The 71,860-nt window shown below is 46.1% G+C and overlaps 2 protein-coding genes across 2 annotated transcripts; both read right to left on the bottom strand.

Moving 5' to 3' along the window:
* Nucleotides 1-13,259: 13,259 nt before the first annotated feature.
* LOC123485675 lies at nucleotides 13,260-16,113 on the bottom strand. The gene is made up of 2 exons (XM_045216774.1): nucleotides 15,257-16,113; nucleotides 13,260-14,880 (listed from the first exon to the last, which is right to left on the bottom strand). Exons 1-2 carry the CDS (start codon nucleotides 15,792-15,794, stop codon nucleotides 14,471-14,473), a joined length of 948 nt encoding a protein of 315 aa, XP_045072709.1. The 5' UTR covers nucleotides 15,795-16,113; the 3' UTR covers nucleotides 13,260-14,470.
* A 6,720-nt stretch (nucleotides 16,114-22,833) lies between these two features.
* On the bottom strand, nucleotides 22,834-52,317 carry zdhhc15b (zinc finger DHHC-type palmitoyltransferase 15b). Its single transcript, XM_041871511.2, has 11 exons — nucleotides 52,173-52,317; nucleotides 51,543-51,569; nucleotides 51,326-51,420; nucleotides 49,809-49,929; nucleotides 49,123-49,192; nucleotides 48,169-48,201; nucleotides 42,056-42,176; nucleotides 38,312-38,444; nucleotides 38,022-38,148; nucleotides 25,395-25,510; nucleotides 22,834-23,233 (listed from the first exon to the last, which is right to left on the bottom strand). The coding sequence occupies exons 1-11, from the start codon at nucleotides 52,288-52,290 to the stop codon at nucleotides 23,169-23,171; spliced, it is 1,026 nt and encodes a 341-aa protein (XP_041727445.2). The 5' UTR covers nucleotides 52,291-52,317; the 3' UTR covers nucleotides 22,834-23,168.
* Between the last annotated feature and the right edge of the window lie 19,543 nt (nucleotides 52,318-71,860).

Here is a 71,860-nt window from a genome sequence, read left to right as displayed (position 1 = left end):
TAAATCACTAGGGGCCGTGTGTATCATCTCAGAGTGGAGGAGCGATACCTCCGCTCTGTAATTCATTAGGGGCCGTATGTATCATCTCAGAGTGGGAGATTATTATTAATTAATTCTAATAGGGTGTAGTGAAGTGTAATTCTCATCAGAGTGTAGTGAAGTGTAATTCTAATAGGTGTAGTAATGTAATTCTAATAGGGTGTAGTGAAGTGTAATTCTAATAGGGTGTAGTGAAGTGTAATTCTAATAGGGTGTAGTGAAGTGTAATTCTAATAGGGTGTAGTGAAGTGTAATTCTAATAGGGTGTAGTGCCGAAGTATAATTCTAATAGGGTGTAGTACGTGTAATTCTAATAGGAGTGTAGTGAAGTGTAATTCTAATAGGGTGTAGTGAAGTGTAATTCTAATAGGGTGTAGTGGAATGTAATCTCTAATAGGGTGTAGTGAAGTGTAATTCTAATAGGGTGTAAGTGAAGTGTAATTCTAATAGGGTGTAGTGAAGTGTATTCTATAGGGTGTAGTGAAGTGTAATTCTAATAGGGTGTAGTGAAGTGTAATTCCCTAATAGGGTGTAGTGGAAATAATTCTAATAGGGTGTAGTGAAGTGTAATTCTAATAGGGTGTAGTGAAGTGTAATTCTAATAGGGTGTAGTGAAGTGTAATTCTAATAGGGTGTAGTGAAGTGTAATTCCTAATAGGGTGTAGTGAAGTGTAATTCTAATAGGGTGTAGTGAAGTGTAATTCTAATGGGGTGTAGTGAAGTGTAATTCTAATAGGGTGTAGTGAAGTGTAATTCTAATAGGGTGTAGTGAAGTGTAATTCTAATAGGGTGTAGTGAAGTGTAATTCTAATAGGGTGTATGAAGTGTAATTCTAATAGGTGTAGTGAAGTGTAATTCTAATAGGGTGTAGTGAAGTGTAATTCTAATAGGGTGTAGTGAAGTGTAATTCTAATAGGGTGTAGTGAAGTGTAATTCTAATAGGGTGTAGTGAAGTGTAATTCTAATAGGGTGTAGTGAAGTGTAATTCTAATAGGGTGTAAGTGAAGTGTAATTCTAATAGGGTGTAGTGAAGTGTAATTCTAATAGGGTGTAGTGAAGTGTAATTCTAATAGGGTGTAGTGAAGTGTAATTCTAATAGGGTGTAGTGAAGTGTAATTCTAATAGGGTGTAGTGAAGTGTAATTCTAATAGGGTGTAGTGAAGTGTAATTCTAATAGGGTGTAGTGAAGTGTAATTCTAATAGGGTGTAGTGAAGTGTAATTCTAATAGGGTGTAGTGAAGTGTAATTCTAATAGGGTGTAGTGAAGTGTAATTCTTAATAGGGTGTAGTGAAGTGTAATTCTAATAGGGTGTAGTGAAGTGTAATTCTAATAGGGTGTAGTGAAGTGTAATTCTAATAGGGTGTAGTGAAGTGTAATTCTAATAGGTGTAGTGAAGTGTAATTCTAATAGGGTGTAGTGAAGTGTAATTCTAATAGGGTGTAGTGAAGTGTAATTCTAATAGGGTGTAGTGAAGTGTAATTCTAATAGGGTGTAGTGGAGTGTAATTCTAATAGGGTGTAGTGAAGTGTAATTCTAATAGGGTGTAGTGAAGTGTAATTCTAATAGGGTGTAGTGAAGTGTAATTCTAATAGGGTGTAGTGAAGTGTAATTCTAATAGGGTGTAGTGAAGTGTAATTCTAATAGGGTGTAGTGAAGTGTAATTCTAATAGGGTGTAGTGAAGTGTAATTCTAATAGGGTGTAGTGAAGTGTAATTCTAATAGGGTGTAGTGAAGTGTAATTCTAATAGGGTGTAGTGAAGTGTAATTCTAATAGGGTGTAGTGAAGTGTAATTCTAATAGGGTGTAGTGAAGTGTAATTCTAATAGGGTGTAGTGAAGTGTAATTCTAATAGGGTGTAGGTGAAGTGTAATTCTAATAGGGTGTAGTGAAGTGTAATTCTAATAGGGTGTAGTGAAGTGTAATCTAATAGGGTGTAGTGAAGTGTAATTCTAATAGGGGTGTAGTGAAGTGTAATTCTAATAGGGTGTAGTGAAGTGTAATTCTAATAGGGTGTAGTGAAGTGTAATTCTAATAGGGTGTAGTGAAGTGTAATTCTAATAGGAGTGTAGTGAAGTGTAATTCTAATAGGTGTAGTGAAGTGTAATTCTAATAGGGTGTAGTGAAGTGTAATTCTAATAGGGTGTAGTGAAGTGTAATTCTAATAGGGTGTAGTGAAGTGTAATTCTAATAGGGTGTAGTGAAGTGTAATTCTAATAGGGTGTAGTGAAGTATGGTAATTCTAATAGGGTGTAGTGAAGTGTAATTCTAATAGGGTGTAGTGAAGTGTAATTCTAATAGGGTGTAGTGAAGTGTAATTCTAATAGGGTGTAGTGAAGTGTAATTCTAATAGGGTGTAGTGAAGTGTAATTCTAATAGGGTGTAGTGAAGTGTAATTCTAATAGGGTGTAGTGAAGTGTAATTCTAATAGGGTGTAGTGAAGTGTAATTCTAATAGGGTGTAGTGAAGTGTAATTCTAATAGGGTGTAGTGAAGTGTAATTCTAATAGGGTGTAGTGAAGTGTAATTCTAATAGGGTGTAGTGAAGTGTAATTCTAATAGGGTGTAGTGAAGTGTAATTCTAATAGGGTGTAGTGAAGTGTAATTCTAATAATTATGTTCAGATAGAAGTTACTATGATTGGGCCATATGGACAAAACATCACAGAATATTTTTTAAATGTATTGCAGTATTTTGTATTTGAATGTTTCTGAATAACAAAAGTTATAAATGTTTTAAAATGAGTAGTGCATGACACTAGGATGGTAAGTGGTTTTAATGGGCTTTCTACATTCTGATTGGGCCCTGGTCAACAGTGTATAGGGAATAATAATACATTACATTTGTAGAGAGCTTTTCATTTAAAGACGTAAATCACAAAACTATTTACATTGAGAACAACCATTAAAAGAAAAAAGCTTTAATGAAAAGGGCAAAAAAAACATCAAGTGAGAAATGTAAAGCTAGCAAGCAGACTAGTACTATACAAGATGTACCATAATCCAGGAAGGAACAGAACACCATAATCCAGGAAGGAACAGAACACCATAATCCAGGAAGGAACAGAACACCATAATCCAGGAAGGAACAGAACACCATAATCCAGGAAGGAACAGAACACCATAATCCAGGAAGGAACAGAACACCATAATCCAGGAAGGAACAGAACACCATAATCCACGAAGGAACAGAACACCATAATCCAGGAAGGAACACCATAATCCAGGAAGGAACAGAACACCATAATCCAGGAAGGAACAGAACACTAGACCTGGAATCTAACAGGGAACACCAACAACAGAACATTCCTTCAATCGACCCAGGTGGATGCTGTGGTCAACCATGTCGAAGGTGGCACTGAGGTCAAGGAGGACTACGATGTTCGGGAATCCACTGTCAGCTGACATGAGGTTGTTTACCACTCTGACGAGGGCTGTTTCTGTCCTGTGGTTAGGTCTGAAACCGGATTGGAAAGTCTCACAAGGCCATTGGAGATCAAATGTGACTGTAGTTATTTAGCCACAACTTTTTCCATAAATTTGGACAAGAAGGGTAGGTTGGAGATTGGTCAGTTGTTGGCAGGGTTTTCTTGGTCGAGGTTGGGTTTTTTCAGGATAGGTGCCATTTGTGAAGCAGACAAACACGTGGAGGCCGAGCCAAATCTCTCACAACACTATGGGAGAACCCAGGGCTGTGGGTGTTACCACGTCACAGGCTCAGCCCAATGAATTATACACTGTAGTAACACTAAACTAAGAACACAACTTCAGAAACACAGACAGAGAGCAAAGTAGAGAGACATTACAGAGAAGAGAGAGAGAGAGCAGTAGAGAGAGAGAGAGAGCAGTAGAGAGACATTAGAGAGAAGAGAGAGAGAGAGCAGTAGAGAGAGAGAGCAAAGTAGAGAGACATTACAGAGAAGAGAGAGAGAGAGCAGTAGAGAGAGAGAGCAAAGTAGAGAGACATTAGAGAGAAGAGAGAGAGAGAGCAGTAGAGAGAGAGAGAGAGCAGTAGAGAGAGAGAGAGAGAGAGAGAGCAGTAGAGAGAGAGAGCAAAGTAGAGAGACATTACAGAGAAGAGAGAGAGAGAGCAGTAGAGAGAGAGAGCAAAGTAGAGAGACATTACGAGAGAAGAGAGAGAGAGAGAGAGAGAGAGCAAAGTAGAGAGACATTAGAGAGAAGAGAGAGAGAGAGAGAGAGAGCAGTAGAGAGAGAGAGAGAGAGAGACAGTAGAGCTAGAGAGAGAGAAGTAGAGAGAGAGAGAGAGAGAGAGAGAGAGAGAGAGAGAGAGAGAGAGAGTAGAGAGAGAGAGAGAGAGAGAGAGAGAGAGAGAGAGAGAGAGAGAGAGAGAGAGAGAGAGTAGAGAGAGAGAGTAGAGAGAGAGAGAGAGAGAGAGAGAGAGAGAGAGAGAGAGAGAGAGAGCAGTAGAGGTAGAGAGAGAGGAAGTAGAGAGAGAGAGAGCAGTAGAGAGAGAGAGAGAAGTAGAGAGAGAGAGAGAGAGAGAGAGAGAGTAGAGAGAGAGAGAGAGAGCAGTAGAGAGAGAGAGCAGTAGAGAGAGAGAGAGAGAGAGCAGTAGAGCCGAGAGAGAGAGAGAGAGAGAGAGAGAGAGAGAGAGAGAGATAGAGAGAGAGAGAGCAGTAGAGGTAGAGAGAGAGAAGTAGAGAGAGAGAGAGAGAGAGAGAGAGCAGTAGAGGTAGAGAGAGAGAGAAGTAGAGAGAGAGAGAGAGGCTAGAGGAGAGAGAGAGAGAGAGAGCAGTAGAGCAAGAGAGAGAGGAGAGCAGTAGAGAGAGAGAGAGAGAGAGAGAGAGAGAGAGAGAGAGAGAGAGAGAGCAGTAGAGAGAGAGAAAGAGAGAGAGAGAGCAGTAGAGCGAGAGAGAGAGAGAGAGCAGTAGAGAGAGAGAGAGAGAGAGAGAGAGCAGTAGAGCGAGAGAGAGAGAGAGACAGTAGAGCGAGAGAGAGAGAGAGAGAGAGAGAGAGTAGAGCGAGAGAGAGCAGTAGAGCGAGAGAGAGAGAGAGAGAGCGAGAGAGAGAGAAGTGAGAGAGAGAGAGCAGTAGAGCGAGAGAGAGAACATAGAGCGAGAGAGAGAGAGAGAGAGAGAGAGAGAGAGAGAGAGAGAGAGAGAGAGAGAGAGAGAGAGAGAGAGAGCGAGTTCCAAGAGCAGCTGGTAAAATGATGAGCTCCTAAAATCTAGTATCATATTATTAATATAATTATATTATTATTAGTATTATATATCATATTTCAAATAATTTAGAGGAAGAGTACATTTGCGAAAAACAAGTGAGTGAAAGATAAAGGAAGAAGGACTGAGAATATAACATCAGAAGAAGAGAATGCATCTTTTATCCTGATAACTGTGGTCCTCTGTAGCTCAATTGGTAGAGCACGGCACTTGTAACGCCAGGGTAGTGGGTTCGATCCCCGGGACCACCCATACATAAAAATGTATGCACACATGACTGTAAGTCGCTTTGGATAAAAGTGTCTGCTAAATGGCATATTATTATATATTATTATTATTATTATTATTATTATTATTATTATTATTATTATTATAACTGGATAGCTAACAAGCTAACAAGCTACATAACTCAACTGGATAGCTAACAAGCTACATAACTCAACTGGATAGCTAACAAGCTACATAACTCAACTGGATAGCTAACAAGCTACATAACTCAACTGGATAACTAACAAGCTACATAACTCAACTGGATAGCTAACAAGCTACAGTTAACTGTTACGGATACAGGTATCCTGTGTTCTTGTGTGTTTGCTCTCCTTCTGCCTAATCACAGGTGTCCTGTATGTTCCTGATTGGTGTCGTTGGGTGTCTGCTGATTGGACCAATCAGTGAACATTCCTGCGAATAGCACCACCTGTTACTCGTTTGTTGAATCACACAGCCCATTGTATAAAACCAGACTCTGTGTTTGTTGCAAGAGAGAGAGACTTTTTGCCATATGTGAGTATGGATACTGTAGTGTCCTGTGTGTTAGTACGCGCACTAAATTGCTGATTACCCTGTTTAGTAGCTTTGTGTGTTTTGGGAAAAGGGGAGTTTAAGCTAGTTGCCCTTGGGCGTACATTACCCGTAGAGAAATCTGTCTATAAACACCAGTTAGACCTGGACCACCCACTGTATTTTTGTATGGTAGCAGTAGCCTAGCGGTTCTTTAGGCAGGCTAGATCAGTTTAGGGGTTTACACTATTGTTTCATTTCTTGGGTCCTGCTCAGCCCTTTTTCCAAACCCTTACCGTGTGTTCATAAATAAACACGGTAAGGGTTTGGGAAAAAAAAGGGCTGGTAGGACCCAAGAAATGAAACAGTGTAAAACCCCTAAACTGATCTAGCCTACCTAAAGAACCACAGAGCTACTGCTACCATACAAAAACTACGGTGGGTGGTCCGTCCGTCTAACTGGTGTTTATAGACAGATTTCTTCCTACGGAATGACGCCAAGCGGCACCTAGCAAACCCCCTTTTCCCAAAAAAGACACAAAAAACTACCAAACAGGGTAATCAGCAACTAGCTAGTACACAACACACAGGGACACCACCGTGTCCATACTCACATATGGCAAAGCTCTCTCTCTCCAAGTCGGTGTTTATAAAATGGAATGTGTGATTGAACAAAAACGCAGTAACAGGTGGTGTATTCACAGGAATGTTCACTGATTGGTCCAATCAGCAGACACCTCAACGACCACCAATCAGGAACATACAGGACACCTGTGATTAGGGCAGAAGAAGAAACACACAACACAGGTATACCTGTATCCGTAGCACAGTAACAAACACTTTGTGTTTGATGGTAGTTCATGGTAGTTGTGTCATTTTGGTTCTCACTGTTCCAGGTCACACTTATAATTTACATGAATTTATGTTGCCGGGTCTCATGTCCATCCACCCTAGATGTTTAGAGCCACGGGTTCGTAACATAAAGTGGGGGCTCGTCCGGGGATCTATCCCATGCTACTCGTGCAAATTAGTAAGTGTCTGGTTCAGTGTTGGCTTAGCAGCTGTAACTACCTGTTTTTTTTTGTGTGTGTTCAGTAGTCGACCGGCTCGTAGTTAGTAGGATAGCTACTTTTGATTTGGAAGCATTTTTGGAAAACCCTACGTGGGAGATTTTTGAGAATTGTCTAGAGTGGATCTACAGGCTTTGGCTGACCACTTTTTCTGTACCCATACGAGGGGTATAGTGAAAGCAGAAGTTAGGGAAGTAAAGAAGATATGTTAAACGAGTGCGAGTGCTTGAGTTACCGCCGCCTGAGTCTGCTGCTCCTGTAGGGGATGTGGTTGATGTTTCTGTAAGCCCATCAGTGTCTGAGGACCGAGGCTAAGGCTCCAGCCACATTGCCCGTTATGACCCACTCTCTCTCCCCCACTGACTGACAGTGATGCCAGGATCGATGTCCGCTCGACGCGGCTCCAAATGGAGGCGGAAGAGCGGGCTCAAATCAGGCAAGACAAGCTGGAGATGCGTAAAATGGAGCTAGAGGCAGAACAGGAGACGCGTAAGGCAGAACAGGAGACGCGTAAGATAGAACAGGAGACGCGTAAAGATGGAACTGAGAGCAGAGGCTTGATCAAGAACTGGAGACGCGTAGGCTTGATCAAGAACTGGAGACGCGTAGGCTTGATCAAGAACTGGCGATAGCGTAAAATGGAACTAGAGGCAGAAACAGCGAGGTTAGTCTCTGCAATACTATGCCTGCTAGCTGAGCCATCCTCACCAGCTGTGTCATCTGCTACGTTTGATATTAGTAGCAGATCACCTTGGTACCTGTGTTCAGGGAGTCAGAGGTTGATTCCTATTTCAGTGTTTTGAACGTATAGCGGTAGCATTGAAATGGCCCGGACGAGGTGGTGCCTATTACTTCAGTGTAAGCTAACAGGTAAAGCCCAAGAGGTTCTTGGCGCTACCTCTTGAAGACAGTTTGAATTATGAGGTGGTCAAAGCTACTGTTCTTCGTGCCCTATGAGCTTGTTCCTGAGGCATATCGACAGAGATTTAGGTCTCATAAAAAGTCTCCTACTCAGACTTATGTGAGTTTGCTAGAGACAAAGGAAATCTGTTTGACAAATGGCACAGTGCTAGTAAGAGTAACTGATTTTAACTCTCTACGGGAGTTAATCTTGTTAGAAGAGTTTAAAAAATTGCTTCACCGAACGCATTGTAGTTTATCTGAACGAACAGAAAGTATCCTCACTGTCGAGCGTCTGTATTGGCAGACGAGTTTGTAGTTGACGATAAGAGCGTGTTTTCGCTCGCACGGAGAGCCGGGCTGCGAGTTGCTAACTTCTAGTCCTAGTCCATCAGGAGTACATCCAGCACGCCCAAAAGATGTGCGTCACTGTTTCTATTGTCATAAGGTGGGACATATAGTTAATGATTGCTTTCTGCTAAAAACGCAAACCGGGATGCCTCAGCACGCCAGGCCGCCAACGGGTGTTGGGCTGATTCAGACGGTTGTAAGGCCGGAATCAAGACAGAGGCCTCATAGTGAATGTGGTTTGAAAGTCCCTGTCCCAGATCACAGTTATGAACCGTTCATTTTTGAGGGGTTTGTTTCTATATCAGATGATGAAGCGTCTCGTGTCCAGTTAGAATCTTCAGAGATACTGATGCGGCGCAGTCGCTCATACTAGCTGATGTGTTGCCCTTGTCTAATAACAACATTGTGGTTCCAGTGTGTTAGTACAAGGAATTGAAATGGGTTTGGTCCCAGTGCCATTGTCACTTTGTGAACGTACACTCTGAGTTAGTCAGTGGATTGTTCAGAGTTGGCGTCGTCCGATGTTGCAGTAAAGGGGTGACCTTTATAATGGGCAACGATATTGCCGGAGGAAAGGTAATACCCATATTGAGGTATTGGATAAAAGTGACCAGTCTCTCTCCGAGGAGCTGGCACAGGGTTATCCAGATGTGTTCCCGCTTGTGGCTGTCACACGTGCTCAAGCACGACAGAAGAGTGAAGTGGTAGAGATTTGTCAGACACGATTCTATTCAGAGAGTGTGACCCAGAGGATAGTTCGGGTGCTACCTCTGCGTAAGCTGGGCAGTCTGACCAACAGCCCAGAGAAAGGAAGAAGGATGTGGAACTGGTTGCTGAGGCAATACAGTTACCAGTTACTCGTGAGCAGCTGATCGCTAACCAACAGGTTGACATTAGCCTGGCTAAATGTTTTTCTAGTGTTGTCCCAGAGGACGAAGCTAAAGAAGAAAAACATGGCATACTTCATTGATGGTAATCTCCTCATAGAAATGGACCTCCCATGTTGCGCTGGCGTGGAGATTGGAATGTTGTTTACCAAATAGTGATTCCTACAGCCTTTCGACAAATTTTATCCCGCTCATGATCACCAGTGGTCCGGACATCTGGGAGTCACCAAGACTTATGATCGAGTTTTGACGACATTTCTTTGGCCTGGCTTAAAACAAGATGTGGCTCAGTTCTGTCGGACTTGCCACACCTGTCAAGTAGTTGGGAAACCGAACCAGGTTATTTCCCCTGCTCTTTGTCCCATACCGGCCATAGGTGAACCATTCGAACATGTGATGGTTGATTGTGTTGACCATTACCGAAAACAAAATCTGGTAACCAGTTTATGTTGACAATTATGTGTGCTGGCCACCAGGTACCCAGAGGCCATTCCTCTGCGAAGGATTACTGCTCGGTGGTGAGTAAAGCGTTGATCAAATTCTTCTCAACTTTTGGATTACCTAAGGTGATACAAACTGATCAGGGTACGAATTTCTTTCTAACCTTTTCAAAACAAGTGTTAAAATCCTTGTCAGTTACACACGTGTGTCAAGCGCATATCACCCAGAGTCTCAGGGTGCGCTTGAACGTTAGCATCAGACCAAAGTCTATGCTCCGTAAACATTGCTTGGAATCTGAGAAAGATTGGGACGAGGGAGTTCCTCTAGTATTGTTTGCTGTCCGTGAGACAGTACAGGAATCCCTAGGTTCAGCCCAGCTGAACTGGTGTTTGGACACACCATGAGAGGACCTATGAAAGTCCTTAAGGATCAGTTTTTGTCACAAGAGTTGTGTGAAAGAAAATGTGTTGGACTACGTTAGTCGCTCGTGAGCGCCTACATGCTGCCTGTGCTTCCAGCAAAGGGGCGCTGTCTCCCTCACAGAAACGGATGAAACGACTACTCATGACACACAGAGCTGTTTCGTTCACTGCAGCCAGGTGACCGAGTTCTTGTGTTGTTGCCTGTGCCAGGAGCGCCATTGTCAGCACGCGTTTCTCTGGTCCTTATGTCATTGAAAAGAAACTAACTGAAACTGACTATGTGATACAGACTCCTGATAGAAAAACGCCAATCTCGTGTGTGCCACGCTAACATGGTGAAGACATACCACAACAGACCCGTCACTCAGGTAGACAGTCCAGAAACTGGCCGAACGGCTGTCTCTGTTGCTGCCTATGGCTGTAGTGGGAGGTCATGTTAATGTTGGGACGGAGATGGTTTGGAGTTGCGCAATACTCAGCAGCAGTGTGCTAGTGCCCAATTCAGAGATGCTGCTGTCTCTCCGCTGTCAAGCCTGATTCATTTAACGGACAGACGGTCAGATGAGATTGTGAGACTGTTACACAGCTTTCCATGTCTTTTTAATGATGTTCCTACATGTACAAATGTGTTAGAACATGACATTAATGTTGGAAACGCTGCACCTATCAAGCAACATCCTTATCGTGTCAACGTCACAGAGAAAGATAATGAGGGGTGAGAGTCGGTTATTTGCTGGAGAATAACCTGGCTATGCCAAGTTCAAGTCCTTGGAGTTCTCCGGCATATCTGGTTCCTAAACCTGATGGGACATCCAGATTATGTACGGACTATCGGAAAGTCAATGCTGTCACAGTGCCCGACTCGTTCCCGTTACCCAGACTGGATGACTGTAGATACTGTTGGTGCTGCTACTTATGTAACCAAACTAGATCTTCTAAGTTACGGCAGGTCCGTTAACCCCACGTGCCTCCGACATCTCTGCCTTTGTGACCCCAGATCACTTCCTACAATATGCTGTCATGGCATTTGGGATGCGAACGCACCAGCCACTTTCCAACGCCTGGTTGTAACACAGTATTGGCTGGAGTTCCTAATTGTAGTGGCTTACCTTGATGATCTGGTCATTTATTCAACTGAGTGGTCTGGATCATGTTAACACTCTAAGGGGTAGTGTGTGAACGTCTAGCAACCGCTTCTCAACCCTGAACTTAGCAAAGTGCGAGTTTGGGAAGGCCACTGTTACTTATCTGGGTAAACAGGTCCGGCCATGGTCAGGTGCGCCCTGTAGATGCCAAGGTCTCAGCTATAGACGCATTTCCCGCACCTACCACCAGAAGAGAGCTACGCCGCTTTTTTAGGGATGGTTGGCTACTACCGTAGTTTCTGTAAAAATTTCTCTCATGAGTTGCTCCATTAACTTGGATTTGCTCAGTCCGGGCGAGGAAATTTGTATGGTCTGAAGATTGTTGTACTGCTTTCAACACTGCTAAAGGCACTCTTGTGTAGTACTCCTGTTCTTGCTGCGCCAGATTTTGAACGGCCGTTTAAACTGGAGGTAGATGCAAGTGCCAGAGGTGCTGGTGCTGTTCTACTGCAGCAAGACCAGAGTGGAGTGGACCATCCTGTCTGTTATTTTTCACGGAAATTTAACAAATGTCAGACAAACTATTCCACCATTGAACAAGAAGCTCTAGCTTTGTTGTTAGCTCTACAGTACTTGAAGTTTATGTTGGTTCCAGTGCATTACCAGTAAAGTGTATACTGACCATAACCCCTTAGTTTTTCTCCACCGGATGTACAACCAGAACCAACGCCTTATGCGTTGGGCACTTGTCGAAATGCAAAATTATAATTTGGAGATCCGCCACAAAAAGGGTTAGATAATGTGTTGGCAGATGCTTTGTCTCGTGTGTGTAATGATCTAGGTTTTTTTTGGTTATCCCGGCAGGAGGATTATTGAATTTTGGGTGTTGTGATGGATCGTGTGTGCATAAACCATTTTGGTTTGCTCTTTTAAGGGTGGGGAGTGTTACGGATACAGGTATCCTGTGTTTTGTGTGTTTCTACTCTTTCTGCCCTAATCACAGGTGTCCTGTATGTTCCTGATTGGTGGTCGTTGAGGTGTCTCAGCTGATTGGGACCAATCAGTGAACATTCCTGTGAATAGCACCACCTGTTACTCGTTTGTTGAATCACACAGCCCATTGTATAAAACCAGACTTGTGTTTGTTGCAAGAGAGAGACTTTTTGCCATATGTGAGTATGGATACTGTGGTGTCCTGTGTGTTGTGTACGCACTAAATTGCTGATTACCCTGTTTAGTAGCTTTGTGTGTTTTTGGGAAAAGGGGAGTTTAAGCTAGTTGCCCACTTGGGCTTACATTACCCGTAGGGAAGAAATCTGTCTATAAACACCAGTTAGACCTGAGCGGACCACCCACTGTATTTTTTGTATGGTAGCAGTAGCTCAGCGGTTCTTTAGGCAGGCTAGATCAGTTTAGGGGGTTTTACACTATTGTTTCATTTCTTGGGTCCTGCTCAGCCCTTTTTCCCAAACCCTTACCGTGTGTTCATAAATAAACACTTTGTGTTTGACGGTAGTTCATAGTAGTTTTGTGTCTTATTTGTCTCTACTATTCCATGTCACACTTATAATTTACATGAATTTATGTTACGGGTCTCATGTCCATCCACCCTAGATGTTTAGAGCCACGGGGTTCGTAACAATAACTCAACTGGATGGCTAACAAGCTACATAACTCAACTGGATAGCTAACAAGCTACATAACGCAACTGGATAGCTAACAAGCTACATAACTCAACTGGATAGCTAACAAGCTACATAACTCAACTGGATAGCTAACAAGCTACATAACTCAACTGGATAGCTAACAAGCTACATAACTCAACTGGATGGCTAACAAGCTACATAACTCAACTGGATAGCTAACAAGCTACATAACGCAACTGGATAGCTAACAAGCTACATAACTCAACTGGATAGCTAACAAGCTACATAACGCAACTGGATAGCTAACAAGCTACATAACTCAACTGGATAGCTAACAAGCTTGATAATAATAATAATAATATGCCATTTAGCAGACGCTTTTATCCAAAGCGACTTACAGTCATGTGTGCATACATTTTTACGTATGGGTGGTCCCGGGGATCGAATCCACTACCCTGCCGTTACAAGCGCCGTGCTCTACCAATTGAGCTACAGAGGACCACGATAACTCAACGGGATAGCTAACAAGCTTGATAACTCAACTGGATAGCTAACAAGCTAACAAGCTTGATAATTCAACTGGATAGCTAACAAGCTAACAAGCTTGATAACTCAACGGGATAGCTAACAAGCTTGATAACTCAACTGGATAGCTAACAAGCTTGATAACTCAACTGGATAGCTAACAAGCTTGATAACTCAACGGGATAGCTAACAAGCTTGATAACTCAACGGGATAGCTAACAAGCTTGATAACTCAACTGGATAGCTAACAAGCTTGATAACTCAATGGGATAGCTAACAAGCTTGATAACTCAACTGGATAGCTAACAAGCTAACAAGCTTGATAACTCGACTGGATAGCTAACAAGCTTGATAACTCGACTGGATAGCTAACAAGCTTGATAACTCGACTGGATAGCTAACAAGCTTGACAACGCAACTGGATAGCTAACAAGCTAACAGTTGTTTACATGTTGCTAGGGAGTTGCTAAGAGTTTCTAGCTACTGGCTACCTGCTGTTAGCTAAAAAAAACGAGCTAACAAATAACAAAAAGGACAGGACAAAGGACATGAAAACTAGTACCTAAACTAGTACCTAAACTAGTACCTAATCTTACACTAAACTTACACAAGCAAGAGAAAACAATTCAGACAGAAAACAAGAAAGGTAGGCTTTGTTTCCATTCCAAAACGCCTAGCTACAACTAGCCAAGTACAAACCAGCTGTAAAATATACTGAATCCAGCTGTAATCAACTAAGATGGATACATTTATCAGCCCCAAACACAGCAACCTTGCGATCCAATATGCAGAAGGTATTGCCAGTGAAGCAGGGAGGAAACATATACAGCAACGGTTTTAGAAGAGCACCCAGAGACCCTAACAGCAGACTCTATGCAACAAAAAGACAAAGAAATCAAGGTGGATCTTCTCTTTTTCACTGAACGTCCAAAATGCTTGGCATGCAGCCCTGTGCAAGGCAAACAAACATCTTAAAATGTCTGGAAACAAGACCATGAGACAATTGTATGTGGACACAACCCCAAAATGTTATATTAATATACACTGTATATAATAACGAAACAGTAATGATCCAAGGCTCTGAGGTCAGTGTAGAGCTGTTTGAACCTCTAGTGGATGATGAACTAAAAACTGATATGTCTCCACTAACAACGCCTGCAACTCCCAAAACAGGATTCCCACAGTACATCACTCCCTCCCTCACCTGTAGCAGCTGTGAGCACAACAGAAACATTATCTGTGAAACGAATCCAGAACTGCCTCTCCCTACTTGAAGTGGAGATTATAGAATTCAGGGAGCGCAAACAACAATGTGACACTGTCCAGACGCTGATGGAAGAGTTGAGGCATTTCCAGGAGAGCCGAGCTTCAATAGAACAGTCAAGACAGAAGTTGAGACAGCACACTGAACAAATGCCACAGTCCAATGATGCCCTCCAAGAGGAGCTGTGTGTAGTGGAGGTGGAGGTGCAGCAGAGAGACATGATGCCCTCCAAGAGGAGCTGTGTGTAGTGAAGGTGGAGGTGCAGCAGAGAGACATGATGCCCTCCAAGAGGAGCTGTGTGTAGTGAAGGTGCAGCAGAGAGACATTATGCCCTCCAAGAGGAGCTGTGTGTAGTGGAGGTGGAGGTGCAGCAGAGAGACATGATGCCCTCCAAGAGGAGCTGTGTGTAGTGAAGGTGGAGGTGCAGCAGAGAGACATGATGCCCTCCAAGAGGAGCTGTGTGTAGTGGAGGTGGAGGTGCAGCAGAGAGACATGATGCCCTCCAAGAGGAGCTGTGTGTAGTGGAGGTGGAGGAGGTGCAGCAGAGAGACATGATGCCCTCCAAGAGGAGCTGTGTGTAGTGAAGGTGCAGCAGAGAGACATTATGCCCTCCAAGAGGAGCTGTGTGTAGTGAAGGTGGAGGTGCAGCAGTGATGCCCTCCAAGAGGAGCTGTGTGTAGTGAAGGTGGAGGTGCAGCAGAGAGACATGATGCCCTCCAAGAGGAGCTGTGTGTAGTGAAGGTGGAGGTGCAGCAGAGAGACATGATGCCCTCCAAGAGGAGCTGTGTGTAGTGGAGGTGGAGGTGCAGCAGAGAGACATGATGCCCTCCAAGAGGAGCTGTGTGTAGTGGAGGTGGAGGTGCAGCAGTGATGCCCTCCAAGAGGAGCTGTGTGTAGTGAAGGTGGAGGTGCAGCAGAGAGACATGATGCCCTCCAGGAGGAGCTGTGTGTAGTGAAGGTGGAGGTGCAGCAGAGAGACATGATGCCCTCCAAGAGGAGCTGTGTGTAGTGAAGGTGGAGGTGCAGCAGAGAGACATGATGCCCTCCAAGAGGAGCTGTGTGTAGTGAAGGTGGAGGTGCAGCAGAGAGACATGATGCCCTCCAAGAGGAGCTGTGTGTAGTGAAGGTGGAGGTGCAGCAGAGAGACATGATGCCCTCCAAGAGGAGCTGTGTGTAGTGAAGGTGGAGGTGCAGCAGAGAGACATGATGCCCTCCAAGAGGAGCTGTGTGTAGTGAAGGTGGAGGTGCAGCAGAGAGACATGATGCCCTCCAAGAGGAGCTGTGTGTAGTGGAGGTGGAGGTGCAGCAGAGAGACAGGGACATGACGCCCTCCATCAGCAGCTTCTGACCTTGACACCAACAGAGCAGCCCCATCAGCCTGGTGGAAGATCAGATACCCCTGAGCTCAGTGCAGCCTTCACCCCATCAGCCAGGTAAAAGCCCAGGTACCCTCGAAGATAGGAGACTATTCCCCAGTATCTGGAAGATAGGAGACTATTCCCCAGTATCTGGAAGATAGGAGACTATTCCCCAGTATCTGGAAGATAGGAGACTATTCCCCAGTATCTGGAAGATAGGAGACTATTCCCCAGTATCTAGAAGATAGGAGACTATTCCCCAGTATCTGGAAGATAGGAGACTATTCCCCAGTATCTGGAAGATAGGAGACTATTCCCCAGTATCTGGAAGATAGGAGACTATTCCCCAGTATCTGGAAGATAGGAGACTATTCCCAGTATCTGGAAGATAGGGAGACTATTCCCCAGTATCTGGAAGATAGGAGACTATTCCCCAGTATCTGGAAGATAGGAGACTATTCCCCCGTATCTGGAAGATAGGAGACTATTCCCCAGTATCTGGAAGATAGGAGACTATTCCCCAGTATCTGGAAGATAGGAGACTATTCCCCAGTATCTGGAAGATAGGAGACTATTCCCCAGTATCTGGAAGATAGGAGACTATTCCCCAGTATCTGGAAGATAGGAGACTATTCCCCAGTATCTGGAAGATAGGAGACTATTCCCCCGTATCTGGAAGATAGGAGACTATTCCCCAGTATCTGGAAGATAGGAGACTATTCCCCAGTATCTGGAAGATAGGAGACTATTCCCCAGTATCTGGAAGATAGGAGACTATTCCCCCAGTATCTGGAAGATAGGAGACTATTCCCCAGTATCTGGAAGATAGGAGACTATTCCCCAGTATCTGGAAGATAGGAGACTATTCCCCAGTATCTGGAAGATAGGAGACTATTCCCCAGTATCTGGAAGATAGGAGACTATTCCCCAGTATCTGGAAGATAGGAGACTATTCCCCAGTATCTGGAAGATAGGAGACTATTCCCCAGTATCTGGAAGATAGGAGACTATTCCCCAGTATCTGGAAGATAGGGAGACTATTCCCCAGTATCTGGAAGATAGGAGACTATTCCCCAGTATCTGGAAGATAGGAGACTATTCCCCAGTATCTGGAAGATAGGAGACTATTCCCCAGTATCTGGAAGATAGGAGACTATTCCCCCAGTATCTGGAAGATAGGAGACTATTCCCCAGTATCTGGAAGATAGGAGACTATTCTCAGTATCTGGAAGATAGGAGACTATTCCCCAGTATCTGGAAGATAGAGACTATTCCCAGTATCTGGAAGATAGGAGACTATTCCCCAGTATCTGGAAGATAGGAGACTATTCCCCAGTATCTGGAAGATAGGAGACTATTCCCCAGTATCTGGAAGATAGGAGACTATTCCCCAGTATCTGGAAGATAGGAGACTATTCCCCAGTATCTGGAAGATAGGAGACTATTCCCCAGTATCTGGAAGATAGGAGACTATTCCCAGTATCTGGAAGATAGGAGACTATTCCCCAGTATCTGGAAGATAGGAGACTATTCCCCAGTATCTGGAAGATAGGAGACTATTCCCCAGTATCTGGAAGATAGGAGACTATTCCCCAGTATCTGGAAGATAGGAGACTATTCCCCAGTATCTGGAAGATAGGAGACTATTCCCCAGTATCTGGAAGATAGGAGACTATTCCCCAGTATCTGGAAGATAGGAGACTATTCCCCAGTATCTGGAAGATAGGAGACTATTCCCCAGTATCTGGAAGATAGGAGACTATTCCCCAGTATCTGGAAGATAGGAGACTATTCCCCAGTATCTGGAAGATAGGAGACTATTCCCCAGTATCTGGAAGATAGGAGACTATTCCCCAGTATCTGGAAGATAGGAGACTATTCCCCAGTATCTGGAAGATAGGAGACTATTCCCCAGTATCTGGAAGATAGGAGACTATTCCCCAGTATCTGGAAGATAGGAGACTATTCCCAGTATCTGGAAGATAGGAGACTATTCCCCAGTATCTGGAAGATAGGAGACTATTCCCCAGTATCTGGAAGATAGGAGACTATTCCCCAGTATCTGGAAGATAGGAGACTATTCCCCAGTATCTGGAAGATAGGAGACTATTCCCCAGTATCTGGAAGATAGGAGACTATTCCCCAGTATCTGGAAGATAGGAGACTATTCCCCAGTATCTGGAAGATAGGAGACTATTCCCCAGTATCTGGAAGATAGGAGACTATTCCCCAGTATCTGGAAGATAGGAGACTATTCCCCAGTATCTGGAAGATAGGAGACTATTCCCCAGTATCTGGAAGATAGGAGACTATTCCCCAGTATCTGGAAGATAGGAGACTATTCCCCAGTATCTGGAAGATAGGAGACTATTCCCAGTATCTGGAAGATAGGGAGACTATTCCCCAGTATCTGGAAGATAGGAGACTATTCCCCAGTATCTGGAAGATAGGAGACTATTCCCAGTATCTGGAAGATAGGAGACTATTCCCCAGTATCTGGAAGATAGGAGACTATTCCCCAGTATCTGGAAGATAGGAGACTATTCCCCAGTATCTGGAAGATAGGAGACTATTCCCCAGTATCTGGAAGATAGGAGACTATTCCCCAGACACCAGATGGCTAAATGCTGGTGTCCCACTACTGACAGTGTACTCTCAACCAGACCTGGCCCACTTCAACTCAGCCCAGCTCTACACAGCACTGACCACTACCCTAGGGTCTGGCAGAACACTGTCGAGGGAAGTGCACCACATGATGCAGGGTGGACTTAGCTCTGCCAACACTGCTCTCCCAGTTCCCGCCCCAGCCCCTGAATCCAGCGACTTGGGGGAGGTCTGTCAAATGCTCAGTTTGCTCTGCTCTCACGTGGTTGGCCAGGGACCTTGGCAATGTCTCAGCTCATTCAACAAATAGCTGCAGATGACCGTATGCCTGTTAACTCTGGTGGCAATGACCTGAATACCCCTCTGACTTTAAATCTCATGGTGGCCAACTACAAGAAACGTCTGACCTCTGTGATTGCCAACAAGGGTTTTGCCACCAAGTACTAAGTAATGTTTTGCAGAGGGGTCAAATACTTATTTCCCTCATTAAAATGCAAATGAATTTATAACATTTTTGACATGCGTTTTTCTGGATTTTGTTATTCTGTCTCTCACTGTTCAAATAAACCTACCATTAAAATTATAGACTGATCATGTCTTTGTCAGTGGACAAACATACAAAATCAGCAGGGGATCAAATACTTTTTTCCCTCACTGTATGTCAAATCTAATTTCATGGTGTCCCAATCTTTAAATATCTATGTTCCCAAGAAATTTGAGCTCCTGTTTGTAGATGTGTCCATAAACCAGAATACACATTTATTTGTTGCTGGGATTTACCGCCCCCTGCTGCCATGGTGATGCTAATGGTGCTATATCTGAGGGATTTACCGCCCCCTGCTGCCATGGTGATGCTAATGTTGCTATATCTGAGTGTTTAACACCTTTTCTGTCCTCAGTGGGTCATTTTAGAGGATTGTAATCTGGATCAATCCCCGGCCTCAGATCAATTTAAGAGTATACTGTATGCATTGATTTTAATCTGACTCAATTGATCTCAAAACCCACACGGCTAAATGTGAAAAACCCTGTTAACTCCTCATTGATTTATTTAATTCTTACTAATAACCCCCATAAATATTTGTCTAGTGGAGTATTTGCATATGATGTCAGTGATCATTGTCCTATAGTATTAGAGATACATTTTTTAAAGTTCTCTCAAGGGTTTTTACATGACATGTTCTACTCTGATTTAGCCACGGTCTTCTGTATCCCTGTACCCGGAGTTGGCTCTAGAACATTTATCCTCCATATTTATTCCTCTGGCAGATAAACACGCCCCTTTTAAACAATTCATAGTCAAAGATAGATCAAACCCCTGGTTTTCTTCTGAGGTAATTCAGATGAGAAATCTGAATTGGTCCAAAGCAAGGAAAACTGACTGTTGTGGACTGGCAATCTTTCAGACAATTGAGAAAACAGATGTACTATCTCGATTAAGAAAGCTAAATCAAGCTACTTTTTAAGCTCTATCTCTGACTCTGCTGGTGATCCTTCTAAATGTTGGAAAACAGTAAATGCACTGAAGCGTACAAATCCCTCTTCTTCCCTGCCTAAGCAAGTTCTGTCTGACTCTGGCATCATAACTGAGAATAATTTTATCATCATTTTATCTCGACAGGCTTTTTATTTGAGAGAAACGGTGGTTTAATTGACCCTGGTCAGTCCATGGACTGCTCCTCCCTCTGCTAGCCTCTAGCTGACTCTACGGTTAACCCGTCAACTTCTAGTCAATCTTTTTTTTCATTTCAAGAATTTACTATCTGTGATGTGCTAGACGCCTCGCTTAAGATTGATGTAAAAATAAAATAAAAAATCCACTGGGGCTGATATGCTCGATCCATTTTTGCTGCAGCTCTCTGACCCCCGACTGCTGAATCATTAACCCATATTTTTTTACCCGCAGGGGCCGATTCTGGGTCCTGTACTTATTACTGTTTACATTAACAATAACCTGCATTTGTATGCCGATGATACTGTCGTGTATTCTATTGCCCCCATGATTGACCAGGCTCTATCTGAACTACAGTCTGCCTCCATTGTATTACAGAAAAACTTGATTGACCTAAAATTATACTGAAGAAAAATATTAAATGCAACAAGTGTTGGTCCCATGTTTTATGAGCTGAAATAAAAGATCCCAGAAATGTTCCATATGCACAAGCTTATTTCTCGCCAATTTTATGCACAAACTTGCACCCCTGTTCAGGAGCATTTCGCCAAGGTAATCCATCCACCTGACAGGTGTGGCATATCAAGAAGCTGATTAAACAGCATGATCATTACACAGGTGCACCTTGTGCTGGGGACAATAAAAGTCCACTCTAAAATGTGCGGTTTTGTCACACAACACAATGCCACAGATGTCTCAAGTTTTGAGGGAGCGTGCAATTGGCATGCTGATTGCAGGAATGTCCACCAGAGAATTCAATGTTAATTTCTCTACCATAAGCCACCTTCAACGTCGTTCTGGAGAATTTGGCAGTACATACAACCGGCCTCACAACGGCAGACCACGTGTCACCACGCCAGCCCAGGACCTCCACATCCGGCTTCATCACCTGCGGGATCGTCTGAGACCAGCCACCCGGACAGCTGATGAAACTGAGGAGTATTTCTGTCTGTAATAAAGCCCTTTTGTGGGGAAAAACTCATTCTGATTGGCTGGGCCTGGCTCCCCAGTGGGTGGGCCTATGCCCTCCCAGGCCCACCCATGGCTGAGCCCCTGCCCAATCATGTGAAATCCATAAAGTAGGGCCTAATGAATTTATTTCAATTGACTGATTTCCTAATATGAGTTTCTTTTTTTTTTACTTTTACTGAGTTTATACTGAAACTCAGTAAAATCGTTGAAATTGTTGCATGCCACATTTATATTTTTGTTCAGTATAGTATTGAATGCAGGTCAAACTGAGTATGTGTTGTTATCTAGAGCGCATAAAAATAACTGATGATTTATGCATATGTACTTTGGATGGTGTCCATATTGATAGTGTCCCTGCTATCTGGGCATCTGGACAGATGAAAATCTGTCTTTTAAAAAGCATGTTGATGAGTTGGTTAATAAGCTGAGAATAACAATGGGCTTCTTCTATAGAAACAGGTCCTGCCTCTCGCTAAACAGTAGAAAGCATTATTCAGTCGGTCCGAGACTATGGGGACATCATCTATATGAATGCAGCAGCCACTTCATTGAAGCCGTTAGATGCAGTTTATCATAGAGCACTGCGCTGTATTACGGGCGACAGTTTTAGTCACTGCGTTCTCTACCAGGAAGTTGGTTGGCCCTCTTTGATGTCACATAGGTTGATACATTGCTATGTTTTCATTTATAAAAGCCCTTTTACAAAAAGTCCCACTGTACCTAACATCTTTAATAAACTTTAGACATACGTGTTACCACACCTGGTTTCAGGGATGGTTAACCATGGAAATTCCTTTGGTCTCTACTGAGTTAAGTAAATCAGCTTTTAGTTTTCTTGCACCTTATTTGTGGAACAATCTTCAAAATGTTCTTCCATGTGATGTTGTGGTGCCTCTAGGGCGATTCAGAAGGCTGAAATGTTCTTCCATGTGATGTTGTGGTGCCTCTAGGGTAATTCAGAAGGCTGATTGAGGAACTTATTACTGATGAATGTGTTTGTTATGATCATGTTGTTCTTTCTGCTTTCATTTTGGATTCATATTTCTGTAATTCAGGGCTTATCGGTAAAAGAGACCTTGGTCTCCGTATGACTCCCTGATAAAATAAAGGTTAAATAAATAACAATAAGGAGAGAGCAGTAGAGAGAGAGAGAGAGAGAGAGAGAGAGAGAGAGAGAGAGACAGAGACAGAGACAGAGACAGAGACAGAGACAGAGACAGAGACAGAGAGAGAGAGAGAGAGAGAGAGAGAGAGAGAGAGAGAGAGAGAGAGAGAGAGAGAGAGAGAGAGAGAGAGAGAGAGAGAGAGAGAGAGAGAGAGAGAGACAGAGAGAGAGAGAGAGAGAGAGAGAGAGAGAGAGAGAGACAGACAGAGAGAGAGAGAGAGAGAGAGAGAGAGAGACAGAGAGAGAGAGAGAGAGAGACAGAGAGAGAGAGAGAGAGAGAGAGCAGACAGACAGACAGAGAGAGAGAGAGAGAGAGAGAGAGAGAGAGAGAGAGAGAGAGAGAGAGAGAGAGAGAGAGAGAGAGAGAGAGAGAGAGAGAGAGAGAGAGAGACAGAGAGAGAGAGAGACAGAGAGAGAGAGAGACAGAGAGAGAGAGAGAGAGAGAGAGAGAGAGAGAGAGAGAGAGAGAGACAGAGAGAGAGACAGAGAGAGAGAGACAGAGAGAGAGAGAGAGAGAGAGAGAGAGAGAGAGAGAGACAGAGACAACAGTGCTAGACATGGTCTTTCTCTTAAAACAATGGTGTACTGGATAACATTGGTTGACAGTAACGTTGTCCTCCTGGTGAATTGATATTTAACGATGAGATAAAACATGATAAAATTGAACGTTTTGGAACGTTTTGGCTGCATGTTGAGTTCTTCAGTTCTTCAGTGCGTCTGACGGTTCCACCGGGTTCTGTCTGCCTCCTCAGGGCCTCACAACACCTACTGTACCGTTTATACAGTCCAGAAAGTCATCCTTCGTCTCCTACTCCTCCTCCTCCTCCTCCCCTTCGTCCATGTCTATGATAACAGAGGGATCCCTGTCACCACCTGGAAAAGACAATGTTTCCTTTAATACATTCAACAACCAAACAAAGTTCAATCATTTATATTATAAAGACAACTACATTGAACAAAAATATTCACGCAACATGCAACAATGACAATAGATTTTTATGAGTTACAGTTCATATAAAGGAAATCAATCAATTCATTAGGCCTTAATCTATGGATTTGACATGACTGGGAATACAGATATGCATCTGTTGGTCACAGATACCTTAATAACAGATAAAAAGATAGGGGCGTGGATCAGAAAACCAGTCAGTGTCTGGTGTGACCATTTGCCTCATGCAACGTGACACATCTCCTTTGCATAGAGTTGATCAGGCTGTTGATTGTGGCCTGTGGAATGTTGTCCCACTCCTCTTCAATGGCTGTGCGAAGTTATTGGATATTGGTGGGAACTGGAACACGCTGTCGTACAGGTCGATCCAGAAAGGGAAAGGGGGATACCTAGTCAGTTGTACAACTGAACGCATTCAACTGAAATGTGTCTTCCACATTTAACCCAACCCCTCTGAATCAGAGAGGTGCAGGGGGCTGCATTAATCAACATCCACGTCTTGCTCAGAGGCAGAACGACATCATTTAGCCTTGTCAGCTCGGGGATTCGATCCAGCAACCTTTCCAGCATCCCAAACATGCTCAATGGGTGGCATGTCTGGTGAGTATGCAGGCCATGGAAGAACTGGGATATGTTCAGCTTCCAGGAATTGTGTACAGATCCTTGTGACATGAGGCTGTGCATTATCATGCTGAAACATGAGGTGATGGCGGCGGATGAATGGCACGACAATGGGCCTCAGGATCTCATCACAGTATCTCTGTGCATTCAAATTGCCATCGATAAAATGCAAATGTGTTCGTTGTCCGTAGCTTATGTCTGCCCATAGCATAACCCCGGTGCCACCATGAGGCACTCTGTTCACAACGTTGACATCAGCAAACCACTCGCCCACACGACGTCATGTCTGCCATCTGCCCGGTACGGTTGAAACCGGGATTAATCCGTGAAGAGCACACTTCTCCAGCGTGCCAGTGGCCATCGAAGGTGAGCATTTGCCCACTGAAGTCGGTTACGACGCCGAACTGCAGTCAGGTCAAGACCCTGGTGAGGACGACGAGCATGCAGATGAGCTTCCCTGAGACGGTTTCTGACAGTTTGTGCAGAACTTCTTCGGTTGTGTAAACCCACAGTTTCATCAGCTGTCCGGGTGACTGGTCTCAGACGATCCTGCAGGTGAAGAAGTCGAATGTGGAGGTCCTGGGCTGGCGTGGTTACACGTGGTCTGCGGTTGTGAGACCTGTTGATCATACTGCCAAATTCTCTAAAACGACGTTGGAGGCAGCTTATGGTAGATAAATTAACATTAAATTGTCTGGCAACAGCTCTGGTGGACATTCGTGCCGTCAGCATGCCAATTGCATGCTCCCTCAAAACTTGAGACATCTGTGGCATTGTGTTGTGTGACAAAGTGAGTGGCCTTTTATTGTCCCCAGCACAAGGTGTATCTGTGTAATGATCATGCTGTTTAATCAGCTTCTTGATATGCCACACCTGTCAGGTGGATGGATTATCTTGGCAAAGGAGAAATGCTCACTAACAGGGATGTAAAATTTGTGCACAACATTTGAGAGAAATAAGCTTTCTGTGCGTCTGGAACATTTCTGGGATCTTTAATTTCAGATCATGAAACATGGGACCAACACTTTACATGTTGCGTTTATAATTTTGTTCAGTGTAGCTTCCAGACAGACAGTATTATTACTTATTGTGATCGAGATGTAGTTGTCCCTGATTGCACCGACTTTGCTCACAGCTGCTTGTTTGAAGAAGTGTACTTACTGTGATCAAGATGTGGTTGTCCCACTGGCTATCCTAAGTTGAACGCACCAATTTGTAAGTCGCTCTGGATAAGAGCGTCTGCTAAATGACTTAAATGTAAATGTATTATATAGTTTAATCACATGTCGTCCTGCAATACCACATCTGTCCACCAGATGGAGGTAGAGAAGTAACAGTAGGGGCTTTTGAACCACTATGCAGCCTAGCAAGACTTTTCAGTATTAATTAGGGACACCACCACCACATCACATAATCTTCCCTGATAGATATTAATCTAAGAATCTGTCCTATTGGCCTCCTTACCCATGTGGTCGTCCTCTGACTCCTCGTCTTCCTCCTCCCATTTCTCCTCATTGGCTAACAGAGAGGTCGAGGACTCACTCAGGCTCTTCAGGGGGAAGTAGTGGCCGTCTCCTTGGCTGGGCAAAACAGAAACACAGACAGGATGGGGTTAAATATCCATAGTCAGGGGGAAGTAGTGGCCGTCTCCTTGGCTGGGAAACGTGCATCAAACAATACAACTTTATCAACACAGCCCTTTACAACAACATTTCTCACAAAGCGCTTGTATAGGGCAGTTTCATCACAGTTTCAAGCCCCCCCAATAGCACACATTAGTATTGTAGCCCAGACAACCTCACCTGATTCAACTTAACAAGGGCCTGATGATTAGTTGACAAGTTGAGTCAGGTATGTTTGTCCGGGGCTACAATACTAATGTGTCCTGGTGAGGGTATTACAGGAGTTGAAACCACTGGTCTAGGGCAGGGCTCCCAACCCTGATCCTGGAGAGATACCCTCCTGGAGGTTTTCTCTCCAACCCTGATCCTGGAGAGCTACCCCCCTGTAGGTTCTCTCTCCAACCCTGATCCTGGAGAGCTACCCTCCTGTAGGTTCTCTCTCCAACCCTGATCCTGGAGAGATACTGTCCTGTAGGTTCTCTCTCCAACCCTGTTCCTGGAGAGATACCCTCCTGTAGGTTCTCTCTCCAACCCTGATCCTGGAGAGCTACCCTCCTGTAGGTTTTACATTTTACATTTTAGTCATTTAGCAGACGCTCTTATCCAGAGCGACTTACAGTTAGTGAATACATCTTTTTTTTATACTGGCCCCCCGTGGGAATCAAACCCACAACCCTGGCGTTGCAAACGCCATGTTCTACCAACTGAGCTACATCCCTGCCGGCCATTCCCTCCCCTACCCTGGACGACGCTGGGCCAATTGTGCGCCGCCCATGAGTCTCCCGGTCGCGGCCGGCTGCGACAGAGCCTGGATTCGAACCAGGATCTCTAGTGGCACAGTTAACACTGCGATGCAGTGCCTTAGACCACTGGGCCACTCAGGAGACGAGTGCGCCACTTAGACCACTGCGCCACTTCACTCCAACCATGATCCTGGAGAGCTACCCTCCTGTAGGTTTTCACTCCAACCCTGATCCTGGAGAGCTACCATCCTGTAGGTTTTCACTCCAACCCTAATCTAGCACCTGATTCTAATAATTAATTGGTTGATAAGATTAATCAGGTTATTTACAACTGGGGTTGGAGTGAAAACCTACAGGAGGGTACCTCTCCAGGAACAGGGTTGGGAGCCCTGTGGTATCTTAGCTCACTGGTCACCATAGCAACACCCACGGGTAGTCTGCGCTCCAGCAGGTATATCTCACTGGTCATCCCCAAAGCCAACACCTCCTTTGGCCGCCATTCCTTCCAGTTCTCTGCTGCCAATGACTGGAACGAATTGCAAAAATCTCTGAAGCTGGAGACTCTTATCTCCCTCACTAACTTTAAGCATCAGTTGTCAGAGCAGCTTACCGATCACTGCACCTGTACACAGCCCATCTGAAATTAGCCCACCCAACTACCTCATCCCCATATTGTTCTTTATTTTGCTCATTTGCACCCCAGTATCTCTATTTGCACATCATCTCTTGCACATCTATCATTCCAGTGTTAATTCCAGTGTTAATACTAATTGTACTAATTGTAATTATTTAGCACTATGGCCTATTTATTGCCTTACCTCCATAACTTGCTACATTTGCACACACTGTATATATATTTTCTGTTGTATTTTTGACTTTATGTTTTGTTTTACCCCATATGTAACTCTGTGTTGTTGTTTTTAATCGCACTGCTTTGCTTTATCTTGGCCAGGTCGCAGTTGTAAATGAGAACTTGTTCTCAACTGGCTTCCTGGTTAAATAAAGGTTAAATAAAAAATAAATAAAAAGTAGGGGCTAGTGGCTAGGGGCTAGTGGCTAGTGGCTATGGGCTAGTGGCTAGTGGCTAGTGGCTAGGGGCTAGTGGCTATGGGCTAGTGGCTATGGGCTAGGGGCTAGTGGCTAAGGGCTAGAGGCTAGGGGCTAGTGGCTAGGGGCTAGAGGCTAGAGGCTAGGGGCTAGTGGCTATGGGCTAGTGGCTAGGGGGCTAGGGGCTAGTGGCTAGTGGCTAGAGGCTAGGGGCTAGAGGCTAGGGGCTGGGGGCTAGTGGCTAGGGGGCTAGGGGCTAGGGGCTATGGGCTAGGGGGCTAGTGGCTATGGGCAAGTGGCTAGAGGCTAGGGGCTAGGGGCTAGTGGCTAGTGGCTAGTGGCTAGGGGCTAGTGGCTAGAGGCTAGGGGCTAGTGGCTAGGGGCTAGTGGCTAGGGGCTAGTGGCTAGGGGCTAGGGGCTAGTGGCTAGGGGCTAGTGGCTAGGGGCTAGGGGCTAGTGGCTAGGGGCTAGTGGCTAGAGGCTAGAGGCTAGGGGCTAGTGGCTATGGGCTAGTGGCTAGGGGCTAGAGGCTAGGGGCTAGTGGCTAGTGGCTAGAGGCTAGTGGCTAGGGGCTAGGGGCTAGTGGCTATGGGCTAGTGGCTAGGGCTAGTGGCTAGAGACTAGAGGCTAGTGGCTATGGGCTAGTGGCTAGGGGCTAGTGGCTAGGGGCTAGGGGCTAGTGGCTAGGGGCTAGGGGCTAGGGGCTAAGGGGCTAGTGGCTATGGGGCTAGTGGCTAAGGGGCTAGTGGCTAGTGGCTATGGGCTAGGGGCTAGGGGCTATGGGCTAGTGGCTAGTGGCTAGAGGCTAGAGGCTAGTGGCTATGGGCTGGTGGCTAGGGCTAGTGGCTAGTGGCTAGGGGGCTAGTGGCTATGGGCTAGTGGCTAGGGGCTAAGGGGCTAGTGGCTAAGGGGGCTAGTGGCTAGGGGCTAGTGGCTAAGGGGCTAGGGGCTAGAGGCTAGTGGCTAGGGGCTAGGGGCTAGAGGCTAGGGGCTAGGGGCTGGTGGCTGGGGGCTAGAGGCTAGTGGCTAGTGGCTAGTGGCTATGGGCTATGGGCTAGGGGGCTGGGGGCTAGGGGCTAGGGGCTAGGGGCTAGTGGCTAGAGGCTAGGGGGCTGGGGCTGGTGGCTAGTGGCTAGGGGGCTAGTGGCTAGGGGCTAGTGGCTGGGGGCTAGGGGCTAGGGCTAGGGGCTAGGGGCTAGTGGCTAGGGGGCTGAGGGGCTAGGGGCTAGTGGCTAGGGGCTAGTGGCTGAGGGGCTAGGGGCTAGTGGCTGGGGGCTAGTGGCTGAGGGGCTAGGGGCTAGGGGCTAGGGGCTAGGGGCTAGTGGCTAGGGGCTAGGGGCTAGTGGCTAGGGGCTAGGGGCTAGTGGCTGAGGGGCTAGGGGCTAGGGGCTAGGGGCTAGGGGCTAGAGGCTAGGGGCTAGTGGCTAGTGGCTAGGGGCTAGGGGCTAGTGGCTAGTGGCTAGGGGCTAGTGGCTAGGGGCTAGTGGCTAGGGGGCTAGGGGGCTAGTGGCTAGGGGCTAGAGGCTAGGGGCTAGGGGCTAGGGGCTAGTGGCTAGGGGCTAGTGGCTGAGGGGCTAGGGGCTAGGGGCTAGGGGCTAGGGGCTAGAGGCTAGGGGCTAGGGGCTAGGGGCTAGAGGCTAGTGGCTAGGGGCTAGAGGCTAGAGGCTAGTGGCTAGTGGCTAGGGGGCTGAGTGGCTAGGGGGCTAGTGGCTAGGGGCTGGTGGCTAGGGGCTAGTGGCTAGGGGCTGGGACTAGGGGCTGGGGGCTAGAGGCTAGTGGCTAGTGGCTAGTGGCTAGTGGCTAGTGGCTAGGGGCTAGGGGCTAGTGGCTAGGGGCTAGAGGCTAGTGGCTAGGGGCTAGGGGCTAGGGGCTAGTGGCTAGGGGCTAGTGGCTAGTGGCTAGGGGCTAGTGGCTAGGGGCTAGTGGCTGAGGGGCTAGGGGCTAGTGGCTAGGGGCTAGGGGCTAGGGGCTAGTGGCTAGGGGCTAGAGGCTAGAGGCTAGGGGGCTAGTGGCTGGGGGCTAGGGGGCTAGGGGGCTAGTGGCTAGGGGCTGAGTGGCTGGGGGCTAGTGGCTGAGGGGCTAGGGGCTAGGGGCTAGGGGCTATGGGCTAGGGGCTAGAGGCTAGGGGCTAGGGGCTAGAGGCTAGAGGCTAGGGGCTAGGGGCTAGAGGCTAGAGGCTAGGGGCTAGGGGCTAGAGGCTAGTGGCTAGTGGCTAGGGGCTAGGGGCTAGGGGCTAGAGGCTAGTGGCTAGGGGCTAGAGGCTAGAGGCTAGTGGCTAGTGGCTAGGGGCTAGTGGCTAGGGGCTAGTGGCTAGGGGCTAGGGGCTAGTGGCTAGGGCTAGTGGCTGGGGCTAGGGGGCTGAGGGGCTGGGGGCTAGTGGCTAGGGGCTAGAGGCTAGTGGCTAGTGGCTAGGGGCTAGTGGCTAGGGGCTAGTGGCTAGGGGCTAGGGGCTAGTGGCTAGGGGCTAGAGGCTAGTGGCTAGGGGCTAGGGGCTAGGGGCTAGGGGCTAGAGGCTAGGGGCTAGAGCCCTCTAACTCAACTCTGGACCTCAAAGACAGTTCCACTGCTTTTTATCATTGACTGGTCTAGACCTGGGACACCAGGTGGGTGATTCCCCTCTAACCAGGGACTGGTCTAGACCTGGGACACCAGGTGGGTGATTCCCCTCTAATCAGGGACTGGTTTAGACCTGGGACACCAGGTGGGTGATTCCCCTCTAATCATTGACTGGTTTAGACCTGGGACACCAGGTGGGTGATTCCCCCTCTAACCAGGGACTGGTCTAGACCTGGGACACCAGGTGGGTGATTCCCCTCTGATCAGGGACTGGTTTAGACCTGGGACACCAGGTGGGTGATTCCCTCTGATCAGGGACTGGTCTAGACCTGGGACACCAGGTGGGTGATTCCCCTCTGATCAGGGACTGGTCTAGACCTGGGACACCAGGTGGGTGATTCCCCCTCTAATCAGGGACTGGTCTAGACCTGGGACACCAGGTGGGTGATTCCCCCTCTAATCAGGGACTGATTTAGACCTGGGACACCAGGTGGGTGATTCCCCCTCTAATCAGGGACTGGTCTAGACCTGGGACACCAGGTGGGTGATTCCCCTCTAATCAGGGATTGATTTAGACCTGGGACACCAGGTGGGTGATTCCCCCTCTAATCAGGGACTGGTTTAGACCTGGGACACCAGGTGGGTGATTCCCCTCTAATCAGGGGATTGATTTAGACCTGGGACACCAGGTGGGTGATTCCCCTCTAACCAGGGGACTGATTTAGACCTGGGACACCAGGTGGGTGATTCCCCCTCTAATCAGGGACTGGTTTAGACCTGGGACACCAGGTGGGTGATTCCCCCTCTAATCAGGGATTGATTTAGACCTGGGACACCAGGTGGGTGATTCCCCCTCTAATCAGGGACTGGTTTAGACCTGGGACACCAGGTGGGTGATTCCCCCTCTAATCAGGGACTGGTCTAGACCTGGGACACCAGGTGGGTGATTCCCCCTCTAATCATTGACTGGTCTAGACCTGGGACACCAGGTGGGTGATTCCCCCTCTAATCAGGGACTGGTTTAGACCTGGGACACCAGGTGGGTGATTCCCCTCTAATCATTGACTGGTCTAGACCTGGGACACCAGGTGGGTGATTCCCCTCTAATCAGGGACTGATTTAGACCTGGGACACCAGGTGGGTGATTCCCCTCTAATCAGGGACTGATTTAGACCTGGGACACCAGGTGGGTGATTCCCCCTCTAACCAGGGACTGATTTAGACCTGGGACACCAGGTGGGTGATTCCCCCTCTGATCAGGGACTGGTTTAGACCTGGGACACCAGGTGGGTGATTCCCCTCTAACCAGGGACTGATTTAGACCTGGGACACCAGGTGGGTGATTCCCCTCTAATCAGGGACTGGTCTAGACCTGGGACACCAGGTGGGTGATTCCCCTCTAACCAGGGACTGATTTAGACCTGGGACACCAGGTGGGTGATTCCCCTCTAATCATTGACTGGTCTAGACCTGGGACACCAGGTGGGTGATTCCCCTCTAATCAGGGACTGGTTTAGACCTGGGACACCAGGTGGGTGATTCCCCTCTAATCATTGACTGGTCTAGACCTGGGACACCAGGTGGGTGATTCCCCTCTAATCAGGGACTGGTCTAGACCTGGGACACCAGGTGGGTGATTCCCCTCTAACCAGGGACTGATTTAGACCTGGGACACCAGGTGGGTGATTCCCCTCTAATCAGGGACTGGTTTAGACCTGGGACACCAGGTGGGTGATCCCCCTCTAATCAGGGACTGGTCTAGACCTGGGACACCAGGTGGGTGATTCCCCTCTAATCAGGGACTGGTTTAGACCTGGGACACCAGGGGGGTGATTCCCCTCTAATCAGGGACTGGTTTAGACCTGGGACACCAGGGGGGTGATTCCCCTCTAATCATTGACTGGTCTAGACCTGGGACACCAGGTGGGTGATTCCCCTCTAACCAGGGACTGGTTTAGACCTGGGACACCAGGTGGGTGATTCCCCTCTAATCAGGGACTGGTTTAGACCTGGGACACCAGGTGGGTGATTCCCCTCTAATCAGGGACTGGTTTAGACCTGGGACACCAGGTGGGTGATTCCCCTCTAATCAGGGACTGGTTTAGACCTGGGACACCAGGGGGGTGATTCCCCCTCTAATCAGGGACTGGTTTAGACCTGGGACACCAGGTGGGTGATTCCCCTCTAATCAGGGACTGGTTTAGACCTGGGACACCAGGTGGGTGATTCCCCTCTAATCAGGGACTGGTTTAGACCTGGGACACCAGGTGGGTGATTCCCCTCTAATCAGGGACTGGTTTAGACCTGGGACACCAGGGGGGTGATTCCCCTCTAATCAGGGACTGGTCTAGACCTGGGACACCAGGTGGGTGATTCCCCTCTAATCAGGGACTGGTTTAGACCTGGGACACCAGGTGGGTGATTCCCCTCTAATCAGGGACTGGTTTAGACCTGGGACACCAGGTGGGTGATTCCCCCTCTGATCAGGGACTGGTTTAGACCTGGGACACCAGGTGGGTGATTCCCCTCTAATCAGGGACTGATTTAGACCTGGGACACCAGGTGGGTGATTCCCCTCTAATCAGGGACTGGTCTAGACCTGGGACACCAGGTGGGTGATCCCCCTCTAATCAGGGACTGGTCTAGACCTGGGACACCAGGTGGGTGATTCCCCTCTAATCAGGGACTGGTCTAGACCTGGGACACCAGGTGGGTGATTCCCCTCTAATCAGGGACTGGTCTAGACCTGGGACACCAGGTGGGTGATTCCCCTCTGATCAGGGACTGGTCTAGACCTGGGACACCAGGTGGGTGATTCCCCTTTAACCAGGGACTGGTTTAGACCTGGGACACCAGGTGGGTGATTCCCCTCTAACCAGGGACTGATTTAGACCTGGGACACCAGGTGGGTGATTCCCCTCTGATCAGGGACTGGTCTAGACCTGGGACACCAGGTGGGTGATCCCCCTCTAATCAGGGACTGGTCTAGACCTGGGGCACCAGGTGGGTGATCCCCCTCTAATCAGGGACTGGTCTAGACCTGGGACACCAGGTGGGTGATTCCCCTCTGATCAGGGACTGGTTTAGACCTGGGACACCAGGTGGGTGATTCCCCCTCTAATCAGGGACTGGTCTAGACCTGGGACACCAGGTGGGTGATTCCCCCTCTGATCAGGGACTGGTTTAGACCTGGGACACCAGGGGGTGATTCCCCCTCTGATCAGGGACTGGTTTAGACCTGGGACACCAGGTGGGTGATTCCCCCTCTAATCAGGGACTGGTTTAGACCTGGGACACCAGGTGGGTGATTCCCCTCTGATCAGGGACTGGTCTAGACCTGGGACACCAGGTGGGTGATTCCCCTCTAATCAGGGACTGGTCTAGACCTGGGACACCAGGTGGGTGATTCCCCTCTGATCAGGGACTGGTTTAGACCTGGGACACCAGGGGGGTGATTCCCCTCTGATCAGGGACTGGTTTAGACCTGGGACACCAGGTGGGTGATTCCCCTCTAATCAGGGACTGGTTTAGACCTGGGACACCAGGTGGGTGATTCCCCTCTAATCAGGGACTGGTTTAGACCTGGGACACCAGGTGGGTGATTCCCCTCTAATCAGGGACTGGTCTAGACCTGGGACACCAGGTGGGTGATTCCCCTCTAATCAGGGACTGGTCTAGACCTGGGACACCAGGTGGGTGATTCCCCTCTGATCAGGGACTGGTCTAGACCTGGGACACCAGGTGGGTGATTCCCCTCTGATCAGGGACTGGTCTAGACCTGGGACACCAGGTGGGTGATTCCCCTCTAATCAGGGACTGGTCTAGACCTGGGACACCAGGTGGGTGATTCCCCTCTAATCAGGGACTGGTTTAGACCTGGGACACCAGGTGGGTGATTCCCCCTCTGATCAGGGACTGGTTTACATTTTTACATTTTACATTTTAGTCATTTAGCAGACGCTCTTAACCAGAGCGACTTACAGGAGCAATTAGGGTCAAGTGCCTTGCTCAAGGGCACATTAACGTCATTTAGCAGACGCTCTTAGCCAGAGCGACTCACAAATTGGTACGTTCACCCTATAGCCAGTGGGATAACCACTTTACAATTTGGGGGGTTAGAAGGATTTAGGTTTAGGTTAGACCTGGGACACCAGGTCACCAGGTGGGTGATTCCCCTCTGATCAGGGACTGGTTTAGACCTGGGACACCAGGTGGGTGATTCCCCTCTAATCAGGGACTGGTCTAGACCTGGGACACCAGGTGGGTGATTCCCCTCTGATCAGGGGACTGGTTTAGACCTGGGACACCAGGTGGGTGATTCCCCTCTAATCAGGGACTGGTTTAGACCTGGGACACCAGGTGGGTGATTCCCCCTCTAACCAGGGACTGATTTAGACCTGGGACACCAGGTGGGTGATTCCCCTCTAACCAGGGACTGGTCTAGACCTGGGACACCAGGTGGGTGATTCCCCCTCTAATCAGGGACTGATTTAGACCTGGGACACCAGGTGGGTGATTCCCCTCTAATCAGGGACTGGTCTAGACCTGGGACACCAGGTGGGTGATTCCCCTCTAATCAGGGACTGGTTTAGACCTGGGACACCAGGTGGGTGATTCCCCTCTAATCAGGGACTGGTTTAGACCTGGGGCACCAGGTGGGTGATTCCCCTCTAATCAGGGACTGGTTTAGACCTGGGGCACCAGGTGGGTGATTCCCCTCTGATCAGGGACTGGTTTAGACCAGGGACACCAGGTGGGTGATTCCCCTCTGATCAGGGACTGGTTTAGACCTGGGACACCAGGGGGGTGATTCCTCTCTAATCAGGGACTGGTCTAGAAGCTAGGATGTAAGGGTTAAGGGTCTAGGGCATTCAACCGGGGGCCCGTGAAAATATAAAAAAGTGAAACAAATATTTTGTATTTCAATGTTTGTATGAATATCGCTAGCAAAAACAGAATAAACAAATGTTGAATACATACCTACAGTAAAAAAAAGTATTTCTAATGACGTCAACTTTATTGATCAACTCCTAATATTGAGCCAATTACACTCACTGGCATATCTGAGATAGGCTTTGAAAAAGCACCAGTCAACAGGCCACCAGTCAACAGGCCACCAGTCAACAGGCCACCAGTCAACAGGCTAGCAGTCAACAGGCCACCAGTCAACAGGCCACCAGTCAACAGGCCACCAGTCAACAGGCCACCAGTCAACAGGCCACCAGTCAACAGGCCACCAGTCAACAGGGTACCAGTCAACAGGCCACCAGTCAACAGGCCACCAGTCAACAGGCCACCAATCAACAGGCCACCAGTCAACAGGGTACCAGTCAACAGGCCACCAGTCAACAGGCCACCAGTCAACAGGCCACCAGTCAACAGGCCACCAGTCAACAAGCTACCAGTCAACAGGCCACCAGTCAACAGGCCACCAGTCAACAGGCCACCAGTCAACAGGCCACCAGTCAACAGGCCACCAGTCAACAGGCTACCAGTCAACAGGCCACCAGGCAGTCAACAGGCCACCAGTCAACAGGCCACCAGTCAACAGGCCACCAGTCAACAGGCCACCAGTCAACAGGCCACCAGTCAACAGGCCACCAGTCAACAGGCAACCAGTCAACAAGCTACCAGTCAACAGGCCACCAGTCAACAGGCCACCAGTCAACAAGCCACCAGTCAACAAGCTAGCAGTCAACAGGCTACCAGTCAACAGGCCAACAGTCAACAGGCCACCAGCCAACAGGCCACCAGTCAACAGGCCACCAGTCAACAGGCAACCAGTCAACAGGCTACCAGTCAACAGGGTACCAGTCAACAGGCCACCAGTCAACAGGGTACCAGTCAACAGGCCACCAGTCAACAGGCCACCAGTCAACAGGCCACCAGTCAACAAGCCACCAGTCAACAGGCCACCAGTCAACAGGCCACCAGTCAACAGGCCACCAGTCAACAAGCCACCAGTCAACAAGCTAGCAGTCAACAGGCTACCAGTCAACAGGCCAACAGTCAACAGGCCACCAGTCAACAGGCCACCAGTCAACAGGCCACCAGTCAACAGGCTACCAGTCAACAAGCTACCAGTCAACAAGCCACCAGTCAACAGGCCACCAGTCAACAGGCCACCAGTCAACAGGCCACCAGTCAACAGGCCACCAGTCAACAAGCTACCAGTCAACAGGCCACCAGTCAACAGGCCACCAGTCAACAAGCCACCAGTCAACAAGCTACCAGTCAACAGGCCACCAGTCAACAGGCCACCAGTCAACAGGCCACCAGTCAACAGGCCACCAGTCAACAGGCCACCAGTCAACAAGCTACCAGTCAACAGGCCACCAGTCAACAGGCCACCAGTCAACAGGCCACCAGTCAACAGGCCACCAGTCAACAGGCCACCAGTCAACAGGCCACCAGTCAACAGGCCACCAGTCAACAGGCCACCAGTCAACAAGCTAGCAGTCAACAGGCTACCAGTCAACAGGCCACCAGCCAACAGGCCACCAGTCAACAGGCCACCAGTCAACAGGCCACCAGTCAACAGGCCACCAGTCAACAGGCCACCAGTCAACAGGCCACCAGTCAACAGGCTACCAGTCAACAGGCCACCAGTCAACAGGCCACCAGTCAACAGGCCACCAGTCAACAAGCCACCAGTCAACAGGCCACCAGTCAACAGGCCACCAGCCAACAGGCCACCAGTCAACAGGCCACCAGTCAACAGGCCACCAGTCAACAGGCCACCAGTCAACAAGCTAGCAGTCAACAGGCCACCAGTCAACAGGCCACCAGTCAACAGGCCACCAGTCAACAGGCCACCAGTCAACAGGCCACCAGTCAACAGGCCACCAGTCAACAGGCCACCAGTCAACAGGCCACCAGTCAACAGGCCACCAGTCAACAGGCAACCAGTCAACAAGCTACCAGTCAACAGGCCACCAGTCAACAGGCCACCAGTCAACAAGCCACCAGTCAACAAGCTAGCAGTCAACAGGCTACCAGTCAACAGGCCAACAGTCAACAGGCCACCAGCCAACAGGCCACCAGTCAACAGGCCACCAGTCAACAGGCAACCAGTCAACAGGCTACCAGTCAACAGGCCAACAGTCAACAGGCCAACAGTCAACAGGCCACCAGTCAACAGGCCACCAGTCAACAGGCTACCAGTCAACAGGGTACCAGTCAACAGGCCACCAGTCAACAGGCTACCAGTCAACAGGCCAACAGTCAACAGGCCACCAGTCAACAGGCCACCAGTCAACAAGCTACCAGTCAACAGGCCACCAGTCAACAGGCCACCAGTCAACAGGCCACCAGTCAACAAGCCACCAGTCAACAAGCCAGCAGTCAACAGGCTACCAGTCAACAGGCCAACAGTCAACAGGCCACCAGTCAACAGGCCACCAGTCAACAGGCCACCAGTCAACAGGCTACCAGTCAACAAGCTACCAGTCAACAGGCCACCAGTCAACAGGCCACCAGTCAACAGGCCACCAGTCAACAAGCTACCAGTCAACAGGCCACCAGTCAACAGGCCACCAGTCAACAGGCTACCAGTCAACAGGGTACCAGTCAACAAGCCACCAGTCAACAGGCCACCAGTCAACAAGCTACCAGTCAACAGGCCACCAGTCAACAGGCCACCAGTCAACAAGCTACCAGTCAACAGGCCACCAGTCAACAGGCCACCAGTCAACAGGCCACCAGTCAACAGGCCACCAGTCAACAGGCCACCAGTCAACAGGCCACCAGTCAACAAGCTACCAGTGTGGCATTGCCGCTGGCTGCTGGTTCATACCGTTTTGCCAACACATGGCTAACCTTTGTTTAACCAGATTAAAAGCTGCTCTTAGTGAAAGTGGAGGTGCCCTTCTATCTAAAAGGCTCAGTTAGAGTTTCCACTTCCTCTTCCTGTTATAATGAACAACTATCTACCAAATCTTTTCATTTTTAAATGTTGATTACTTCTCCTTGCCATTATCAGTCACCTGATGATAAGGCATGACATATTATTGTTTTGTTAACGTATGATGGGGGTCCCTGGGTCGCCAGGAGGGGGGTCCACAGGTAATAAAAGGTTGAAGACCCCTGGTCTAGGGGTTAGGGGGTAGAGACTAGGGCCTCACCTGGTGCAGATAGGCAGGAACCACAGTCTCTTGTCGTCTCCAAACACCTGCTGCAGGTTCCTCCTGATCCCCACGTTGAAACCATTACGGTCTGGTCCTGTAGGGAAGACTGGAGCAGAGAACGCCTCTGGATGAGAGGGGAGGGGAGGGGAGGGGAGGGGAGGGGAGGGGAGGGGGGAGGCAGAGTCAGAGAGGGAGGGAGGAATAGACTTCAGTGGCTGTGTTTCTCTACACTGCTAATGCCTTGAAACGGGTCTTCTTGGCCTAAACATGGTAGCTACATTTATTACCTAGTGTGGACCTGTTCTTGGCGACCAGCCAGCAGTGGTAACCGAACAGGAACATGAGACTGACTAAGAACATCAACGCCACGAACATCAGGAAGAGAACGTGGAACTTAGCGGGTCCGTTTGGCAGGTCCCCCTGTAGGAGAACACACACAGACCGGAGATCTAGAACTGTGTAGGAGAACAGGAGAACCAGAACCACAGATAGAACCATGTGAAGCAGTAGACCACCGAAGAACCTCTGCCGTTACACAACAAAGAATGTGCCTTGTGATGCGTCTGACTGTTGACACAGTTTAATATGTTACTATGGTCACAGCAGCATTAGGTCATGTGATCTGACTGTTGACACAGTTTAATATGTTACTATGGTCACAGCAGCAGTAGGTCATGTGATCTGACTGTTGACACAGTTTACATCAATATGTTACTATGGTCACCGCAGCAGTAGGTCATGTGATCTGACTGTTGACACAGTTTAATATGTTACTATGGTCACAGCAGCATTAGGTCATGTGATCTGACTGTTGACACAGTTTAATATGTTACTATGGTCACAGCAGCAGTAGGTCATGTGATCTGACTGTTGACACAGTTTAATATGTTACTATGGTCACAGCAGCAGTAGGTCATGTGATCTGACTGTTGACACAGTTTACATCAATATGTTACTATGGTCACCGCAGCAGTAGGTCATGTGATCTGACTGTTGACACAGTTTACATCAATATGTTACTATGGTCACAGCAGCAGTAGGTCATGTGATCTGACTGTTGACACAGTTTAATATGTTACTATGGTCACAGCAGCAGTAGGTCATGTGATCTGACTGTTGACACAGTTTAATATGTTACTATGGTCACAGCAGCAGTAGGTCATGTGATCTGACTGTTGACACAGTTTAATATGTTACTATGGTCACAGCAGCAGTAGGTCATGTGATCTGACTGTTGACACAGTTTAATATGTTACTATGGTCACAGCAGCAGCAGGTCATGTGATCTGACTGTTGACACAGTTTAATATGTTACTATGGTCACAGCAGCAGCAGGTCATGTGATCTGACTGTTGACACAGTTTAATATGTTACTATGGTCACAGCAGCAGCAGGTCATGTGATCTGACTGTTGACACAGTTTAATATGTTACTATGGTCACAGCAGCATTAGGTCATGTGATCTGACTGTTGACACAGTTTAATATGTTACTATGGTCACCGCAGCAGTAGGTCATGTGATCTGACTGTTGACACAGTTTACATCAATATGTTACTATGGTCACCGCAGCAGTAGGTCATGTGATCTGACTGTTGACACAGTTTACATCAATATGTTACTATGGTCACAGCAGCAGTAGGTCATGTGATCTGACTGTTGACACAGTTTAATATGTTACTATGGTCACAGCAGCAGTAGGTCATGTGATCTGACTGTTGACACAGTTTAATATGTTACTATGGTCACAGCAGCAGTAGGTCATGTGATCTGACTGTTGACACAGTTTAATATGTTACTATGGTCACAGCAGCAGTAGGTCATGTGATCTGACTGTTGACACAGTTTAATATGTTACTATGGTCACAGCAGCAGTAGGTCATGTGATCTGACTGTTGACACAGTTTAATATGTTACTATGGTCACAGCAGCTGTAGGTCATGTGATCTGACTGTTGACACAGTTTAATATGTTACTATGGTCACAGCAGCAGTAGGTCATGTGATCTGACTGTTGACACAGTTTAATATGTTACTATGGTCACAGCAGCAGTAGGTCATGTGATCTGACTGTTGACACAGTTTAATATGTTACTATGGTCACAGCAGCAGTAGGTCATGTGATCTGACTGTTGACACAGTTTAATATGTTACTATGGTCACAGCAGCAGTAGGTCATGTGATCTGACTGTTGACACAGTTTAATATGTTACTATGGTCACAGCAGCAGTAGGTCATGTGATCTGACTGTTGACACAGTTTAATATGTTACTATGGTCACAGCAGCAGTAGGTCATGTGATCTGACTGTTGACACAGTTTACATCAATATGTTACTATGGTCACAGCAGCAGTAGGTCATGTGATCTGACTGTTGACACAGTTTAATATGTTACTATGGTCACAGCAGCAGCAGGTCATGTGATCTGACTGTTGACACAGTTTAATATGTTACTATGGTCACAGCAGCAGCAGGTCATGTGATCTGACTGTTGACACAGTTTAATATGTTACTATGGTCACAGCAGCAGCAGGTCATGTGATCTGACTGTTGACACAGTTTAATATGTTACTATGGTCACAGCAGCATTAGGTCATGTGATCTGACTGTTGACACAGTTTACATCATATGTTACTATGGTCACCGCAGCAGTAGGTCATGTGATCTGACTGTTGACACAGTTTACATCAATATGTTACTATGGTCACCGCAGCAGTAGGTCATGTGATCTGACTGTTGACACAGTTTACATCAATATGTTACTATGGTCACCGCAGCAGTAGGTCATGTGATCTGACTGTTGACACAGTTTAATATGTTACTATGGTCACCGCAGCAGTAGGTCATGTGATCTGACTGTTGACACAGTTTAACATATGTTACTATGGTCACAGCAGCAGTAGGTCATGTGATCTGACTGTTGACACAGTTTAATATGTTACTATGGTCACAGCAGCAGCAGGTCATGTGATCTGACTGTTGACACAGTTTAATATGTTACTATGGTCACAGCAGCAGTAGGTCATGTGATCTGACTGTTGACACAGTTTAATATGTTACTATGGTCACAGCAGCAGTAGGTCATGTGATCTGACTGTTGACACAGTTTAATATGTTACTATGGTCACAGCAGCTGTAGGTCATGTGATCTGACTGTTGACACAGTTTAATATGTTACTATGGTCACAGCAGCAGTAGGTCATGTGATCTGACTGTTGACACAGTTTAATATGTTACTATGGTCACAGCAGCAGTAGGTCATGTGATCTGACTGTTGACACAGTTTACACAATATGTTACTATGGTCACAGCAGCAGTAGGTCATGTGATCTGACTGTTGACACAGTTTAATATGTTACTATGGTCACAGCAGCAGTAGGTCATGTGATCTGACTGTTGACACAGTTTAATATGTTACTATGGTCACAGCAGCAGTAGGTCATGTGATCTGACTGTTGACACAGTTTAATATGTTACTATGGTCACAGCAGCAGTAGGTCATGTGATCTGACTGTTGACACAGTTTAATATGTTACTATGGTCACAGCAGCAGTAGGTCATGTGATCTGACTGTTGACACAGTTTAATCATATGTTACTATGGTCACAGCAGCAGTAGGTCATGTGATCTGACTGTTGACACAGTTTAATATGTTACTATGGTCACAGCAGCAGTAGGTCATGTGATCTGACTGTTGACACAGTTTAATATGTTACTATGGTCACAGCAGCAGTAGGTCATGTGATCTGACTGTTGACACAGTTTAATATGTTACTATGGTCACAGCAGCAGTAGGTCATGTGACTAAGGCTCTATTCTGGTCTAAAGTAGTGCACTATATAGGGAATAGGGTGCCATTCTCTGGTCTAAAGTAGTGCACTATATAGGGAATAGGGTGCCATTCTCTGGTCTAAAGTAGTGCTCTATATAGGGAATAGGGTGCCATTCTCTGGTCTAAAGTAGTGCACTATATAGGGAATAGGGTGCCATTTGAGATCCCTAAGCTGTGATGTAAAACGTCCAACACCACTCACCACCCAGAAGTTGATGAAGTATCTGAAGACGGAGGCACTGATGAACACACAGTAGACCATGGAGTAGGACAGGAAGAGGAGGAAGAACTTGTAGTTAGAGAACCCCACACAGTTATTCACCCTGAAGAGAGAGAGAGAGACACAGTTATTCACCCTGAAGAGAGAGAGAGAGAGAGAGAGAGAGAGAGAGTTATTCACCCTGGAGAGAGAGAGAAAGAGACAGTTATTCACCCTGAAGAGAGAGAGAGAGAGAGAGAGAGAGAGAGAGAATTTGAAAACAAACCCAATTTTGATAAACTCCCTTATCTACTGGGTGAAAAACCACAGTGTGCCATCACAGCAGCAAGATTTGTGACCTGTTGCCACAAGAAAAGGGCAACCAGTGAAGAACAAACACATTTTGTAAATACAACCCATATTTATGTTTATTTATTTTCCCATTTGTACTTTAACTATTTGCACATCGTTACAACACTGTATATAGACATAATATGACATTTGAAATGTCTCTTATTTTGGAACTTCTGAGACAACATGAAATTAGTATCAGTTAGCAGGTGGAACATTCAGGGCCTAAACTCATCAACCTTTGGACTGAAGAGTTTAGCACTAGAGTCATTTTTTTTTAATTAAAGATGTTGACGTCATCATTCCGCAGGAGACATGGTATAAGGCAGACATTGTAACTCACGGTCCCACAGGCTACAGAGAGGTAATTGTGTCGTCACAGAAACACAGCTCTGTCAATAGAGGCAGAGACTCTGGAGGATTGATCATTTGGTACAAATCCGAACAACAAAATCTAATTGATCCCCTCAAAATTGGTCATTTATCACATTTGGTTAAAACTGAAAAAATAATTTGTATTGACAGAAAAATGTGTGTTCCTTTGCGCAATATATATCCCCCCCTCAGAATCCCCATATTACTCAGAGGAGATATTCCCCAGCCTTGAGGAAGAGACGTGCCATTTCCAGGCCCAGAGAAATGTGCTCATCTGTGGGGACACAAATACACTGACAGGAACACTACCTGATCTAACGACCACAGGAGGGGACAGCTTTATTACAGGCCATACTGTTTCTAACTGTCTTAATCTCCCCCATAGAAACAACAGTGACAGCACCATCAACAGAAACGGAAGGGATCTGTTGCAGCTCTGTCGAAGCCTGGGTCTGTATTTTGTCAGTGGTAGGTTACGGGGGGGGGACTCTTTGGGGAGATTCCCCTATTGCTCACCTCTTGGCCACATCACAGTAGACTATATGATTACAGACATTGACCCTTTCTCTCTCAGCTCATTCACCGTCAAGCCACTAACACCTCTGTCTGATCACAGACAACATGGAAACAGCCCAGTGAGCTGCACAACATCAGAAACTCATACAGATGGGCCCAAAACAGAACAGAAGAATACCCAGAAAGCAACCAGTAACCAAAATATCCAAACACTTTTAGATAACTTTCTGGATACCACATACCATTCATAATGGTGAATTACACCTTTATTACTATGAGACTTTAAAACTCTATAAACGTAGACTCAGAACCAACCAGCCCAGTCCTACAGCAAGCGGCAGAACCAACCAGCCCGGTCCTACAGCAAGCAGCAGAACCAACCAGCCCGGTCCTACAGCAAGCAGCAGAACCAACCAGCCCGGTCCTACAGCAAGCAGCTGAACCAACCAGCCCAGTCCAACAGCACGCAGCTGAACCAACCAGCCCAGTCCAACAGCAAGCGGCTGAACCAACCAGCCCAGTCCAACAGCAAGCAGCAGAACCAACCAGCCCAGTCCAACAGCAAGCAGCTGAACCAACCAGCCCAGTCCAACAGCTGAACCAAACAGCCCAGTCCAACAGCAAGCGGCTGAACCAACCAGCCCAGTCCAACAGCTGAACCAACCAGCCCAGTCCAACAGCAAGCGGCTGAACCAACCAGCCCAGTCCAACAGCAAGCAGCTGAACCAACCAGCCCGGTCCAACAGCAAGCAGCTGAACCAACCAGCCCAGTCCAACAGCAAGCGGCTGACACTAATTTAGGAGTCCATAAACACAAACAACTTCTGGCAAAATTGGTAAACCCCCCCCAAAAAATCGAAACTATAGGAATTAGCGATACAAAATGGTGACATATGGACAGCCCACTTTAAAACACTCTACAACACCGTTCAAATTGACACAAACGCAGAACAATGACAAATTCATGAGAAGTTGAATGGATTAGAAAAAGCTATAAAAAGGACATCCATTGGACTCCCCAATTACTAACACAGAGCTCTTTAAGAAACGTCAGGCCCTCAAATTAAAAAAAGCATGTGGACCTGATGTCACCCTAAATGAGATGCTCAAATTCACTAGTGCAAAATGTCAATTGGCTATATTAAAACTGTTTAATTTGATCCTGAGTGTAGGTTATTTCCCTGACATCTGGAATCAAGGACTCATAACCCCAATCTTTAAGAACGGAGACAAATTTGACCCTAACAATTCCAGAGGCATTTGTGTGAACAGTAACCTGGGGAAGGTTTTCTGTAGTATTATAAATGTAAGAGTTCTAAACTTCCTTAATAATACAATGTCTTGAGTAAAAGCCAAATTGAATTTATACCAAAACATCACACGACCGATCCTATTTACACCCTACACACCCTGATAGATAAACATGTCCACCAAAATAATACCCAAATATACGCTTGCTTTATCGACTTCCAAAAAGCACTTGATTCTATTTGGCATACAGGAATGTTCTACAAAGTTATTGAGAGTGGTGTAGGGGTAAAAACATATGACATAATTAAATTAAATACATGCAGTATCAAAATTGGCAAGAAAATAACAGAATTCTTTAACCAGGGGCGGGGCCTTCGCCAGGGTTGTAATCTGAGCCCTGCACTCTTCAATATTTACATCAACGAATTGGCCACTGTTCTAGAAAAATCCTCAGCCCCTGGTGTTAGTCTCCACAATTCAGAGGTTAAATGCCTGCTCTTGGCAGATGACCTGTGCCTGCTGTCACCCACAGCACATGGCCTACAGCAGAGCCTGGACCTGCTAGAGCAGTACTGACAGACCTGGGCCCTGGCAGTAAACCCACAGCACATGGCCTACAGCAGAGCCTGGACCTGCTAGAGCAGTACTGACAGACCTGGGCCCTGGCAGTAAACCCACAGCACATGGCCTACAGCAGAGCCTGGACCTGCTAGAGCAGTACTGACAGACCTGGGCCCTGGCAGTAAACCCACAGCACATGGCCTACAGCAGAGCCTGGACCTGCTAGAGCAGTACTGTCAGACCTGGGCCCTGGCAGTAAACCCCAAAAAGACTCAAATAATGATCTTCCAGAGAAGATCTCAGGGAATTAGACCAAAGTTCTCAATCGGTACAAAATACACTATAATTACTTAGGTTTAAATATATAGAGTACAGCACACACTACAATAAGCTCAACTGGACACCTTAATGAGGCAGTGAATGAACAGAGAGAACGCATGCAGGGCATTCTACGCAATTAAAAAACTAATTCAAATACCTATTCAAATCTGCCTAAAAACTAATTGAATGTGTCACTGAACCAATTGCACTTTATAGCAGCGAGGTGTGGGGTCCATTTGCAAAACAAGATTTCACCAAATGGGACAAACACCCCATTGGAACCCTGCATGCAGAGTTCTGTAAGATTCTCCTACATGTCCAGAGGAAAACTACAAACAATGCATGCAGGGCAGAATTAGGCCAATATCCACTAATAATACAAACTAAAAAAAGAGCAATTGAGTTTTGGAAACATCTAAAATACAGTGACCCCCTCTCATATCATTACCAAGCCCTGCGATGCCAAGAGCTGAGCAAAGAAAAGAGTCCCCTCATCCAGCTGGTCCTGGCGCTGAGTTCACAAACCTGTTCTACTAACACACTGAAGCCTCAGGACCAGAACATCCAATCAATCAGAATAAACCAAATTACAACAATTACAAAACTACATTACTTATTGGGAAACACAAGCACAAGCAAAATGCAGTGCTATCTGGCCCTAAATCGACAGTACACCGTGGCAAACTATCTGACCATGGTTACTGATCAAAACCTTAGAAAAACCTTGACAAAGTACAGGCTCAGTGAGCCCAGCCTTGCCATTGAGAAGGGTAGACACAGGAAAACCTGGCTCCCTGTAGAGGAAAGGCTGTGCAACCACTGCACCACAGCAGAACCTGAGACAGAGCTGCATTTCCTGACAAAATGTCAACATTATAAAACAATTAGAGAGCGTCATTTCCCCCAATATGAAACCCTTATTCAAGGTTTCAAAGACCTCTCTGATGAGAATAGGCTACCCGTCCTGTTGGGGGAGGACTCAGGCTACCCGTCCTGTTGGGGGAGGACTCAGGTTACCCGTCCTGTTGGGGGAGGACTCAGGCTACCCGTCCTGTTGGGGGAGGACGCAGGCTACCCGTCCTGTTGGGGGAGGACGCAGGCTACCCGTCCTGTTGGGGGAGGACGCAGGCTACCCGTCCTGTTGGGGGAGGACTCAGGCTACCCGTCCTGTTGGGGGAGGACACAGCCTACCCGTCCTGTTGGGGGAGGACGCAGGCTACCCTTCCTGTTGGGGGAGGACTCAGGCTACCCGTCCTGTTGGGGGAGGACTCAGGCTCCCCGTCCTGTTGGGGGAGGACTCAGGCTCCCCGTCCTGTTGGGGGAGGACTCAGGCTACCCGTCCTGTTGGGGGAGGACTCAGGCTACCCTTCCTGTTGGGGGAGGACTCAGGCTACCCGTCCTGTTGGGGGAGGACTCAGGCTACCCGTCCTGTTGGGGGAGGACTCAGGCTACCCGTCCTGTTGGGGGAGGACTCAGGCTACCCGTCCCTGTTGGGGGAGGACTCAGGCTACCCGTCCTGTTGGGGGAGGACTCAGGCTTCCCGTCCTGTTGGGGGAGGTCTCAGGCTACCCGTCCTGTTGGGGGAGGACTCAGGCTTCCCGTCCTGTTGGGGGAGGTCTCAGGCTACCCGTCCTGTTGGGGGAGGACTCAGGCTACCCGTCCTGTTGGGGGAGGTCTCAGGCTACCCGTCCTGTTGGGGGAGGACTCAGGCTTCCCGTCCTGTTGGGGGAGGACTCAGGCTACCCGTCCTGTTGGGGGAGGACTCAGGCTTCCCGTCCTGTTGGGGGAGGACTCAGGCTTCCCGTCCTGTTGGGGGAGGTCTCAGGCTACCCGTCCTGTTGGGGGAGGACTCAGGCTTCCCGTCCTGTTGGGGGAGGACTCAGGCTTCCCGTCCTGTTGGGGGAGGTCTCAGGCTACCCGTCCTGTTGGGGGAGGACTCAGGCTTCCCGTCCTGTTGGGGGAGGACTCAGAGAGCTGTGGATTGGCAGCGCACTACATTGCTGCCTGCCATAAGATGAGGGACAGTGTCTGACAGACCAACCAACCTGCACATGTCCTCTATATTGTTATTGTTCAATGGTTATTTTGACCCTTGATTATTGTTGTTACGGATTGTCCCGTTGACAATATTGATAATTATAATTTTAATTATGTTAATATTGTAAATGTATCACTTCATCTCTAAAGTACGCTTTGGCAATATGTACATTGTTACGTCATGCCAATAAAGCAAATTGAATTGATACACAGTTATTCAACCTGGAGAGAAAGAGACAGACAGAGAGCGTGCAAGAGAGAGAGATACGCAGTTATTCACCCTGGAGAGAGAGAGAGAGAGAGAGTGAGAGAAAGAGAGAGAGAGATGCACAGTTATTCACCCTGGAGAGAGAGAAAGAGAGACAGAGAGAGAGAGGGAGAGAGAGAGAGAGAGAGTGAGAGAAAGAGAGAGATACGCAGTTATTCACCCTGGAGAGAGAGAGAGAGAGAGAGAGAGAGAGAGAGAGAGAGAGAGAGAGAGAGAGAGAGAGAAAGAGAAAGAGAGATGCACAGTTATTCACCCTGGAGAGAGAGAAAGAGAGACAGAGAGATACGCAGTTATTCACCCTGGAGAGAGAGAGACAGACAGACACAGTAGCATCAGGATCAAATGAAAGACGTAATTTATTTACTTACTAAATGTTATTACAAAATGTACGTATTTACAGCTAATACATAATGAACAGACAGTATTAACCACCCACCATGGACAGTGATGATCCATCTTCAGGACACACCTGCAACAGACAACACATATCACTGGACAGGTTTAAAGTAAGCAACTACCATTAGAAAATGTATGAAAATTCAACATTCAACCATTCTTACATCAACATAAAAGGTGTGCAACTTTTTTATTTACTTTGAGAAAACTGTAAAGAGATTAATTTTGGGGTTGAAATGTCTGTCTATACACAATTGCAGTAAACATGTCCGATTTCAGTATTTCCACAGCCCATTCATCAGTCAGGCCCCCAGGGAAGGAAGGGCCTAGTAGTTGGCCAGAGTTTAGTCATCATCATTAACAGGACAGCTGTTGTTCTCCAGGTAAACAAGAGATCCTAATGCTGTCCAATCAGAGGTGGACTGGTGTCACCTTTCTAATGCTGTCCAATCAGAGGTGGACTGGTGTCACCTTTCTAATGCTGTCCAATCAGAGGTGGACTGGTGTCACCTTTCTAATGCTGTCCAATCAGAGGTGGACTGGTGTCACCTTTCTAATGCTGTCCAATCAGAGGTGGACTGGTGTCACCTTTCTAATGCTGTCCAATCAGAGGTGGACTGGTGTCACCTTTCTAATGCTGTCCAATCAGAGGTGGACTGGTGTCACCTTTCTAATGCTGTCCAATCAGAGGTGGACTGGTGTCACCTTTCTAATGCTGTCCAATCAGAGGTGGGACTGGTGTCACCTTTCTAATGCTGTCCAATCAGAGGTGGACTGGTGTCACCTTTCTAATGCTGTCCAATCAGAGGTGGACTGGTGTCACCTTTCTAATGCTGTCCAATCAGAGGTGGACTGGTGTCACCTTCCTAATGCTGTCCAATCAGAGGTGGACTGGTGTGACCTTCCTAATGCTGTCCAATCAGATCAGTGTTACCTGTCCACAGACAGGGAGACAGGTATGGGTCTGTGTGACAGAGCAGGGGAGGAGACTTACGTTTCACAGACAGAGCAGTGGTGACTGCGGTCAGGCTTCAGCACCTGGCATCGGTCACAGAACCTGATGGCTGAGGGGACACACAACCACACACACACACACACACACACACACACACACACACACACATACACACAACACACACACACACACACATACACATACACACAACACACACAACACACACACATACACACATACACACAACACACACACATACACACAACACACACACACACACACACACACACACACACACACACACACACACACACACACAACACACACACACACACACAACACACACACACACACACACAACACACACACACACACACACACACACACACACACAACACACACACACACAACACACAACACACAACACACACAACACACACAACACACACACAACACACAACACACACACAACACAACACACACACACACAACACACACGAGAAGCCATATGATCCTCCACTTCCCTTATCTTATCTTACAGACACTTCGAGGCTGGAGGATATTAGGTTGTAGATGACAAACTGATGGGTAACAGTACGTCATGTTTGATCTGTTTGCTAACAGGACTGGAGAAGATAGGGTGCGTCCCATTGGCACTATATTCATTATGTAGTGCACTACAAAGGGTACCATTTGGGACGCTGCTCTAGATATGAGTGGTTCACCTCCAGACGTAGCTCTGGTGAAGATGGGGAGTCTCTTAGCGATGTCCACCAGGATCTGTTTCTGACCATCAGGCCTCTCCTCCCTCTCATAACGCTCCTTATCAGAGTACGACAGATGGAACTGGAACCAACAACCACATGTTAGAATGCTCTACCACTGCTTATAAGCATGTATGAGCCTTGATGAAGCATGTATGAGCCTTGATGAAGCATGTATGAGCCTTGATGAAGCATGTATGAGCCTTGATCAAGCATGTATGAGCCTTGATGAAGCATGTATGAGCCTTGATGAAGCATGTATGAGCCTTGATCAAGCATGTATGAGCCTTGATGAAGCATGTATGAGCCTTGATCAAGCATGTATGAGCCTTGATCAAGCATGTATGAGCCTTGATCAAGCATGTATGAGCCTTGATCAAGCATGTATGAGCCTTGATGAAGCATGTATGAGCCTTGATCAAGCATGTATGAGCCTTGATCAAGCATGTATGAGCCTTGATCAAGCATGTATGAGCCTTGATGAAGCATGTATGAGCCTTGATCAAGCATGTATGAGCCTTGATGAAGCATGTATGAGCATCTCCTCTCTCTCATAACGCTCCTTATCTGAATACAACAGCTGGAACTTGAACCATTCACAAGCTGATAACACAGGGCTTTGAATCACCTCATGATTATGAGCACAACGTTCTATGGTTATTATAGACAACATTATATTCAAAAGCTTTCAGCAACATAAAAAGCGAAGGGATTATGTTAGTCAACAGGGATCATGCTCTATTAGGCTGCTTGTTATAGGCTAAGCATGTACTGTATATAGCCTTTTTCACACTGTCAGTTTGAAGTGACTGAAATCCAAATATTTTGCATATCCGATTTCAAATCTGTACTTTTTCCTGCAGTCTGAACAGCCAAAGAGCACATGGAATCAGATATTTAAAGCAACATTGCAACTTGTCTGAACGGTCAAATCTGATTTATTTGCCCTCAAGGGGTTTTTAGACTGTTATTTGGCATATCTCGTTGCTTGCTAGCTACTCTGTTGACAGTCTGACAAGAACATGTGGTAGCCAACTAGCTTGTTAATTAGTGAATGTGCTAGAAAGCTAACCAGCTACCTAGCTAGCTAGTTGACTGCTGTGGCTAGACAAAAAGGACTCGTTTTGAAAGTTGGGATCATCTCATCCTTTGAGGCTTTAAAAATGTCCTTACACTATGATTTTGAACATTCAAAGCAACTGGGAAACGTCCATGGCAGGCATTGTTGTCACCTTAGCTTGCTACATAACTTCTGAGTGACGGGAAGCACACTATGAGCACCACCGATCAGCCTACACCACTGCCCCCAACACCCGTCGTTACTATGACAACTTGTGTAGCCAAGTCAGCAAATGACCCGCTGTCTGAACACACACAAATCCAAGTCACTTTGTAACTTGCTGTTTGGACAGTCAGTATTCCAAAACGGATTTGAAAAATAAAAAACTCATTAAATCATTAAGGCCCTGCAGTCCTACCTTCTTACAGGGTGAAGCAGGAGGAGTGAAGATGGCCTTCCAATAGGTCCAGGAGAACATCACAAAACACACATGGAACACCAGCAGGTAGGCCACTGGAAACGTAGACAGGTGCAACACTTAGGGAACTACGCCTATCAAGCTGATATTCAAGTGTCTACAAGATGTCAGATGACTAATCTGACCACGGATTAAAGCCTATGTGTTAAAAACTCACCCTTCTCCAATGTGTTGCTGATAGTGACTGTAAAGAACACACATTATTATGAATTATTGACAATTGTTATGAATTATTGACATGAAAACAGCTGATGTAGCAAAGCTTTTTGGTTGCTGAGGCTGCTCACACTGGGGTGTGAAGACAGTGACTGACACATATCTGTTGTTGGCCAACAAAACACCATGTTACAGTCTGACAGTTTAGACAGTGATTACTTCACACCTGTAGTTACAGTAGCTAGCTAGCTAATATACTGTCTTATCACAACATAGGTAGCTAGCTAGCTACTAGCTACATTTTGTAACGTTAATTACCTTTAAATATATAGCTAGCTATGTTTTTATTTATTTGTTAGATTTGGTAGGTAAATGTAACACCAGTATAATTCGTTATCAAATGGAATTGGGGGGAAAAAAACAGTACAATATGATCATACTAGCTAGATTTGTTAAGAAAGGCTCCATTCTGAAAAACCCCCACTTCCTGGTTAGCATGATGCTAGATTTGGCTAGCAGGTTTAAAGGGCATTTTGCATTGGAGCTTCAGTGTCAGTAACGTTAGCTAGCTACCATCGCGGACAATACGACGAAAACATAACAGACAAACATTCATAATTCCCATACTTACATAAACATAGCTCAAATACATAGGCGTAGTAGGACCACAGCACCACGGAGGTGATTATGAGGACAGGTATCCAGGAAAACACACGGGCACAGCATCTCAGACCTCGGGAAAGAGCCATTATCCATCTCCGACTAAACAGGCTCCACAATCATATTCTCTACGCTCCACTACGCAGCCTGGGAGGTGACTACCGGTATATAAATCTGCGATCGATTAATGCGTTGACCGTGCCACAGATAAAGCAATGATATATACAAATATTTGACTGTGCTGTCGAAATGGTTAGTGCTATCTGTAATCCTTGGGACCCTAGCCTTAACCTTAACCCTTACCCTAACCTTAACCATAACCCTTACCTGCTATCTAGTGATAAACCAAGTCACTGGGGGACCAAGCTGCTATCTAGTGACAAACCAAGTCACTGGGGGACCAAGCTGCTATTTAGTGACAAACCAAGTCACTGGGGGCCCCCTGCTATCTAGTGACAAACCAAATCACTGGAGGCCCCCAGCTATCTAGTGACAAACCAAGTCAATAGGGAACCAAGCTGCTATCTAGTGACAAATCAAGTCACTGGGGGACCAAGCTGCTATTTAGTGACAAACCAAGTCACTGGGGGACCAGGCTGCTATCTAGTGACAAACCAAATCACTGGTGGACCAAGATGCTATCTAGTGACAAACCAAGTCACTTGGGGACACCTGCTAACTGGTGACAAACCAAGTCACTGGGGGACCAAGCTGCTATCTAGTGACAAACCAAGTCAATGGGGGACCAGCCTGCTATCTAGTGACAAACCAAGTCACTGGGGGCCCCCTGCTATCTAGTGACAAACCAAGTCACTGGGGGATTAGATTTATATTACATTTTAGTCATTTAGCAGACGCTCTTATCCAGAGCGACTTACAGTTAGTGAATCATTATTTTTATTTATTTTTTCATACTGGCCCCCCGTGGGAATCCAACCCACAACCCTACCAACTGAGCTACATCCCTGCCGGCCATTCCCTCCCCTACCCTGGGCCAATTGTACGCTGCCCCATGGGTCTCCCGGTCACGGCCGGCTACAACAGAGCCTGGATTCGAACCAGGATCTCTAGTGGCACAGCTAGCACTGCGATGCAGCACCTTAGACCACTGCGCCACTCGGGAGTACCCCGAACACTATCTAGTGACAAACCAAGTCACTGGGGGACCAAGATGCTATCTAGTGACAAACCAAGTCACTGTGGGACCAATATGCTATCTAGTGACAAACCAAGTCACTGTGGGACCAATATGCTATCTAGTGACAAACCAAGTCACTGTGGGACCAATATGCTATCTAGTGACAAACCAAGTCACTGTGGGACCAAGATGCTATCTAGTGACAAACCAAGTCACTGGGGCTCCCTGCTATTTAGTGTCAAACCAAGCCACTGTGGGACCAGGCTGCTATCTAGTGACAAACCAAATAACTGTGGGACCAAGATGCTATCTAGTAACAAACCAGGTCACTGTGGGACCAAGCTGCTATCTAGTAACAAACCAAGTCACTGGGGGCTCCCTGCTATTTAGTAACAAACCAGGTCACTGTGGGACCAAGCTGCTATCTAGTAACAAACCAAGTCACTGGGGGCTCCCTGCTATTTAGTGACAAACCAAGTCAATGGGGGACCAGGCTGCTATCTAGTGACAAACGAAGTCAATGGGGGACCAGGCTGCTATCTAGTGACAAATCAAGTCAATGGGGGACCAGACTGCTATCTAGTGACAAACCAAATAACTGTCGGACCAAGATGCTATCTAGTAACAAACCAAGTCACTGGGGGACCAGGCTGCTATCTAGTGACAAACCAAGTCAATGGGGGACCAGGCTGCTATCTAGTGACAAACCAAGTCAATGGGGGACCAGCCTGCTATCTAGTGACAAACCAAGTCACTGGGGCTCCCTGCTATTTAGTGTCAAACCAAGTCACTGTGGGACCAGGCTGCTATCTAGTGACAAACCAAATAACTGTGGGACCAAGATGCTATCTAGTAACAAACCAAGTCAATGGGGGACCAGGCTGCTATCTAGTGACAAACCAAGTCAATGGGGGACCAGCCAGCTATCTAGTGACAAACCAAATAACTGTCGGACCAAGATGCTATCTAGTAACAAACCAAGTCAATGGGGGACCAGGCTGCTATTTAGTAACAAACCAGGTCACTGTGGGACCAAGCTGCTATCTAGTAACAAACCAAGTCACTGGGGGCTCCCTGCTATTTAGTGACAAACCAAGTCAATGGGGGACCAGGCTGCTATCTAGTGACAAACCAAGTCAATGGGGGACCAGGCTGCTATCTAGTGACAAATCAAGTCAATGGGGGACCAGACTGCTATCTAGTGACAAACCAAATAACTGTCGGACCAAGATGCTATCTAGTAACAAACCAAGTCACTGGGGGACCAGGCTGCTATCTAGTGACAAACCAAGTCAATGGGGGACCAGGCTGCTATCTAGTGACAAACCAAGTCAATGGGGGACCAGCCTGCTATCTAGTGACAAACCAAGTCAATGGGGGACCAGCCAGCTATCTAGTGACAAATCAAGTCAGTGGGGGACCAGACTGCTATCTAGTGACAAACCAAATAACTGTCGGACCAAGATGCTATCTAGTAACAAACCAAGTCAATGGGGGACCAGGCTGCTATTTAGTAACAAACCAGGTCACTGTGGGACCAAGCTGCTATCTAGTAACAAACCAAGTCACTGGGGCTCCCTGCTATTTAGTGTCAAACCAAGCCACTGTGGGACCAGGGTGCTATCTAGTGACAAACCAAGTCAATGGGGGACCAGGCTGCTATCTAGTGACAAACCAAGTCACTGGGGCTCCCTGCTATTTAGTGTCAAACCAAGCCACTGTGGGACCAGGCTGCTATCTAGTGACAAACCAAGTCAATGGGGGACCAGGCTGCTATCTAGTGACAAACCAAGTCAATTGGGGACCAGGCTGCTATCTAGTGACAAACCAAGTCAATGGGGGACCAGGCTGCTATCTAGTGACAAACCAGGTCACTGGGGGACCAGGCTGCTATCTAGTGACAAACCAAGTCACTGGGGCTCCCTGCTATTTAGTGTCAAACCAAGCCACTGTGGGACCAGGCTGCTTTCTAGTGACAAACCAAGTCAATGGGGGACCAGGCTGCTATCTAGTGACAAACCAAGTCAATGGAGGACCAGCCTGCTATCTAGTGACAAACCAAGTCAATGGGGGACCAGGCTGCTATCTAGTGACAAACCAAGTCAATGGGGGACCAGCCAGCTATCTAGTGACAAACCAAGTCAATGGGGGACCAGCCTGCTATCTAGTGACAAACCAAGTCAATGGGGGACCAGCCTGCTATCTAGTGACAAACCAAGTCACTGGGGGACCAGGCTGCTATCTAGTGACAAACCAAGTCAATGGGGGACCAGGCTGCTATCTAGTGACAAACCAAGTCAATGGGGGACCAGCCTGCTATCTAGTGACAAACCAAGTCAATGGGGGACCAGCCAGCTATCTAGTGACAATCCAAGTCACTGGGGGACCAGGCTGCTATCTAGTGACAAACCAAGTCAATGGGGGACCAGGCTGCTATCTAGTGACAAACCAGGTCACTGGGGGACCAGGCTGCTATCTAGTGACAAACCAAGTCAATGGGGGACCAGGCTGCTATCTAGTGACAAACCAAGTCAATGGGGGACCAGGCTGCTATCTAGTGACAAACCAGGTCACTGGGGGACCAGGCTGCTATCTAGTGACAAACCAAGTCACTTGGGCTCCCTGCTATTTAGTGTCAAACCAAGTCACTGTGGGACCAGGCTGCTATCTAGTGACAAACCAAATAACTGTGGGACCAAGATGCTATCTAGTGACAAACCAAGTCACCAGGGGCCCCCTGCTATCTAGTGACAAACCAAGTCAATGGGGGACCAGCCAGCTATCTAGTGACAAACCAAGTCAATGGGGGACCAGCCTGCTATCTAGTGACAAACCAAGTCAATGGGGGACCAGCCAGCTATCTAGTGACAAACCAAGTCACTGCGGGACCAAGATGCTATCTAGTGACAAACCAAGTCAATAGGGAACCAAGATGCTATCTAGTGACAAACCAAGTCACTGGGGTCCAAGCTGCTATCTGGTGACAAACCAAATCACTGGTGGACCAAGATGCTATCTAGTGACAAACCAAGTCACTTGGGGACAACTGCTAAATGGTGACAAACCAAGTCACTGGGGGACCAAGCTTCTATCTAGTAACAAACCAAGTCACTGGGGGACCAGGCTGCTATCTAGTGACAAACCAAGTCACTGGGGGCCCCCTGCTATCTAGTGACAAACCAAGTCACTGGGGGACCAAGCTGCTATCTAGTGACAAACCAAGTCACTGGGGCTCCCTGCTATTTAGTGTCAAACCAAGCCACTGTGGGACCAGGCTGCTATCTAGTGACAAACCAAGTCACTGGGGCTCCCTGCTATTTAGTGTCAAACCAAGCCACTGTGGGACCAGGCTGCTATCTAGTGACAAACCAAGTCAATGGGGGACCAGGCTGCTATCTAGTGACAAACCAAGTCAATTGGGGACCAGCCTGCTATCTAGTGACAAACCAAGTCAATGGGGGACCAGCCTGCTATCTAGTGACAAACCAAGTCAATGGGGGACCAGCCTGCTATCTAGTGACAAACCAAGTCACTGGGGGACCAGGCTGCTATCTAGTGACAAACCAAGTCAATGGGGGACCAGGCTGCTATCTAGTGACAAACCAGGTCACTGGGGGACCAGGCTGCTATCTAGTGACAAACCAAGTCACTGGGGCTCCCTGCTATTTAGTGTCAAACCAAGCCACTGTGGGACCAGGCTGCTATCTAGTGACAAACCAAGTCAATGGGGGACCAGGCTGCTATCTAGTGACAAACCAAGTCAATGGGGGACCAGGCTGCTATCTAGTGACAAACCAAGTCAATGCGGGACCAGCCAGCTATCTAGTGACAAACCAAGTCAATGGGGGACCAGCCTGCTATATAGTGACAAATCAAGTCACTGGGGGATCAGCCTGCTATCTAGTGACAAACCAAGTCACTGGGGGACCAGGCTGCTATCTAGTGACAAACCAAGTCACTGGGGGACCAGGCTGCTATCTAGTGACAAACCAAGTCAATGGGGGGACCAGGCTGCTATCTAGTGACAAACCAAGTCACTGGGGCTCCCTGCTATCTAGTAACAAACCAAGCCACTGTGGGACCAGGCTGCTATCTAGTGACAAACCAAGTCAATGGGGGACCAGGCTGCTATCTAGTGACAAACCAAGTCAATGGGGGACCAGCCTGCTATCTAGTGACAAACCAAGTCAATGGGGGACCAGCCTGCTATCTAGTGACAAACCAAGTCAATGGGGGACCAGCCTGCTATCTAGTGACAAACCAAGTCACTGGGGGACCAGGCTGCTATCTAGTGACAAACCAAGTCAATGGGGGACCAGGCTGCTATCTAGTGACAAACCAAGTCAATGGGGGACCAGCCTGCTATCTAGTGACAAACCAAATCACTGTGGGACCAAGATGCTATCTAGTGACAAACCAAGTCAATGGGGGCTCCCTGCTATTTAGTGACAAACCAAGTCACTGCGGGACCAAGCTGCTATCTATGGATAAACCAAGTCACTGGGGGCCCCCTGCCATCTAGTGACAAACCAAGTCACTGGGGGCTCCCTGCTATTTAGTGACAAACCAAGTCAATAGGGAACCAATATGCTATCTAGTGACAAACCAAGTCACTGGGGGACCAAGCTGCTACTAAGTCTTGTCCTATTGAATAGTCTCTGGTCTGCAATGTGTCTACTAAGTCTTGTGTTATTGAATGGTCTCTGGTCTCCAATGCGTCTACTAAGTATTGTCCTATTGAATAGTCTCTGGTCAGCAATGCGTCTACTAAGTCTTGTGTTATTGAATAGTCTCTGGTCTCCAATGCGTCTACTAAGTATTGTCCTATTGAATAGTCTCTGGTCAGCAATGCGTCTACTAAGTATTGTGTTATTGAATAGTCTCTGGTCTCCAATGTGTCTACTAAGTATTGTGTTATTGAATAGTCTCTGGTCTCCAATGTGTCTACTAAGTCTTGTGTTATTGAATAGTCTCTGGTCTCCAATGTGTCTACTAAGTATTGTGTTATTGAATGGTCTCTGGTCTCCAATGTGTCTACTAAGTCTAGCCTCCTATTGAATAGTCTCTGGTCTGGAATGTGTCTACTAAGTCTTGTGTTATTGAATAGCCTCTGGTCTCCAATGTGTCTACTAAGTCTAGCCTCCTATTGAATAGTCTCTGGTCTCCAATGTGTCTACTAAGTCTAGCCTCCTATTGAATAGTCTCTGGTCTCCAATGTGTCTACTAAGTCTAGCCTCCTATTGAATAGTCTCTGGTCTCCAATGTGTCTACTAAGTCTAGCCTCCTATTGAATAGTCTCTGGTCTCCAATGTGTCTACTAAGTCTAACCTCCTATTGAATAGTCTCTGGTCTCCAATGTGTCTACTAAGTCTAACCTCCTATTGAATGGTCTCTTGTCTACAATGTGTCTACTAAGTCTAACCTCCTATTGAATAGTCTCTGGTCTCCAATGTGTCTACTAAGTCTAACCTCCTATTGAATGGTCTCTGGTCTCCAATGTGTCTACTAAGTCTTGTCCTATTGAATAGCCTCTGGTCTGCAATGTGTCTACTAAGTCTTGTCCTATTGAATAGCCTCTGGTCTGCAATGTGTCTACTAAGTCTTGTCCTATTGAATAGTCTCTGGTCTCCAATGTGTCTACTAACTCTAGCCTCCTATTGAATGGTCTCTGGTCTCCAATGTGTCTACTAAGTCTTGTCCTATTGAATAGCCTCTGGTCTGCAATGTGTCTACTAAGTCTTGTCCTATTGAATAGCCTCTGGTCTGCAATGTGTCTACTAAGTCTTGTCCTATTGAATAGTCTCTGGTCTCCAATGTGTCTACTAACTCTAGCCTCCTATTGAATGTTCTCTGGTCTCCAATGTGTCTACTAAGTCTTGTGTTATTGAATAGTCTCTGGTCTCCAATGTGTCTACTAAGTCTAACCTCCTATTGAATGGTCTCTGGTCTCCAATGTGTCTACTAAGTCTAACCTCCTATTGAATAGCCTCTGGTCTGCAATGTGTCTACTAACTCTAGCCTCCTATTGAATAGTCTCTGGTCTCCAATGTGTCTACTAAGTCTAGCCTCCTATTGAATAGCCTCTGGTCTCCAATGTGTCTACTAAGTCTAACCTCCTATTGAATAGCCTCTGGTCTGCAATGTGTCTACTAACTCTAGCCTCCTATTGAATAGTCTCTGGTCTCCAATGTGTCTACTAAGTCTAGCCTCCTATTGAATAGTCTCTGGTCTCCAATGTGTCTACTAAGTCTAGCCTCCTATTGAATAGTCTCTGGTCTCCAATGTGTCTACTAAGTCTAACCTCCTATTGAATAGTCCCTGGTCTGGAATGTGTCTACTAAGTATTGTGTTATTGAATAGCCTCTGGTCTCCAATGTGTCTACTAAGTCTTGTGTTATTGAATAGTCTCTGGTCTCCAATGTGTCTACTAAGTCTTGTGTTATTGAATAGTCTCTGGTCTCCAATGTGTCTACTAAGTCTAACCTCCTATTGAATGGTCTCTGGTCTGGAATGTGTCTACTAAGTCTAGCCTCCTATTGAATGGTCTCTGGTCTCCAATGTGTCTACTAAGTCTTGTGTTATTGAATGGTCTCTGGTCTCCAATGTGTCTACTAAGTCTTGTGTTATTGAATAGCCTCTGGTCTCCAATGTGTCTACTAAGTCTAACCTCCTATTGAATGGTCTCTGGTCTCCAATGTGTCTACTAAGTCTTGTCCTATTGAATAGTCTCTGGTCTCCAATGTGTCTACTAAGTCTTGTGTTATTGAATGGTCTCTGGTCTCCAATGTGTCTACTAAGTCTTGTGTTATTGAATAGTCTCTGGTCTCCAATGTGTCTACTAAGTCTTGTCCTATTGAATAGTCTCTGGTCTCCAATGTGTCTACTAAGTCTTGTGTTATTGAATGGTCTCTGGTCTCCAATGTGTCTACTAAGTCTTGTCCTATTGAATAGTCTCTGGTCTCCAATGTGTCTACTAAGTCTTGTCCTATTGAATAGTCTCTGGTCTCCAATGTGTCTACTAAGTATTGTGTTATTGAATAGTCTCTGGTCTCCAATGTGTCTACTAAGTCTGTCCTATTGAATAGTCTCTGGTCTCCAATGTGTCTACTAAGTCTGTCCTATTGAATAGTCTCTGGTCTCCAATGTGTCTACTAAGTCTGTCCTATTGAATAGTCTCTGGTCTGGAATGTGTCTACTAAGTCTAACCTCCTATTGAATGGTCTCTGGTCTCCAATGTGTCTACTAAGTATTGTGTTATTGAATAGTCTCTGGTCTCCAATGTGTCTACTAAGTCTTGTGTTATTGAATAGTCTCTGGTCTCCAATGTGTCTACTAAGTCTGTCCTATTGAATAGTCTCTGGTCTCCAATGTGTCTACTAAGTCTGTCCTATTGAATGTTCTCTGGTCTCCAATGTGTCTACTAAGTCTTGTGTTATTGAATAGTCTCTGGTCTGGAATGTGTCTACTAAGTCTTGTCCTATTGAATAGTCTCTGGTCTCCAATGTGTCTACTAAGTCTTGTGTTATTGAATGGTCTCTGGTCTCCAATGTGTCTACTAAGTCTTGTGTTATTGAATAGTCTCTGGTCTCCAATGTGTCTACTAAGTCTTGTCCTATTGAATAGTCTCTGGTCTCCAATGTGTCTACTAAGTCTTGTCCTATTGAATAGTCTCTGGTCTCCAATGTGTCTACTAAGTATTGTGTTATTGAATAGTCTCTGGTCTCCAATGTGTCTACTAAGTCTGTCCTATTGAATAGTCTCTGGTCTCCAATGTGTCTACTAAGTCTGTCCTATTGAATAGTCTCTGGTCTCCAATGTGTCTACTAAGTCTGTCCTATTGAATAGTCTCTGGTCTGGAATGTGTCTACTAAGTCTAACCTCCTATTGAATGGTCTCTGGTCTCCAATGTGTCTACTAAGTATTGTGTTATTGAATAGTCTCTGGTCTCCAATGTGTCTACTAAGTCTTGTGTTATTGAATAGTCTCTGGTCTCCAATGTGTCTACTAAGTCTGTCCTATTGAATAGTCTCTGGTCTCCAATGTGTCTACTAAGTCTGTCCTATTGAATGTTCTCTGGTCTCCAATGTGTCTACTAAGTCTGTCCTATTGAATGTTCTCTGGTCTCCAATGTGTCTACTAAGTCTTGTCCTATTGAATAGTCTCTGGTCTCCAATGCGTCTACTAAGTCTAGCCTCCTATTGAATAGTCTCTGGTCTCCAATGTGTCTACTAAGTCTAACCTCCTATTGAATAGTCTCTGGTCTCCAATGTGTCTACTAAGTCTAGCCTCCTATTGAATGGTCTCTGGTCAGCAATGCGTCTACTAAGTCTTGTCCTATTGAATGGTCTCTGGTCAGCAATGCGTCTACTAAGTCTTGTCCTATTGAATAGTCTCTGGTCTCCAATGTGTCTACTAAGTATTGTGTTATTGAATAGTCTCTGGTCTCCAATGTGTCTACTAAGTCTTGTGTTATTGAATAGCCTCTGGTCTCCAATGTGTCTACTAAGTCTAGCCTCCTATTGAATAGTCTCTGGTCTCCAATGTGTCTACTAAGTCTAGCCTCCTATTGAATAGTCTCTGGTCTCCAATGTGTCTACTAAGTCTAGCCTCCTATTGAATAGTCTCTGGTCTCCAATGCGTCTACTAAGTCTAACCTCCTATTGAATAGTCTCTGGTCTCCAATGTGTCTACTAAGTCTAGCCTCCTATTGAATAGTCTCTGGTCTCCAATGCGTCTACTAAGTATTGTCCTATTGAATAGTCTCTGGTCTCCAATGCGTCTACTAAGTATTGTGTTATTGAATAGTCTCTGGTCTCCAATGTGTCTACTAAGTATTGTGTTATTGAATAGTCTCTGGTCTCCAATGTGTCTACTAAGTCTTGTCCTATTGAATAGTCTCTGGTCTCCAATGTGTCTACTAAGTCTTGTGTTATTGAATAGCCTCTGGTCTCCAATGTGTCTACTAAGTCTTGTCCTATTGAATAGTCTCTGGTCTCCAATGCGTCTACTAAGTCTAACCTCCTATTGAATGGTCTCTGGTCTCCAATGCGTCTACTAAGTCTAACCTCCTATTGAATGGTCTCTGGTCTCCAATGTGTCTACTAAGTCTTGTGTTATTGAATAGTCTCTGGTCTCCAATGTGTCTACTAAGTCTTGTGTTATTGAATAGTCTCTGGTCTCCAATGTGTCTACTAAGTCTTGTCCTATTGAATGGTCTCTGGTCTCCAATGCGTCTACTAAGTCTATTCTCCTATTGAATGGTCTCTGGTCAGCAATGCGTCTACTAAGTCTAACCTCCTATTGAATGGTCTCTGGTCTCCATTGCACTGTAGGACAGGTGTGGAGGTGTCATGGCAGAAACAGTAGAGGTGGATAATATTTCATTAAGCAACACCTTTATGCACCTCGGCCATTATGCATCTCCAATAATTGTGTTAAACTGTTCAATTATCCCTCTGTTGGATGTCAAACTAATGTCAAACTAACCAGTAACCTCTGGAGAGAGTAGCTATAGCTCAGTCTCAATCTCTCCTTCGCTGGAAGTGTCAGTGCTTGAGTTCAGGATCTGATAGAAAAAAACCCTCCAAGGCCTCTGCTGTTTTGGTTATGTTAGGCCTTAGTTGTTGACAGGCCCTGTACTGGCAGTACCCCTCCAAGCAGGGGCGGTGTGTTCAATAGGGCGATATGGGCGACGCACTGCCAAACGGGAAAAGGAAGGGATTTTTTTTCTAATCAATTATATCACGGCAACAGTAGTTATCAGTGTTCTAATCTGATCTGACTGCCACTAAATGTCAAATCAGGCTAAAGTCGTGCTTCAAATGGCCCCGCCCGTTTTTGGGGCGATTTCAGTCATGTTGAAAATCGCCCAGAAGTCTGTCATAGACTCCCATGTAAAATCTATTTTTTCAAATTTCAAAGCTTTCAATACAATCTCTATGGGTGTCTGTGGGCTTGCACTTACGCGCTTTCGTCATACGTGACGTAACCATGAACGTAACTAAGAAAATAGCGGCTAGCAGCGTCTCTGTTGCGACCTGCAGTGTGGCGTTATCTTATGTTTTTAATTTGTACACTTAGTGGCGTTATTTTATGTTTTTAATTTGTACACTTAGTTTACAAACATTCTGCCAACCATGGATTTCCAGTGGTGGGTTTTGGACTGATCTTGTTGATCGTGTACATACCCGCTACGAACGGACTAAATAATGAAAACGCTGCTGGCAGCGGAATCCAATACAACTGGGAGACTTGGCTGGATGACAGAGTCCCGGACAGAGAAGTGGAGCCGGCCGGCTTCACCCTGGTCAGAGCGGACCGCGATCTGACACAGTCACAGGGAAAATCGATCCTGGTAAGAGAGCGACTCTGTACCCCGACATTGAACTGCTTTCTGTGTCACTGCGACCTTACTATCTGCCCCGTGAGTTCCCCCAATTGTTTGTTACCGTTGTGTACTGTTGATAATCACAAGTTTACTGGAGAACTGAGACCAAGTAGAGACTTTGGACAGGGTGGATATGGTATAATAAAGGCAGTTTATTCAGAGGTAAAGATATCTGGAATCGCGTGCACGGACTCGTTCGTCAAACTCTTAGGGAGCTATCTGAAGAGAGCCCCGAAAACATTGTGTGCAGACATTTTATACAATAAATGATGTAGGTTGAATCTAGTAGTTCTGATCTTCTGATTGGTCCTGATGAGTTGGGCGAGGTCCCCTCCACTGTTGCATTGGCTCTGAGTCGGGTTCTCTGTCTTCAAATGTTCAGCCTAAAGAGAGGGGATTTTTGTGTGTGTGTGTGTGTGTGTTTAACAGTGATGATGTGTGTGTGTGTGTGTGTTATCAGTGATGATGTGTGTGTGTGTGTGTGTGTGTGTGTGTGTGTGTGTGTGTGTTCCTCAGAACAAGAACTCGTGAGTTGGAAGAACTGAGAGACCTATGGCGTGGGTGTTGTCCTTGGCCACCTGCTGACAAGGCTGACAAGATAGGACTCTTTTGTCCATTGTTATAGGATAGGAACAGCATTGATTGAAAACAAACGCCCAACACAAAATGGGTCATGCACAAGATTTTAGTCAGACCAAGCTATAACATTATATATTTACTACGACAGTACATTCAACCAAAAGCTAATATAACAAAGGCATCAGAGATTATTTATAATCTGTCACAGAAACTGGAATCCATCTCCCCAGATCAGTCAATAAATGCTTCTGGTATTGACTTATATGCTGCCCCTGTCTTCATGTTGTTGCTGGACACATCTTTTTTAAAATGTGTGTAGGTCACCTAAATCATCAGAAAAATTGCCCCTCCTGAGAATTTTTTCAGGAGCCGCCACTGCCTCCAAGGCCCTTTTCCTGACCACTGTCTGGCCATTCGCATGTTTATGCACGTATCTCTGATATAAATTAACGGAGGACGCAATTCCCACACTATTTTTGTAGGATTAGCCTATATGTAGTTCGGTAGGATTTGAGCTGGCCCAATCAATATGACTATACAGTATTTACTGTAGAGGAAAATCATTGGCACAGGTCAGGAGGTCAGGAGGTCAGGAGACTTACATATTCTTAGCTTTTCTGGACGGCTGGTGCCATCTCTACTCCTTTCTCGAGATCTGGTGCCATCTCTGCTCCTGGAAAGTGCAGCTTGGGGGTGCAGGGTTCAAAATCAAATCAAATCAAATTTTATTGGCCACATGCGCCGAATACAACAGGTGCAGACATTACAGTGAAATGCTTACTTACAGCCCTTAACCAACAGTGCATTTATTTTTAATAAAAAAGTAAAATATAACAACAACAAAAAAGTGTTGAGAAAAAAAAGAGCAGAAGTAAAATAAAATAACAGTAGGGAGGCTATATATACAGGGGGGTACCGGTGCAGAGTCAATGTGCGGGGGCACCGGCTAGTTGAGGTAGTTTAAGTAATATGTACATGTGGGTAGAGTTAAAGTGACTATGCATAAATAATTAACAGAGTAGCAGCAGCGTAAAAAGGATGGGGTGGGGGGGCAGTGCAAATAGTCCGGGTAGCCATGATTAGCTGTTCAGGAGTCTTATGGCTTGGGGGTAGAAGCTGTTGAGAAGTCTTTTGGACCTAGACTTGGCGCTCCGGTACCGCTTGCCGTGCGGAAGCAGAGAGAACAGTCTATGACTAGGGTGGCTGGAGTCTTTGACAATTTTGAGGGCCTTCCTCTGACACCGCCTGGTATAGAGGGCACGACAACAAACAGAAGTTCACACCTGTCCCAGCCACACAGGGACAGTGGACCCTTGGTCCTATATTATGGAGGACCAGTCCTGTTTATTACATTTTTTTATTTAAACGAGGCAAGGACTTCGGCCCTGACGTGAGTAACGTCCTGCACCTTGTTGAGTTCCACCTCACTCACATGACCTCATGGCCGCAGGAAGTAGGGGAGCTGGGAGTGCTGCAGGGCGACAGGTCAGGAGGTCAGGAGGTCAGGAGGTCAGGAGGCTGCAGGGCGACAGGTCAGGAGGTCAGGAGGTCAGGAGGTCAGGAGGCTGCAGGGCGACTCAGCTGCAGCACCCCCTGATAAACAGGCCAGAGTGGCTCAGTTGATAGAGCATTGCAATGCCAGGGTTCTGGGTTCGATTCCCACGGGGGACCAGTAAAAAAAAAAAAAGTATGGAACGTAATGCACTCACTACTGTAAGTTGCTCTGGATAAGAGCGTCTGCAATAAACAGTAACTCACCAAATGAATGGCCTTTTATTACTCCTGTATGAGCAGAGATAAATACTTGTTGACAAAATATTTTGTCAGCATGGAAACCCCAGCAGAATGTCTCAAAGACTAATTAGAGACATTACACCCATGAGTTTATTTTAGTACAGATGTTGTAATAATAATAGTCTGACTGAGTAGGATGATCAATGTTCTTAGTAATGCGCCTCTTTTATGTGGGCCTTTTGTTGGCGGACGCACATCCTTTAAACAACTGAAATGTTTCATCAGAAGAACAAGTCCTGTGTCCCAAATGGCACCCCATTCCCTAGGATTCCCTCCATAGCCCTATAAGTTCACCTCTTCTTTATTTTGTGATTTGGCTTCTTCTCTGAAAGGCTGGAAAAGCTTAATATAGGCAGGTTTTTTTTGTGATCTGGCAACCGGCCAGAGGGAGCAGGTGTTTTGAAAGAGAGAGAGAGCGAGAGAGAGCAAGAGACGGAGGGAGGGAAGGAGAGAGAGAGAGAGAAAGAGAGAGACGAAGGGAGAGAGACACGGAGGGAGGGAAGGAGAGAGAAGCGGAGGGAGAGAGAGAGAAACGGAGAGAGAGAGAGAGAGAGAGAGAGAGAAGCGGAGGGAGAGAGAGAGAGAGAGAGAGAGAGCCCGCAAGGTTACAGAGAGCTGGTAGTCCCATCCACCAAACTACCAGGTGTGAAACAGGGAAGAGACTCAGAGGGTATGCTAATTTGGTATACAGACATTTACATTATATTTACGTCATTTAGCAGACGCTCTTATCCAGAGCGACTTACAAATTGGTGCATTCACCTTATAGCCAGTGGGATAACCACTTTACAATGTTGTTGTTGTTTTTATTTTTTTTTGGGGGGGTAAGGGGGGGTAGAAGGATTACTTTATCCTATCCCAGGAATTCCTTAAAGAGGTGGGGTTTCAAATGTCTCCGGAAGGTGGTGAGTGACTCCGCTGTCCTGGCGTCAGCAGACTTAACCAACTCTATTAATTGAATCATAACAGGAACATTTTACATCTGGCTAGAAATAAATAAGGAAATGATCTCAACAGAGAAAAATGTCCTCCTGTCTGCTACCTATATCCTCCCACTAGAATCCCCATACTTTAATGTGGTCCTCTGTAGCTCAATTGGTAGAGCACGGCGCTTGTAACGCCAGGGTAGTGGGTTCGATCCCCGGGACCACCCATACGTAAAAATGTATGCACACATGACTGTAAGTCGCTTTGGATAAAAGCGTCTGCGAAATGGCATATTATTTAATGAAGACAGCTTCTCCATCCTGAAGGGGGAAATCAATCATTTCCAGACCCAGGGACATGTACTAGTCTGTGGCGACCTAAATGCCAGAACTGGACAAGAACCTGAACCTCTCAGCACACAGGGGGACAAACACCTACCTGGAGGTGACAGCATTCCCTCCCAAATATGCCCCCCATGACACAATTACGACAACATAACCAACAAAAATGGGTCACAACTCCTGCAGCTCTTTCACACGCTGGGTCTGTACATAGTCAATGGTAGGCTTCGAGGGGACTCCTATGGTAGGTACACCTACAGCTCATCTCTTGGCAGTAGTACTGTAGACTACTTTATCACAGACCTCAACCCAGAGTCTCTCAGAGCGTTCACAGTCAGCCCACTGACACCCCTATCAGAGCACAGCAAAATCACAGTCTACTTGAACAGAGCAATACTCAATCATGAGGCATCAAAGCCCAAAAAACGTCACTATGGTGAATCACTTAAACAATCCAGAAATACACTACGGAAAAAGGAGAACAGCATGTCAGAAATCAGCACAATGTAATTGAAGAATCCATAGACTAACCCCTTCTTGGAAAATTGTGTGTGAAATGTTTACTGTTACCGACTGGTTGGTTTTGTGTGTTTAATGTTTACTGTTACTGGCTGGTTGGATTTGTGAGTTTAATGTTTACTGTTACTGGCTGGTTGGTTTTTGTGTGTTTAATGTTTACTGTTACTGGCTGGTTGGATTTGTGAGTTTAATGTTTACTGTTACTGGCTGGTTGGTTTTTGTGTGTTTAATGTTTACTGTTACTGGCTGGTTGGTTTTTGTGTGTTTAATGTTTACTGTTACTGAATGGTTGGTTTTTGTGTGTTTAATGATTACTGTTACTGGCTGGTTGGTTTTTGTGTGTTTAATGTTTACTGTTACTGGCTGGTTGGTTTTTGTGTGTTTAATGTTTACTGTTTCTGGCTGGTTGGTTTTTGTATTTTTAATGATTTCTGTTACTGGCTGGTTGGTTTTTGTGTGTTTAATGTTTACTGTTACTGAATGGTTGGTTTTTGTGTGTTTAATGTTTAATGTTTTAGACTGGTTGGTTTTTGTGTGTTTAATGTTTACTGTTACTGACTGGTTGGTTTTTGTGTGTTTAATGTTTACTGTTACTGGCTGGTTGGTTTTTGTGTGTTTAATGTTTAATGTTTTAGACTGGTTGGTTTTGTGTGTTTAATGTTTAATGTTTTAGACTGGTTGGTTTTTGTGTGTTTAATGTTTACTGTTACTGACTGGTTGGTTTTTGTGTGTATAATGTTTACTGTTACTGACTGGTTGGTTTTTGTGTGTTTAATGTTTGCTGTTACTGGCTGGTTGGTTTTTGTGTGTTTAATGTTTAATGTTTTAGACTGGTTGGTTTTTGTGTGTTTAATGTTTACTGTTACTGACTGGTTGGTTTTTGTGTGTTTAATGTTTACTGTTACTGGCTGGTTGGTTTTTGTGTGTTTAATGTTTAATGTTTTAGACTGGTTGGTTTTTGTGTGTTTAATGTTTACTGTTACTGACTGGTTGGTTTTTGTGTGTATAATGTTTACTGTTACTGGCTGGTTGGTTTTTGTGTGTTTAATGTTTAATGTTTTAGACTGGTTGGTTTTTGTGTGTTTAATGTTTACTGTTACTGACTGGTTGGTTTTTGTGTGTTCAATGTTTAATGTTTTAGACTGGTTGGTTTTGTGTGTTTAATGTTTACTGTTACTGGCTGGTTGGTTTTGTGTGTTTAATGTTTACTGTTACTGGCTGGTTGTTTTTTGTGTGTATAATGTTTACTGTTACTGGCTGGTTGGTTTTTGTGTGTTTAATGTTTAATGTTTTAGACTGGTTGGTTTTTGTGTGTTTAATGTTTACTGTTACTGACTGGTTGGTTTTTGTGTGTTTAATGTTTAATGTTTTAGACTGGTTGGTTTTTGTGGGTTTAATGTTTAATGTTTTAGACTGGTTGGTTTTGTGTGTTTAATGATTTCTGTTTCTGGCTGGTTGGTTTTTGTGTGTTTAATGTTTACTGTTACTGGCTGGTTGGTTTTGTGTGTTTAATGTTTACTGTTGTTGGCTGGTTGGTTTTTTTATTTTTAATGTTTACTGTTACTGGCTGGTTGGTTTTTGTGTGTTTAATGTTTACTGTTACTGGCTGGTTGGTTTTTGTGTGTTTAATGTTTAATGTTTTAGACTGGTTGGTTTTTGTGTGTTTAATGTTTACTGTTACTGACTGGTTGGTTTTTGTGTGTTTAATGTTTACTGTTACTGGCTGGTTGTTTTTTGTATTTTTAATGTTTAGTGTTACTGGCTGGTTGGTTTTGTGTGTTTAATGTTTACTGTTGCTGGCTGGTTGGTTTTTGTATTTTTCCTGGCTGGTTGTTTTTTGTATTTTTAATGTTTAGTGTTACTGGCTGGTTGGTTTTGTGTGTTTAATGTTTACTGTTGCTGGCTGGTTGGTTTTGTGTGTTTAATGTTTACTGTTGCTAGCTGGTAGTTTTTTGTATGTTTAATGTTTACTGTTACTGGCTGGTTGGTTTTTGTGTGTTTAATGTTTACTGTTTCTGGCTGGTTGGTTTTTGTATTTTTAATGATTTCTGTTACTGGCTGGTTGGTTTTTGTGTGTTTAATGTTTACTGTTACTGAATGGTTGGTTTTTGTGTGTTTAATGTTTACTGTTACTGGCTGGTTGGTTTTTGTGTGTTTAATGTTTACTGTTTCTGGCTGGTTGGTTTTTGTATTTTTAATGTTTAGTGTTACTGGCTGGATGGTTTTGTGTGTTTAATGTTTACTGTTGTTGGCTGGTTGGTTTTTGTATTTTTAATGATTACTGTTACTGGCTGGTTGGTTTTTGTGTGTTTAATGTTTACTGTTACTGGCTGGTTGGTTTTTGTGTGTTTAATGTTTACTGTTACAGGCTGGTTGGTTTTTGTGTGTTTAATGTTTACTGTTACTGGCTGGTTGGTTTTTGTGTGTTTAATGTTTACTGTTACAGGCTGGTTGGTTTTTGATTTTTTTATGTTTACTGTTGCTGGTTGGTTGGTTTTTGTGTGTTTAATGTTTACTGTTGCTGGCTGGTTGGTTTTTGTATTTTTAATGTTTACTGTTACAGGCTGGTTGGTTTTTGAATTTTTTATGTTTACTGTTACAGGCTGGTTGGTTTTTGAATTTTTTATGTTTACTGTTGCTGGCTGGTTGGTTTTTGTATTTTTAATGTTTACTGTTACAGGCTGGTTGGTTTTTGAATTTTTAATGTTTACTGTTACAGGCTGGTTGGTTTTTGAATTTTTTATGTTTACTGTTACAGGCTGGTTGGTTTTTGAATTTTTTATGTTTAATGTTACTGGCTGGTTGGTTTTGGAATTTTTTATGTTTACTTTTACAGGCTGGTTGGTTTTTGAATTTTTTATGTTTACTGTTACAGGCTGGTTGGTTTTAGATTTTTTTATGTTTACTGTTACAGGCTGGTTGGTTTTTGAATTTTTTATGTTTACTGTTACAGGCTGGTTGGTTTTTGATTTTTTTATGTTTACTGTTACAGGCTGGTTGGTTTTTGAATTTTTTATGTTTAATGTTACTGGCTGGTTGGTTTTTGAATTTTTTATGTTTACTGTTACAGGCTGGTTGGTTTTAGAATTTTTTATGTTTAATGTTACTGGCTGGTTGGTTTTTGAATTTTTTATGTTTACTGTTACAGGCTGGTTGGTTTTTGAATTTTTTATGTTTAATGTTACTGGCTGGTTGGTTTTTGAATTTTTTATGTTTACTGTTACAGGCTGGTTGGTTTTTGTGTGTTTAATGTTTACTGTTACAGGCTGGTTGGTTTTTGATTTTTTTATGTTTACTGTTACAGGCTGGTTGGTTTTTGTGTGTTTACACACACTATCGCACACAGAGTATCACACAGACTCTCAAAAATGCACACACACGCACAGGCACACGTTCTGATGGGGGTATTTGGGGGGGGGAGTCTGATTGGGGTAGAGGAGTCTGATGGGGGTATTTGGGGGGGGGGGGGAGTCTGATTGGGGTAGATGGGGTAGAGGAGTCTGATGGGGTAGAGGAGTCTGATGGGGTAGAGGAGTCTGATGGGGTAGAGGAGTCTGATGGGGTAGGGGAGTCTGATTGGGGTAGAGGAGTCTGATGGGGGTAGAGGAGTCTGATGGGGGTAGAGGAGTCTGATGGGGTAGAGGAGTCTGATGGGGGTAGAGGAGTCTGATGGGGTTGAGGAGTCTGATGGGGTAGAGGAGTCTGATGGGGGTAGAGGAGTCTGATGGGGTGGAGGAGTCTGATGGGGTAGAGGAGTCTGATGGGGGTAGAGGAGTCTGATGGGGGTAGAGGAGTCTGATGGGGTAGAGGAGTCTGATGGGGTAGAGGAGTCTGATGGGGGTAGAGGAGTCTGATGGGGGTAGAGGAGTCTGATGGGGTAGATGGGGGTGGAGGAGTCTGATGGGGTTGAGGAGTCTGATGGGGTAGAGGAGTCTGATGGGGTAGAGGAGTCTGATGGGGTAGAGGAGTCTGAT

The sequence above is a fragment of the Coregonus clupeaformis genome, unplaced genomic scaffold (assembly GCF_020615455.1).
Source record: "Coregonus clupeaformis isolate EN_2021a unplaced genomic scaffold, ASM2061545v1 scaf0795, whole genome shotgun sequence".
NCBI classification, from domain to species: domain Eukaryota; kingdom Metazoa; phylum Chordata; class Actinopteri; order Salmoniformes; family Salmonidae; genus Coregonus; species Coregonus clupeaformis.
The sequence above is the reverse complement of the archived record's forward strand: the minus strand, read 5'-3'. Positions and strand labels throughout refer to the sequence as shown.

Excerpts from the sequence above, each read along its gene's own strand:
- LOC123485675 (XM_045216774.1), bottom strand. The coding sequence starts at position 15,794 with ATGTCTCTCTGCTGCACCTCCACCTTCACTACACACAGCTCCTCTTGG. Across the intron at positions 14,881-15,256 it reads ACCTTCACTACACACAGCTC|CTCTTGGAGGGCATCATGTC; the intron begins CTCTTGGAGGGC and ends TACACACAGCTC.
- zdhhc15b (XM_041871511.2), bottom strand. The coding sequence starts at position 52,290 with ATGGCTCTTTCCCGAGGTCTGAGATGCTGTGCCCGTGTGTTTTCCTGG. Across the intron at positions 49,930-51,325 it reads CTGCTTCACCCTGTAAGAAG|TTCCATCTGTCGTACTCTGA; the intron begins GTAGGACTGCAG and ends TGTTGGTTCCAG. Across the intron at positions 49,193-49,808 it reads CACCAGAGCTACGTCTGGAG|CCATCAGGTTCTGTGACCGA; the intron begins GTGAACCACTCA and ends GTGTCCCCTCAG.